Raw genomic sequence first — 62,868 nt, 5'->3', positions numbered from 1 at the left:
TCTACAAACCTCTGCTCTTGGAGGCCCAACACTGTCTACAGGAAAAGGAGGGGGCGTAGACATCAATTGTGCATCTCTCTTTCTTTAAAATGTGTGTATGGGGGTACCACCACTTAGTATTGATATTGCAAGATTATCTAGTCACTATGTGGTGTGTCATACTCATGAGAAATTCAAATTCTTAATGTCCATTAATCATCTCTTGTTGAATTTTAGTTGCCTCTTGTTTAGAAGAAATGTTTTATCACATTATGGGGGAGTAATATGTTTTGTACATATCACAAGCCTAGAAAATGTGAACATATGAGGTTTTGCCACTTAGAGTTGATGCTCTTAATTATCTTGCTCCTAGGTGGCATGTTTGCTCAAACAAGCTCCACTTGTAGTAAAAAGCTTTTATTGCTCATCTTTTGGTTCTTGTTTGAGTAAGAGATCCTTGGTACGGTTTTCCTCAAATACATATCTCTATATCTTATTTAGGACACCATTTGCTTCAAGTTATTCTAATCATTGCCGTGCGTGATTGTTTGACTAATTGAAGCTATCAAGAATCTTCATCCATGCATAGTGCTTAATTCTATATACTTATCCTATGCCTTTTATTGTGAAGTTGATCCTTACTATCCTTGTCAATTCACCACCGGAAATTATTTCCAATATACTCATTGTCTTTGACAATTGATAACCTTATATGTGGTTGAATTTATGGATCACCTTCACCTTGGATTGCTTCTTATTTCCTTATATTATTTCCAAGAAATCTTTGTTGCTCCCACGTGTCTTCCGTGTCCCTTTGAAAAATCTTTTGATAAATTCTCTTGATTCACATCAAGTGTTTGTTTTGGAAGACAAACCTTTTCCTTACGGTACATTGTGCCATTGTGAAAAGTGTATAGGGTTTGGTTTATTTTGTTTGAACCTTGCTCTTTTGGGGAGTTTGCTATCTCATTCCTTCTTACATATTCTATTTGCTTGAATGAGATATATCCTTGAGCATGTTTGCTTTATTTCATCCTTTATGCTCAATGGTTTCTTCTTAGTTCATTTGTTGAACTTTGTTGAACAAATCTTTTGTGATTTGCGTCTTTGATATAATTTGGACAACAAATTTGTTTGGTTACACCTTTATGCCTTATTCGATTCATTTGGTGTTTTGTCCAAAGTATATCTTCCTTGGATCTTTAAAGTCTTTATGTGTGCTTATATGTAATTTGTTTATATTTGTAGCATGCTTGCTTTGTTTGATCCATTATATAGGGTATACTCCATCAAATCCTAAATGGCTAAGATGTGCATAAAATTCAAATTTCATCTAAATATGCACATATTTACATGGAGTGTGTCCTATATATTGTGGTTGTCTAACCATGTTGGACCCAATAAGTTTGGGGGCCAAGATGTACTTGAATGATGTTTTAGGTACATTGGAGATGCAATGGAGGCTTGTCTCATCTATAAGGAAGGTGTTATCACCATATGAGAATTGGAGGCAAGCTAGGATGATCGATGAACTCTTATCTACTACATCAAGCCATTGCTATCTCGGTAACAAGTATCTTATTCATGCATACTCATATATCATCCAACCTCTTGTAGGTTGCATCTTGACATGAAATTCCTTATTTCGAAAATATTGAGGTTCTTGAAAAATCCTTTTAAAAGAAAACTTCTTATTGTACACTTGAGTAATTTGAGAAGATGCATATGATGGGGATATATAGATATATATAAATCATGTTTATGATTCACCTATCCCAAATATGCCCTCTAGCAATTTATTGCATATTAATTCCTCAAAGAAGTCTTATGTGCAATATTGATGAAATTGCGAAATAAATCCGTATTTATGATACTTGTTGCTTTTCTCGAAACACTCCAACTAGCTTTACTTCCCTTATTGTTGGTTGTGATGCTTTTGAGATTTTACTTGGTTGAAGCTCATTCATATACCATAAGTGAAAATTGGAGCCATAGGCTATATGTGCTTTTTAAGCAAACATCCTTTGGTATATTCTATGACTTCATCTTGGATATCTTGTCTTATTTACTTTATTAACCTCTCGTGTGTGCATGTTTCTTTATGGATCACTTTGTCCACTTTAGAAACTCATATACATAAGAGGGCTAATCCATCACCTTGATATCTGATACGTCTCCGACGTATCGATAATTTCTTATGTTCCATGCCACATTATTGATGTTATCTACATGTTTTATGCACACTTTATGTCATATTCGTGCATTTTCTGGAACTAACCTATTAACAAGATGCCGAAGTGCCGCTTGTCGTTTTTCGCTGTTTTTGGTTTCAGTAAATCCTAGTAAGGAAATATTCTCGGAATTGGACGAAATCAACGCCCAGGGGCCTATTTTTCCACGAAGCTTCCAGAAGTCCGAAGACGAGACGAAGAGGGGCCACGAGGCAGCCAGAGCATAGGGCGGCGCGGCCCCTGCCTTGGCCGCGCGGCCCTATGGTCTGGGCCCCTCGTGCCGCCTCTTGACCTACCCTTCCGCCTACTTAAAGCCTCCGTGATGAAACCCCCAGTACCGAGAGCCACGATACGGAAAACCTTCCAGAGACGCCGCCAACGCCGATCCCATCTCGGGGGTCCGAGAGATCGCCTCCGGCACCCTCGCCGGAGAGGGGAATCATCTCCCGGAGGACTCTACGCCGCCATGGTCGCCTCCGGTGTGATGTGTGAGTAGTCTACCCCTGGACTATGGGTCCATAGCAGTAGCTAGATGGTTGTCTTCTCCCCATTGTGCTATCATTGTCGGATCTTGTGAGCTGCCTAACATGATCAAGATCATCTATCCGTAATTCTATATGTTGCGTTTGTTGGGATCCGATGAATAGAGAATACTTGTTATGTTGATTATCAAAGTTATATCTATGTGTTGTTTATGATCTTGCATGCTTTCCGTTACTAGTAGATGCTCTGGCCAAGTAGATGCTTGTAACTCCAAGAGGGAGTATTTATGCTCGATAGTGGGTTCATGCCCGCATTGACACCGGGACAAGTGATGTAAAGTTCTAAGGTTGTGTTGTGCTCGTTGCCACTAGGGATAAAACATTGATGCTATGTCTAAGGATGTAGTTGTTGATTACATTACGCACCATACTTAATGCAATTGTATGTTGCTTTGCAACTTAATACTCGGAGGGGGTTCGGATGATAACCCGAAGGTGGATTTTTAGGCATAGATGCGGTTGGATGGCGGTCTATGTACTTTGTCATAATGCCCAATTAAATCTCACTATACTCATCATGATATGTATGTGCATGGTCATGCCCTCTTTATTTGTCAATTGCCCAACCGTAATTTGTTCACCCAACATGCTCGTTTATCTTATGGGAGAGACACCTCTAGTGAACTGTGGACCCCGGTCCAATTCTCTTTACTGAAATACAATCTACTGCAATACTATTCTACTGTTTTCTGCAAACAATCATCTTCCACACAATACGGTTAATCCTTTGTTACAGCAAGCCGGTGAGATTGACAACCTCACTGTTTCGTTGGAGCAAAGTACTTTGGTTGTGTTGTGCAGGTTCCACGTTGGCACCGGAATCCCTGGTGTTGCGCCGCACTACATCCCGCCGCCATCAACCTTCAACGTGCTTCTTGGCTCCTCCTGGTTCGATTAACCTTGGTTTATTTCTGAGGGAAATCTTGCTGCTGTGCGCATCATACCTTCCTCTTGGGGTTCCCAACGAACGTGTGAGTTACACGCCATCAAGCTAAATTTCTGGCGCCGTTGCCGGGGAGATCAAGACACGCTGCAAGGGGAGTCTCCACTTCTCAATCTCTTTACTTTGTTTTTGTCTTGCTTAGTTTTATTTACTACTTTGTTTGCTGCACTAAATCAAAATACAAAAAAATTAGTTGCTAGTTTTACTTTATTTGTTATCTTGTTTGCTATATCAAAAACACAAAAAAAAAATTAGTTACTTGCATTTACTTTATCTAGTTTGTTTTATTTACTACTACTAAAATGAGTAATCCTGAAGTTGAAGTTCGTACGTTTAAGCAACGAGGGGGAGAATGTTTGAGAGATGCTTGGTATAGAATTAGCGATGCCCATAATAGATGCACTAAGAAACACTCCACCATTATTTTACTCAGGAATTTTTATGTTGGTATCTCTAGCTGGAATAGATATGTTCTTGATAGTCTCGCAAAAGGTGACTTCCTAAGTACTCCTGCATTAGAAGCTAGTTGCATTATTGAGAGTTTATTTGGAATACCCCCTGTTGATAAATTTAAAACTGAAATCTCTCTTGAAGATGTTATGAAAAAATTGGAAACCATAGAGAAAATTTTTCCAAGTATTGAAGCTGAATTGGAAATGTTACTTGATAAAACTGATGAACTTGATAAATCCTTAGGAGGAATTGATGAAAGAATTAGTGTCCTAGGAACTTGTGTTGTCCATGATGATCAAATCAATAAGATTGATGAACTTGAAAAGGCTATGGGAACCTTGGGTTCAACATTTTCTTCTTTTAAATATAAGGAGAAAGCTTATGTGGGTAAGGAGCAAAAGTTTATGTATGTCTCTAAAGTACCTAAACCAAAGAAGTATTATTATAGGCCTAAAATTGACAAAGCCCTTAGTACCACTGCGGATGGGGGAGCTCATAATAACGATACACCACTCTCCGATAATACTTGATACACACTTTCTGCGCCTAGCTGAAAGGCGTTAAAGAAAAGCGCTTATGGGAGACAACCCATGTTTTTACCTACAGTACTTTGTTTTTATTTTGTGTCTTGGAAGTTGTTTACTACTGTAGCAACCTCTCCTTATCTTAGTTTAGTGTTTTGTTGTGCCAAGTAAAGTCTTTGATAGTAAAGTAAGTACTAGATTTGGATTACTGCGCAGTTCCAGATTTCTTTGCTGTCACGAATCTGGGTCCACCTCCCTGTAGGTAGCTCAGAAAATTAAGCCAATTTACGTGCATGATCCTCAGATATGTACGCAACTTTCATTCAATTTGAGCATTTTCATTTGAGCAAGTCTGGTGCCATTTTAAAATTCGTCAATACGAACTGTTCTGTTTTGACAGATTCTGCCTTTTATTTCGCATTGCCTCTTTTGCTATGTTGGATGAATTTCTTTGATCCACTAATGTCCAGTAGCTTTATGCAATGTCCAGAAGTGTTAAGAATGATTGTGTCACCTCTGAATATGTTAATTTTTATTGTGCACTAACCCTCTAATGAGTTGTTTCGAGTTTGGTGTGGAGGAAGTTTTCAAGGATCAAGAGAGGAGTATGATGCAACATGATCAAGAAGAGTGAAAGCTCTAAGCTTGGGGATACCCCGGTGGTTCACCCCTGCATATATCAAGAAGACTCAAGCGTCTAAGCTTGGGGATGCCCAAGGCATCCCCTTCTTCATCGACAACATTATCAGGTTCCTCCCCTGAAACTATATTTTTATTCCATCACATCTTATGTGCTTTGCTTGGAGCGTCGGTTTGTTTTTGTTTTTTGTTTTGTTTGAATAAAATGGATCCTAGCATTCACTTTATGGGAGAGAGACACGCTCCGCTGTAGCATATGGACAAGTATGTCCTTAGTTTCTACTCATAGTATTCATGGCGAAGTTTCTCCTTCGTTAAATTGTTATATGGTCGGAATTGGAAAATGATACATGTAGTAATTGCTATTAATGTCTTGGGTAATGTGATACTTGGCAATTGTTGTGCTCATGTTTAAGCTCTTGCATCATATGCTTTGCACCCATTAATGAAGAAATACATAGAGCATGCTAAAATTTGGTTTGCATATTTGGTTTCTCTAAGGTCTAGATAATTTCTAGTATTGAGTTTGAACAACAAGGAAGACGGTGTAGAGTCTTATAATGTTTTCAATATGTCTTTTATGTGAGTTTTGCTGCACCGGTTCATCCTTGTGTTTGTTTCAAATAAGCCTTGCTAGCCTAAACCTTGTATCGAGAGGGAATACTTCTCATGCATCCAAAATACTTGAGCCAACCACTATGCCATTTGTGTCCACCATACCTACCTACTACATGGTATTTTCCGCCATTCCAAAGTAAATTGCTTGAGTGCTACCTTTAAAATTCCATCATTCGCCTTACAATATATAGCTCATGGGACAAATAGCTTAAAAACTATTGTGGTATTGAATATGTAATTATGCACTTTATCTCTTATTAAGTTGCTTGTTGTGCGATAACCATGTTCATCGGGGACGCCATCAACTATTCTTTGTTGAATTTCATGTGAGTTGCTATGCATGTCCGTCTTGTCCGAAGTAAGAGAGATCTACCACCTTATGGTTAAGCATGCATATTGTTAGAGAAGAACATTGGGCCGCTAACTAAAGCCATGATCCATGGTGGAAGTTTCAGTTTTGGACATATATCCTCAATCTCAAATGAGAAAATTATTAATTGTTGTTACATGCTTATGCATAAAAGAGGATTCCATTATCTGTTGTCTATGTTGTCCCGGTATGGATGTCTAAGTTGAAGAATAATCAATAGCGAGAAATCCAATGCGAGCTTTCTCCTTAGACCTTTGTACAGGCAGCATAGAGGTACCCCTTTGTGACACTTGGTTAAAACAGTGCATTGTGATGATCCGGTAGTCCAAGCTAATTAGGACAAGGTGCGGGCACTATTAGTACACCATGCATGAGGCTTGCAACTTGTAAGATATAATTTACATGATACATATGCTTTATTACTGCCGTTGACAAAATTGTTTCATGTTTTCAAAATCAAAGCTCTAGCACAAATATAGCAATCGATGCTTTTCCTCTATGGAGGACCATTCTTTTACTTTCAATATTGAGTCAGTTCACCTATTTCTCTCCACCTCAAGAAGCAAACACTTGTGTGAACTGTGCATTGATTCCTACATACTTGCTTATTGCACTTATTATATTACTCTATGCTGACAATATCCATGAGATATACATGTTATAAGTTGAAAGCAACCGCTGAAACTTAATCTTCTTTTGTGTTGCTTCAATGCCTTTACTTTGAATTATTGCTTTATGAGTTAACTCTTATGCAAGACTTATTAATGCTTGTCTTGAAGTGCTATTCATGAAAAGTCTTTGCTATATGATTCACTTGTTTACTCATGTCATATATATTGTTTTGATCGCTGCATTCACTACATATGCTTTACAAATAGTATGATCAAGATTATGATGGCATGTCACTCCGTAAATTATCTTGTGTTATCGTTTTACCCGCTCGGGACGAGCAGTAACTAAGCTTGGGGATGCTGATACGTCTCCGACGTATCGATAATTTCTTATGTTCCATGCCACATTATTGATGTTATCTACATGTTTTATGCACACTTTATGTCATATTCGTGCATTTTCCGGAACTAACCTATTAACAAGATGCCGAAGTGCCGCTTGTCGTTTTCTGCTGTTTTTGGTTTCGAAATCCTAGTAAGGAAATATTCTCGGAATTGGACGAAATCAACGCCCGGGGGCCTATTTTTCCACGAAGCTTCCGAAGTCCGAAGACGAGACGAAGAGGGGCCACGAGGCAGCCGGAGCATAGGGCGGCGCGGCCCCCGCCCGGCCGCGCGGCCCTATGGTCCGGGCCCCTCGTGCCGCCTCTTGACCTACCCTTCCGCCTACTTAAAGCCTCCGTGATGAAACCCCCGCACCGAGAGCCACGATACGGAAAACCTTCCGCAGACGCCGCCAACGCCGATCCCATCTCGGGGGATCCAGAGATCGCCTCCGGCACCCTGCCGGAGAGGGGAATCATCTCCCGGAGGACTCTACGCCGCCATGGTCGCCTCCGGTGTGATGTGTGAGTAGTCTACCCCTGGACTATGGGTCCATAGCAGTAGCTAGATGGTTGTCTTCTCCCCATTGTGCTATCATTGTCGGATCTTGTGAGCTGCCTAACATGATCAAGATCATCTATCTGTAATTCTATATGTTGCGTTTGATGGGATCCGATGAATAGAGAATACTTGTTATGTTGATTATCAAAGTTATATCTATGTGTTGTTTATGATCTTGCATGCTTTCCGTTACTAGTAGATGCTCTGGCCAAGTAGATGCTTGTAACTCCAAGAGGGAGTATTTATGCTCGATAGTGGGTTCATGCCTCGCATTGACACCGGGACAAAGGATGTAAAGTTCTAAGGTTGTGTTGTGCTCGTTGCCACTAGGGATAAAACATTGATGCTATGTCTAAGGATGTAGTTGTTGATTACATTACGCACCATACTTAATGCAATTGTCTCGTTGCTTTGCAACTTAATACCGGAGGGGTTCGGATGATAACCTCGAAGGTGGATTTTTTAGGCATAGATGCAGCTTGGATGGCGGTCTATGTACTTTGTCGTAATGCCCAATTAAATCTCACTATACTCATCATGATATGTATGTGCATGGTCATGCCCTCTTTATTTGTCAATTGCCCAACCGTAATTTGTTCACCCAACATGCTCGTTTGTCTTATGGGAGAGACACCTCTAGTGAACCGTGGACCCCGGTCCAATTCTCTTTACTCGAAATACAATCTACTCGCAATACTCGTTCTACTGTTTTCTCGCAAACAATCATCTTCCACACAATACGGTTAATCCTTTGTTACAAGCAAGCCGGTGAGATTGACAACCTCACCGTTTCATTGGGGCAAAGTACTTTGGTTGTGTTGTGCAGGTTCCACGTTGGCGCCGGAATCCCCGGTGTTGCGCCGCACTACATCCCGCCGCCATCAACCTTCAACGTGCTTCTTGGCTCCTCCTGGTTCGATAAACCTTGGTTTCTTTCTGAGGGAAATCTTGCTGCTGTGCGCATCATACCTTCCTCTTGGGGTTCCCAACGAACGTGTGAGTTACACGCCATCAATATCCTTGTTCTTTGCCAACCATCTTCTTATCCTTTGATTTTAGTGTTGTTGGTAAAGAAGATTTATGAGTGCTTGGTTTATTTGTTTTTCTTCATGCACTCATATCTCGTAATTGTTGGACTCAAGTTGTTCTTGATAAGCATATTCACTTTATCTTAGTTGTGTTCTAAATGATATATAGGGAGTGAGGATTCCATGTTTGTGCATATTGTATTCAAATGCAAACATTATAAATTGTGCACGAACCTTGGGGAGCTTTCTTATTTAGAGCACTATATCTCTCTTATCATGATATCTTTGTTTGTCCAACTGGATCTTTGATTGCTTGCTTTATTTATTGAAGCTCACTTCACCATGTTGTCTTTATGCAATCTTTGATCCTCAATATAGTTTGACTTCCTTCAAGTATTCATCATTGGATATGTGCACTTGATTCCACTCAAATTATGAGAAGTGCACACTTTGGGGAGGAACTCACATTATATTGGCCTTCTAAATTTTTCACCCATTTTGACAATCGATGCCAATGGGGGAGAAGTTTAGAGGGTTTAAGGGAATGGTTTTATACTTAAGTTTGGTTTGTGCTTAAGTGTTTTGCCTCTCATGCATTCCATATTTATATGTCTTGCATGGTTGTATATATATAGTGGAAACTATCCCAAAGGTTAATCTTGACAATGTATGCAATGAATTCATGTTCATCACACGTGCATACATTGTGGGGGAGTTTTCTCTATATATATTGGTTCTACTCACATCCATTGCATTTGTTGTAGTTGTGTGAGTAGAGCCGGTTTTGATATGGACTAGTTGCTTTGTGTTACTTGACCATATCAAATACAACCTCTTGTATACAACTTATTCTCGGATAAGTTGCGTACTTGTCACTAATATTCATTATATAAATCCTCTTATTGTGGTTGTCATCAATTACCAAAATGGGGGAGATTGTAAGGGTATATTGCCCCTATGTGTGGTTTTGGTAATCAATGACAACCCCTATGGACTAATATTTTCATTGAGTTTATATGAAGGAATATTCCATAGGTACTACTTGCTCTCCATGTGTTGGATTCAAGTATGGATGCCATGAAGATAAAGATATACCTTGTGTATTGGCATCAAGATCATCGGTATGAAGATATATATGTGATATGATCAAGAAGAAGAAATGAAGATGGAGTTCTTATGTGGAACTCAATATTAGCCATGCTCTATCTTAAGTGAGTATGAGAAGATACAAGGTTGAATTGGGCAAGTTCAAGATGAGCATCTTGAGTGGATCACATGCTTGAAGCTTGCCGTCCATTTGGTGATAGTGAACATGTGAAGATGTGCATCAATAGAGCTTTCCCATCATAGTGTATGGGGGAGCATTTCTGAGTATACACGAAGCGACAATGATCAAGTGATGGGATGCGCAAGGCAAAGGTATGGCCTTGCTAGGTTTTCCTTTTACCGGTCTCAAGGTGGATGTTGGGAGACCGGATTATAGGATAGATAGCCGCACTATTAAGAGGGGCTTTCGGTTGAGTAACTTGATCACATCGTCTTAGGGAGCTCAATCCTTTGCATACTTTGCACATTCTTATTGCTTCTTGGTATTTCTCGGTGTGAGGTTCTTGAGCTTGTTGCTAGCTTTACAACAAGCCCAAGTTCATCGAAAACGGAGTTCACATGCATCTTCTATTGCGTTTTCGAGGTTGGGTGATTTTACCGGTTATTCATGATATAAGGTTCTACCTTTTATATTCATGATAAAATCCCCTTCTACAGATTCTTGGGTTTTCACTTTCTATAAGATAGCATTTGTTGTTATCTTCCAAACAAAATTGGTTTCATGCGAATCGGAGTTCGGGAGCATTAGTTATTAAAGAAAAAGGAAAAAGGGAAAAATGATAAAGAGAAAAAGAAAAAAAGAGGCCAGCGGACCGGCCGGCCAGACCGGACCAGCCACCGGCCCACCCGGTCCGCGCCGGGGTTTCGGCTGGTGCCTTCCGGGCCACATCCAGGGGCGTTGGGCCCGTAACCGGCAGCAGGCCCGGTCCGCCGACCGGCATGCCCAGCGCCCTCCCCGGCCCGGCCGGAACCCACTCCGGGCCGCCTTCCCGCCGTTCGGCCCACGCGGCCGCGTGCCCCTGCGCAGCCCACGCGCCCCCGCGCGCCCGGCCGGGGCTGGGCCTCTCCGCCCGTCGGCCCACCGCTGCGCAGCCCGTGCGCCCGGGCGCCCTTGCCTACTCGCCGCCCGCGCGGCCGCTGCCCGGGTCCGGTTGCTGGGCCGGTCCGGCCGGACCCCCAGCTGGGCTGGTCAGCGCCAAATCCGGCCGGCCGGCCTGGCAGCCGGCTGGGCCGTTTTCTGTCTAGTTTTTTCTGCCCGATTTTCTGTCTTTTTCCCCCAACAGCTATTTTTCCCCTTTAGCTATAAATAGGCTTCTTCCACCTTGAGCCAAACTAGTTCTTCCCATTCTCTCTCCTCCATTGCTACTATTTGAAGAACTTGCTCTTCCCCTTGAATCCTCCAACCATTCTTGCTCATATTTGAGGATTTGAGAGAGGGGATCTAGATCTACACTTCCACCAAACCGTTTCTTCTCTAAGTGAGGGAATCTCTTGGGATCTAGATCTTGGAGTCTTTGGTTGACTTTCCCCTTGTTCTTCCTCTCCAATCTCATCCTAGCATTCGTTGCTTTGGTGGGATTTGAGTGTGAAGGACTTGAACACCTCCGGTGTTCTTGCTTTGCATCATTGCATAGTGTTGAGCTCTCCACCACGATTTGTTCGAGTGAGAGACCGTGAGCTTGTTACTCTTGGAGGGTGACCTCCTAGTTGGCTTGGTGATTGGTGCTCCGGTGATCTCTTCAAGAAGATTGTGAAGAGGCCCGGGCTTCTCCTTCGTGGAGCTTGTGAAGTGGTTGTGGAGCTTGCCATCTCCGGAGCGGAGGAAAAGCTAACCATAAGGAAAGGGCCATCATCCTTCGTGGGTGTGGTTCGGAGAATAGGGTGAGCCTTCGTGGCGCGGGGAATCCTTCGTGGGACCTCCACTCCTCCAAACGTGACGTACCTTGTTGCAAAGCAAGGGAACACGGGAATACATCCTCGTCTCCGCGTGCCTCGGTTATTTCTATACCCGAGCTCTCTTTCCTTGTGATAGCCATCGTGCTTGAAGTACATATATCTTGCTATCACTTGTGCTACATATATCTTGTGCATATCTTGCTTAGCTCTAGTTGCTATTGTTACACTTAGTTGAGCTTAGCATATTTAGGGTTTGTGCTTGTAAACTAAACGATAGTTTAATTCCGCATTCATACAAGACAAATCCGCAAGAGTTTGTAATTGCCTATTCACCCCCCCCTCTAGGCGACATCTCGATCTTTCAATACTCCATGGCAAAAACTTCAGAAAGACGCATGTATGTTCAGTATCATTGGTGGATATGCAGGTGAGCAAATTCTGCAAGTTAGCTCTTTGCCAAGCTAGAATAGCTTCACGTGAGTTACATGTAACCTGTATAGCTTGCATAACTGAGATTTGCTTACTGTTGCAGCTCAAGAAGTTTAACTGAGTGTATCCAGATGAATTCCCATCCCTTAGTACAACCATTAGAATACCCTGCGGTAATGAATCAGTTATATCATTCCTCTCGGGTGGTTTAGCTGGTGGTATATCTAGCATAGCTTCATCATCAGATACTCCTCCAAATGCAATGACCTGATGTTCAAATTGGGACCATATGTCGGTCTTATCATGGAAGGAGAAATTGCCAGTACTGCTGACCGTAGCCCAACAAGTTCATTACCCATAGTTTCTTTGCTGATGCTATTATTCAGAGGGGTCACTGGAAATGCTGAAACTCCTGGATCCCATAGCAGCCTCAGTTTTCTCATACTATGATCAATACTGAGCTGGCTAGATCTTGTGACAATTGAATCGGAGGCCTTCAGAACTGGATAGTTCCATGTCTTCCCATCATCTTGTTGCTGCAGCTCAAGGGTGTAATCCCTCACAACTGAGATAATATTTATGCAATCACTATCTTCTTTCTCATACACATCATAATTTGGCATGCTCTCGAACGCCTGAAACTGCATTTGGTTAGCAGTAGCAGACATGGGAGGTTGTTGGGGTGGTATCACATTATCTGATGCCTTGCTGAAACACTTGGTAAGCCGTGCTTTGACTAACTCCTCTAAAGACTTGCTGGATTTAGTATATTCATGTGTCTTTTGCTCCAAAATACCGTCAACCACATCAACAAACACATCGGTGCAGCCCTTTGTGCCAACATCAAATGCATTGGATACTCGTTCTGGATAATCTTCACTGTATGCATTCTCGGATGCCTTGTGGAAGAACTTGGCAAATTGGTCACTCTCCTCTTCATATTTGTGCTGCTCCGGGATGCCAACAAACACACCAACAAATTCAGATAAGCAACCATTCCTTTCATCATCACAGGCGTCAAACACTGGACCAGGAGTAGCTCGCTCTAACGGATAATTTTCTGGTAGTGCATAGAAGCTATGCTCAGTACCATCTGCTAGGAACACACTTTGGCGCTTGAGATTATCAAAGCCATAATGGTGTGGCAGTCCATCAAGATATTGCTCAGACAGATTGCTGCTTCCACCTTGCATACAAGAACTCTGAATCTGGGGGGCAACATAAGCAGGAGCTGCAGAGAACATGGAGGGAGCAGACGAGAACACCGTGCTTCCTGATGATTCGTGGAGTGAGTCCAAGCTAGACTGGGATGGGCCTTGGTGCGTGTCGAAGTGGTGGTCAAGACCAGCGTTGGACATGGAGAAAATCCCAGGGCCCGTGTGCTCGCGGACGAATTTCTCGTCAGCGATGGACACACCACCGGCGCCGTTGCTCTTGGTGAGGCCGCCGCCTTTGCAGTCTGTAGTCGCAGGTTGGAGGACGCTGCCGCTCTTGCCGGCGCCCTTCTCGCCTGTGCACAGCGCGAGGGAGGTCTTCGCCGTGGAGGGGGACTCGTTCGCGTACGGCTCCATCGCGATGCAGCCAGTGGGAGAGGAGAGAGGAAATTGCACGTTCTAGCAATCCTTGGGGAGATCGTTGCAAGGGCCAGCGACTCAAAACTTTGGTTGCAAGGACCAGCGACTCTAGGTGTGAGTGCAGACTGCACAATTAAACGACATGTCATACCCACCCTTGCACCTGGCAACAAAAGCGGATGTTGGCTGTGTGCCACACTATGCGGACTCACCATTTTCCTTCCATATTTTGTCATAAGAATTCTAATAGCTATATGAAAAGAAAATAATGTGCATAATATGGCTAAACCCTATCAACGGTACAACGACTGCAACTTTCTATGGCGAGGGTCTTGCAAATCTTCTTTTCGTAACTCGTTATTAGAGTCGGAGCTGCCTAGCTATGCGCGAGAAGTCACCGGCTTGTTTGTCATAGGCAGGCTTGATCTTCATGTTGCTGCTACCATGATGTCTTCGTTGGTGGTCGTTTCGTTGGAGAAGTCGGAGTCGCTACATAGTCATGACGATGATGTTAGTGGGCAACCTTGACGACGATCCTCGCTTCAGAGGTGTATGTGCAGCTCCCACAAAAAATGGCAAAAATATCTGGCCACGTCACAATTCCCGCCACCGGACCAGGGGCGGGCTAGGACACCATGCCACAAGGAAACGCGTGTACCGGCGGCATGTAGTGGATATGCCACGAGTTGATTGGACAGTCGGTTCAGAGAATTTCCTGCCATTAATAGGGCAGAAATTTAAAATAATTTACCACGAAATTTAAAAGAGAATATCATTCAAATTTAGGAGCTTGATTCCCGTCGTCGATGAACAATTTATCACCGTTGCCGACCAAACCTTGGATACAAGATCTCGACCGCCTTTAGGAGCTTGTCGAAGAGATCCAGGATGGCTTCAAACAGGGTAGGTGGTTGAGATGCAAGAGCGCAAGTACCCTGGGTAGGTGGTGGGAAAAGAGAACTTTAGAGGGCGAAGGAAGGAAAATGGTAGCCGCTGGTGGGTCATTTGTCGCTCATGACCTAGAAGAAAGCATATAGAGACGCATATACTGCTTGTTTATTTCTTATATAGACGTGTTTTGGGTGACTAATTTGTGCAGGTTGTACCGATTAATAGTCAACCAATTAAATCAGTTAATCGTCTGAATTCCGATTATTCGCTACCCCCAAGCTGACCGAGCAGTTAACGATTACCGATTTTCTTACCATTGACAAATTTGACATGATTTTGACAACTCTAGTGTAATGTCTTGTCAAGGACGTGCACCAGTAATATATATGCCATTGATAGGGTTTAGCCATATTATTCTGATTATTTTCCTTTCCATGTAGCTACCTGTTACAGCAATAGCTATGGCAAAATATAGGCAACGGTTGCCTACCAGGTTTTGTTTAATTGTGTAATATAGTAATTAGAGGGAATGGGCGGATCCAGCCTTTAGCTAATGGGGACGGCTGCCCCCACTCAAATTTTTACCACCTTGTATTATGGCATGCTAAATATTGATTTGCCCCCACTTAATAAAAATATTTGCACCACTAAGCACATCTTTGCTCCCACTAAAAATCAATCCTGGGTCCACCTAGAGCTATTTGCAAGCAATCACGCCTAAAGTCGCTGGTTCTTGCAACGAAATTTTTGAGTCACTGGTCCTTGCAACAATCTCACCAAGATTTGCTGGTACGTGCAATTTCCTCGAGAGGAGATGGCGGTGGAGGTTAGGGTGGAAAAGTCAGACGCTTGGACGGGGGAAAAGCCAATCGCGGGCTTGTACGCGGAGGTGGGAGGCGGGTAGGAGTATGTGGCGGCGTAGGGGAAGGTTGGTGGGGGTAGGGGTGGACTTGAAGCTCGAGGCTCCAGGCTCGGCTCAAGCTCGACAAGGCTTGGCTCGGGCTCGACTCGGCTCGAAGGTCGGACAAGCCAAGCCTAAACCTTCAAATCAAGGCTCGAGGCTCGACAAGCCCGCTCGATGAAGCTTGCAAGCCGGCTCGAAGGCTCGATGTTATAAAAAAAATAACCACACCCTTTACTAAAAATGTAACATTTCACAATTATAAACAATAATTGCTTCAGGTTTTATGTTGTACAAGACATGCCAGCAACTAAAGTGACCAAACAAGTTAAATTAATCTGCATCTTCCTGGATAATATTTCAAACAAGCAAGTTATGTCAATAATTTATGCTATTTCTTTATCAGTAAATTGAATTTCGACCGATCTGAGCACTCAACAATTTGTGAACCGATCAAGATGTATCCACCGTGGGGGCGCTAAGGGCATCTTCAACGGGGCGACCCATCCCGCGCCCGCGCGTTCGGATGGGTCGAGCCGGACAAAAAAGCAGCCCAACGCGGGGACGCACCGCAAAAGCGGACGGCCGCGGCGTTCGGAACGACGCAAACCCGGCCCAAATCTGGGCTAGGTTTGCGTGGCCGCGGATGGCACGCGGCGTCCGCTCGCGTCCGGGCGCTTGTCGCCTCGTCTCCCTTGGACCCATCGCGTCCGTTTGGGTCGCCCGGTTGGAGATGCCCTAAAGAAGGGAAAATGTGAGTTGTGGAGGTCGCCATGAATTGGACTTGTAGCAGGCGGCGGCGGATTTGGGTCAATTTGGATGGGAATTGGAGAGGGAAAAGAGGTTGGGGCGGTGAAGAAGGGGAAAGGGTGATGGTAGGCGCCGGCGGAGGATAAGGCGAACGGGGCGTACGCCGGAGCGGCGAAGGTGTCGTAAGCAGGTGCGGTGGTGGGGAAGTGGGAGGATGGGCTCTCCATAGAATCGAAGATACCATTTGTCAGGATCCCGATTGGATCTGACAAGCTAGGATCATTCTAATACAGGAATTTGACAAGAATTGAGAGAAGTGAAGGTAAAGTGTAGGAAAGTAAGAACAGAAATTAAGAACAAGATAAATTTAGGTTTTTGATTTCTTGATTGATTTGAACATGATACAACGCTAGCCTTATAAAGGCATAGCCATCTACAAGATGATGACATCCTAGGTGAAATACCGATACTGCCCTCAAACCACTAATAATCCCATGTTACCTATACATATCCTATTCCCTGACAGGCCACCTGCTCCTCCCTCATCCGCCTCCCTTGCTACGCTGGCTCCGGCGACTCCTAATTCCCCGCATCTCTGTAGCCTCCATGATCTTCTTCTCCCCCAACACTTAGCCCCTTGACCTTGACCGAGGCAAACCCTAGCCTCTGGTTCCCCATGGAGATCGAAATGGAGGCGGGTGGTCCTAGTTCCAGGAGGAGGAGATCGGTGTCGCCGGGGAAGGATGAAGATGGAGGAGGCGTAGACCACATCAGCGCCCTCCCCGATGCCGTTCTTGGCGAGATCATCACCCTCCTCCCCACCAAGGACGGCGGCCGCACCAGAATCCTGGCCTCCCGGTGGCGCCACCTCTGGCGTTCCGCTCCTCTTAACCTTGAATGCCGCGACCTGGGTCAACTCGCTGTTGTCTTGGTATCGCACATCCTTTCCTCACACCAAGGCCCTGGTCGCCGCTTCTGTATCACCCAGGGATCAATCATCTACACATCAGCTACCACCATGGACGCCTGGCTCCGGTCCGCCGCTCTGGATAACCTGCAGGAGCTCGACGTATGGTACGGCCCACACCGTCCGTTGTCAGCATCCACCCTCCGCTTCTCCAACACCCTCCGTGTATTCGCCATCGGAGGATGTGACCTCGCCTACAACACCGGCCAACCACTTCACTTCCCCATGCTTAAGCAGCTAGGAATCGAACATGTCAGCGTCTCCGAGCACTCACTGCACAGCTTGATTGCCTCTTGCCCAATCCTGGAGTGCTTGTTCATTAAGTACTCCGTTGGATTCAGTTCCATCCGGATCAACTCCCCTAGTATTAAAAGCGTTGCCATCTCTCGCTGTGGGACTGATGGATCTGGATTTCATTTGGTCGGTCAGATTCATCTACATGAACTCATAATCGAGAATGCCCCTTGCCTTGAAACGTTGCTTGATCTCTGCAACAAATGTCTGCATGTATCGGTGGTTTCCGCGCCCAAACTGGAGACATTAGGCTTCCTTTCTGAGCAGCTGAGTGATGGCATGGACATCTCCACCCGGCTAGTGTTTGGCTACACAGCTATTCAGGTAACTGTGCTCCTAACCATAGTTATCGAGGCTTATAACATGCTGCTATGTTATGTGTGTGCGTGGAGGAGAAATTACATCTCTGCTGCACATGTCTATGGCCTAATACTGTCTGCATTCCATGTATGATATAAAGGGATTGCAGGTTGATGGCCTAGCACTGTCAAGGTTTTAGCCATCCGTATGGAGACTCTTAATTTGGATGTAGTTATTGAGTTGATGAAATGCTTTCCGTGCTTGGAGAAGCTGTACATTCAGGTGATGCTCCATCGTTGGTACTCATTTTGATCTACTTAATGTTGAAGTTGTTAATTTTATACTTGTCTGTGTTCTTCTTTACAGGGTTGGTCAACAAGGGAAAATTGTTTGTGGCGTCGTAAACACCGGGAGCTTATCAAATGTTTTGATATTCGTCTAAAGACAATAGTGATATCAACTTACATTGGCTTCTGGTCTGAAGTCAACTTTGCCACATTCTTTGTACTCAACGCTAAATCTCTGGGGTTAATGATATTTGAGGTTAACTCTTCCAACGAGGAGTTCATTTCAAAAGAGCAGAAGAAACTTCAGTTGGATAACAGGGCTTCAAGAGGTGCTCGGTTTCGTTTTACAACTGATAGATGTCTGCGTGGCCGTTTAGATATCGACCATGTCCGCGATTTGGATTTAGCTGATCCTTTCATACGCAGATGTTAAACTGAGTTTGCTCTTCTGAAGTACTGTTCGACCTATCTCATTTTGTGTTTTGTACAAATTATGACTAATTCTAGTATATCTAAATTACAATCTTTCTTAAGCTTATATTAGTTGAGTCATTTACGGGTGAACTTATCTGTGTGGATAGTTAATTTACTGATATACTGCAACAGCAGTAGTGTATGCGGCAAAGCGCCATACACAATCTGACTGAGAACCTGAGGAATAACTAACATTGGTAGCTCCAGACCTGCAGTCGAAGACAATAAATCATACAGTGAATGTTTAAACTCCTGGCTTGATGCTTGAACATATCAATGGCAAGTGTAAACTAGCTCTGTAACTTCAGCTAGAGCCTAGCCAATAAGGTTTCAAGTGGTGTTTGGTTTCTGGGACATCGAACATGTTGATTTGGACTTAATTGATCCATTTGTAGTGACCATGTTGAAAAAGAAACTTGGTTTGTTCTGTAGTAGGTAAAGTTTGTGTTAACCTGAAACCTTATCACAAACTATTTATATACTATTTATATTTTTGTTTATTGTGTTAGTTTGCGATTAGTTCTTGTCTTTCTAATCTTGTTTGCAAATTCTATTTATAAGTTAGCTTTGCCAAATCATCAAAACTATTTCGCCAAAGCAATGAAACCTAACCCGTCCTAATAGGATTTTCTCAGGGCATCTAAAGTTGTAAACGGCCACCTCGTGGAGAGCTCCGGGGTTGTACACGATAGCCGCGCGTTGGGGAAGGGCTGGCCGAGCCCCTCGTTTTGTCTCCAGAGATTAGTTCACGCGTCGCCTGACGATTGAGCAGGCCTAGAGCAAGGTGTCGGAAAACCGTAGCCGTGCCAATTCCATGCCATGTTTCTCCTCCCTCCGCTCCATCTCCTGGTCAGCCGCCGCCACCCCCGCCCATTCGCACTCATTCTCCTCCTCCTCTCGCCCCCTCTTCTCCCTCCTTCGAGCATGGCCGCTGCCGTGCGAGGTAGCCAGGACATCAAACTCCTCCGACCCTTCAAGTTCCTGCTGCCGACCTCTTGCATCCGAGGATGGGCCGCCACCGTGCTGGCGAGGACGACATCAAACTGAGGTCACCCGTCTGAGATCCTTGTGCAGGCTATGCTCCTCCTTGTCTCCCTCCGCCGCCACCTCTTAACTGCTCGTCCTTCTCCACCCTTCCCTAATCGCATCCTCTGAAATCTCTTGACCTCTGTTTGTTGGTATCTAGGAGCAGCAACGCTCAACAACAGCTACAACAGTGGGAGTTGTTGCCGGCGGTCGCAAGGAGAACTACATCCATCCACCTCTGCGGGTTCTTCGTCTTTGAAGATGCCTGCCAGCAGCGTATCTACATGGCCCTCCACCTCTACTTTGTCAAGCAGCGTATCACATGAAGACTGCATGGGAACCTGGTGGCCGAGGATATCGAATGGGTTGGCGAAGAGGCACGGGAAAGAGATGGATACCTTGATCGTTTTGATGGCGAGGATGATGTGGCTGGAGCGTAACGCGAGGGTGTTCGACAAGGCCACTGGCATGTCCATGGAGCTGGTCCGAAAGATCAATGCGGAGTTCGCGCTTTGGAAGCAGGCGAAGCTATGCGGAAGCGGGCAAGAAACTGGCATAACGTAGTGTTACTCTTTTCCTTCTTTTCTTGTAACATAGTGGAGGCTCGGCCTGGGCCTAGATCATATATGATCATCTCCTGCTGTAACTGAAACTGGGATTCTTTTCCCTCTCTATCTTAATGAATGAAGACACGCGACGCTCGCGCGTGTTCTTGAAAAAAAAAGGCAGGTACATGCTCTCTTTCTTTCTGTCTGTCTCTTTTATTAGCTCTCTCATAGCAACCTTGCTCTAGAGGGAGGATCACGGAGTGTGCAATCTCCTCAAGGTGAAGTTCCTCAGCCAGCTCGTTGCTAAATCTACCCCTAGAGATTTTCTCGGACGGATAGAGAACGTCGGCACGTTTCGAGGAATAAATACTATAACTCGAGAAGAAGTATAATGTTGGAAGGATTTGCTGGGTTTGGTCTTCTTAAATGGATTGGGTCGAGCGAAGAAGATCGATAGAAAATAGAAGGAAAATGACATGCTGGTTCCTCCCATATTTCGGTGTGAAGATAGAAGACCATAAGTCTTGAGATGTAGAGGTTGTTGCATATGCCTGCGTGTGATGGAAAGTATTTCCCATGGTAATCCTTGCATTATTTAGCCGATTATTCGTCGCACATCTGAGATCTTGCGTCAGAAAGATACTCCCTCCGTCGCACGAAGAATGTCGGAACTTACATTTAAATTTTAACAAACTTCTGATATTTTTTGTGGGACTGAGGGAGTACTTAGTGTAGTGATTAGTAAATTTTTACAAAGTAGATGTCGACATGGTGTAACAAACTCCAATTTCTTGTCCCCTGAGCCTGAAGCACCGGGATTCCTATACACCGACCAGGTCGGTGCCAACCAGGCACCGCACACCCCTGGTCGGGTATGGGCCTGGCCCATTTTTCGCTTTTTTATTTTTCCGTTTCTGCTTTTTTCCTTTTTGTTTGTTTTTCTGTTTTTCTTTTTCTTTTCTGGTTCTTTTTTTGTTCTAATTCGAAAAACTTCAAATTTGAAAAACTTTCAAACATCGAAAATATTTAATTGTGAAAATTGTTCAAATTTATTTTTTGTTCGTATTCAATTTTACGTTCGTATTAAAAAATGTTCAAATTAAATTTTTGTTCATTCTAAAAATTGTTCAAATTAAATTTTTGTTCATATTAAAAAATGTTCAAATTAATTTTTTGTTCGTATTAAAAAATGTTCAAATTAAGTTTCTGTTCGTATCAAAAAATGTTCAAATTTTGAAATAAAAAATTAAAATTAAAATTTTGGACAAAATGTTCTAAATTTGAAAATATTTAGAAAAAAATAACGAATTTTCGAAAAAAATATTTTTTAAAAACAAAATTGTAAAACTTCACATTATAAATATTTTTAGCTTTTAAAAAACGTAAAAAGAAAAGACAGAAAAAGAAAAGGAAAAAACTGGAAAAAAAAACGTGAACGGAAATATTGGGCCAGCCCAAACCATCTGTCTGGGGGGGTGTGCGGCGCCTGGTCCGTGCCGACCAGGTCGGCATACAGCACCCCCCTGAAGCACCGCGCCGTCACGTTTTTCGTTTTACCACTACAGCGTAACGCACTTGGTGGGCGAGAAGGTGTGATTTGTCACGGTGAATGGAACCTACTCTTTCACTGCATGGTGGGTCCAAAGGACGTGGGCTCCAGGGGTCAGGGACTGTGCGGGTATCCACGCAGGCAGAGTTTCGCACACGAGACGGCCGGGGGTCTCTCTCTCCGGCCTTTAAACCCAAGGCTGGCCACCCTCACACACAACACAACGCAACACAACCCAATCGGGCGGGAGGGCGGGAGGCGGGAGGCGCTGCCGCGGCGGGAGGCGGGAGGCGCTGCCGCGGCGGGAGGCGGGAGGCGGCGGCGACCAGCCAGCCGGCGGCGAGCGCGCGCGCGCACCAGGTACGTGCTGCCGTCACTCACGCCCCTCCCTTCCTCCTCTCCTTGCAACACGCGCGCGCGCGCTACACGCTCTCTGGTCTGGGTGAATCCGTACTTCCATGGTGTTGTTGCTTCCTGAATCCGTACGTAGGACGAACTGCTGCTCTTCTCGAGACGCGCGCGCGCCGGTGAATCCCTGCGTGCGCGCGTGGGCTTGTGGATCCCGCTGGTTTTCTCGTCGCCTTCCTCCCGCTGGTTTGAATTGGTCTGATCCTGCTGCCGCTTTCCGGTGGGGGAGATCGATCCCGCACCAACTGTTGGCCGGAGATGGCGAGCGCGCGTACATTCGTTGCTTCTGCAGGGCCGAATCTCCATTTCCCGACCGTAGGCGCGCACGCGCGCGTGTAGATGATGATGCATAGTCACGCACGCGCGCGCGCTTGGCTCGATCGGGTGATTAATTTGGTGCACCAAATCGTCCATGGAGGAATCGCTAGCTAGCTAGGACGACGCTGCACCGAATCCTTGTTGCTTTTCGCTGGGCACGTGTACGTAGGGGGCTTTGATTCGGTTCATCCTACTGTGATTCTGTTCATCGATCCCGTGGTGTGAATCTCGAGGTCTTCTGCTGCTTTTCTGATGATCGATTAGCTGAGAGGGAGAGATCCTACGCATAGCTAGAGATGACGTCTTCAAGACTGATTTGCATCCATGATTCCATGCGGCGCGCGTCGCCCGCGCGCATATGTGTGTCCCTTTGTTTACTGCATGAATCATTGGCCGGGACCTCGGATTGGAAGCATGCATCATCTCTCTATGCATGGGTCTGAACTCTGAAGTCTGAACTAATATTTTCTTGTGTTGCAATTGATCGATGGTGTTCTTGCTGTGGAGAAGGTAGTACGTATAGATGCATTTTCGCTAGATGGATTCGCGGCCGGGGTTGGCATGCATGCAGTAGCTTTGTTTCATCAACATTGCTTTAATCAACTCAACTTGCTTTAATCAATCTGCTTCAATTCTTCTGATGAAATACTGTCTCTGCTAACTGCACCATCAATTATGCTGGTCAGGTGACGCGCGCAATGGACGGAGCCCTGCTGCACTATGGAGACCCTCTGCACTACAGCACGTTCGACTGGATCTGCATTCTTACGGCCGGGATCGTGCCCCTGTTCGCGCTGTAGGACGCACGCACACACCCTGTTTCGCTGTATAATCGATCATCTGTGCATCGTACATTCCTAATGAGGCATGATCTTGTGAATGCAGCGTTGGGCCGATCACGGCCTGGAGGAAGCGTGACCTCGGCGCAGCTGGGCGCAGGCCGGAACCAACCGTCAGCGCTCTTGTGGGCAATGCATCCTGGCTGCTCTTTGGGTGGACGGAGGCTCTGGTTGAGCCGCTTCGCCTCAACTTGTGGGGAGGCGGGTGTCAGATCCCGGGGCTGCTGGTGTTCTTTTGGCTGTGCACGCCGGCCGAGAGGAGGCGAGCCCTGGGCGGACCAATCTGCGTTGCCGTCATCTATCTTGCCCTGACGTCTGTGTTCGGCGTCTTCCACATCCACCTGGGCTGCTACCAGGTCTTGTGCACGGTCGCCGGCATGGTCGCCGCGGCCGCGCCTCTTTTCACCTTCATTTTCTTGGTAAGTACTACCTACCTGCTCTCTCTTCTGTTCTGCCCTCTACTGCACCCCGATCGAGTAGGTGCATTGCTGATACTCCTACGGCTCTGCCGCAGATGGAGAACACGGGCGAAGAGTTGCTCCCCCACCGGGCAATTCTGGGCTTCAGCGCAATACATGGTCTTCTCTGGTGTGCAAGGGGCTTCATCCTGTACAACGGCTTTATGCTTGTACGCACGCAACTTTACTTCCTTTTGGTCCCTACTGCGCGCTGCCCCTTCTTGTACAGTACTGTATTTCTTTTCTGCACATCGATTCGATCTCACGCGCGGACTGTATTTTTTTGCAGATTCAGAACTTGATTGGCCTAAGCTTCTCGGTACTTCAGCTGTGCATCAAGACCTTCTACGGGCTCCCCAACATGTACCACGGCAGTGAAGATTTTGAGCAGGAGCTCCTTGCCCACCTGCCCGTGATAGAGCCCCTTGTTGACGTCGAGCAAGGGTTGCAGATGGTGCAAGGTGATCAGGGGATACCGCCTTTGATGCCCGGCCAAGAGGAGCTACCGCCCATGGCAGGTCAGGAGATACAGGATCCTTTAGTGCCCGACCAAGAGGAGGAGAACGAGGAGTCCGAGGAGGAGGACGATGGTGACGACGAGGAGGAGGACGACGATCATCATGGTGGCAGCGTCAATTATGCTAGCGACGAGCGCTCCCCATCGCCAGACCCTGACAGCACCGCCGGTCAGAGCGTGCCAGGCGAGCTACAGCCCCGGCCCCGTAGGACGCCACCACCAGCGGCACCCCGGGCGTCTCCTCCGGCAAGGGCGTGCCACCCCGCCGGTCCAGCCGCCTGGCACTGTCATCGAACAAGACCCCCAGCAAGCAGACGCCGATCATGGTGGCATCCAACAAGACCCCCAGCAAGCCGACGCCGACCATGGTGGCATCCAACAAGACGCCGAGTAAGCTGACCATAGTCCTGAGGTCGTCTACGACAAGGAACATGCCCACCTCCGGCAGCGAGTCCAGCTCCACCACGGCCAACATCCCCTCCGGCTCCGGCAGGAAAAGGCAGCGGTAAGCAGTGACAGTCAAACCGGCTCAGGTGGCGATTGCACATGAAAACGATGAGATCGAGCAGCCAGTGGCCAGCGTGTAAAGCAGTCCTACAATTGGAAACGTCTATCTGTGTTCTTCCATGATGAAACGCTCTGTACCTCCGCCAGACACGAATTAGCTGTTTAGCTCAACGCAAGCACGCTGAAACATTGGAATTTCTTTTGTGCGTGTACAAAAAGGAGCATGGCGAACATAGATAACACGGCAGATGAAATAAAAGAACATGGCAAAGACAAAGACATGGAAAACACAGACAAGGCACACGACAAAGCAAAAAAGCATGGCAAATTTGGAGGTGGCACACGACAAAGCTCGCCGGCATGGCAATATGCGTGACACGAGGCCCGGGGGGGGGGGGTCCCCACCGTATCGTGTCCTCTTTTGACAGGGTTGTTACAATGGCTGATCTTTCTGGTGTGTCTTTAACGGAAACACGGTAAAACAATAGGGCCACGTTGCCGTCAGTTCCCACCCGTGATGAATTTCCTGCCAAAATATTCCTACCCATACCTTTGTCGTGTGCACAGGAAAAGAACACGGAGTTCTGCACCTTTGCCGTGTGCATCGCAAAGGAACACGACAAAGGTCGGTCTTTGCCGTGTTCCTTTGTCCCATACATGGCAAAGATTGCTTTCCCATCTTTTTCTCTTCCCGCCTTTCTCTTCGCACCATTTTTTCCCACCATCGCGTCCCTATATATAGTTGTGTGTGTCTCGTCTCGAACATAAAACACACCCAACCCAGCAGTTCTCCCACGTCATCACCGCCAAAGCCCCTCCGATCCCCTGTTGCCGTCGAGATGCCTCTTTGTCCCTGTGCCAATCAGAGCTCCACGGGCTATGTGGGTGTCCGTTTGAAGCCAGGGGGGGGCATCACACTGCAGAAATCTCCGCCGCGGACAGCGCGTGTGGCTCGGTACCTTCAACGCCAGGGTGGAGGCTACCCACTCATACGACGCTGCGGCATGGAGGTTTGGTCTTCCACGCCAAGACGTGAACTTCCAGGAGGTGATGTCTATGGCGGAAGTCGACAGTCACGCTCCGCAGCGGCAATTTGTGTCACAGGCAGACTCGCGGTGCCTCCACCAGGGGCAGCGGTGGATTGCCATCACCGAGGAGGACGAGCGGTTTATGGCGCAATGGCTGAGACCGAGAGACCACCCCGAGCACGTGGAATTTGAGCCAGCGTTATGGGACCAGAAGTAGGCGGAGAGGAGATCGGCGAGGGCAGAGAAGAGGCAGAGTAAGACTACCATTAAGGAGGAGTTGTTGGAGATATGCCCAAGAGGCAATAATAAAATGGTTATTATTATATCTTTATGTTTATGATAAATATTTGCATCTCATGCTATAATTGTATTAACCGGAAATATTAATACTTGTGTATTTTGTAAACATAAAAGAGCACGTCGTAAACATATCTATAATTTTTGATGTTTCATGCTTATTTTACGCCAATTCCAATATGTTTTATCTATACTGCGTTGCACTTTTATACATTTTCTGGCACTAACCTATTAACAAGATGCCACAGTGCCAGTTCCCTGTTTTCTGCTATTTTTGCATTTCAGAAAAGTTGTACATGAAATATTCTCGGAATTGGACGAAACAAAAGTCGAAGTTATTATTTTACCATAACGAAGACGAAGTCCGAAGGGGAGTCGAAGAGGAGCCACAGGGGGGCTAGACCACCCCATGGTGTGGCCTGGGTGTGGCCCGCGCCTAGGGGAGGTGTGGGCCACCCTGGCCTCCACCGACCTCTCCCTTCCGCCTATTTATTAACGATCTCGGAAAAAATCTAAACACCCGAGCCTCCATCCAGGAAAAGTTCCGTCGTGGCCGCCATCACAGACCCTAACTCGGGAGGGTTCTGAAGCTCTTCCCGACACCCTGCCGGAGGGGGAGATCTTCGCCGGAGGCATCTACATCTCCATGCCCGCCTCCGAAGTGATGCGTGAGTAGTTCATCCCTAGACTGTAGGTCCATAGCAGTAGCTAGATGGTTGTCTTCTCCAATTTGTGCCTCATGTTTAGATCTTGTGAGATGCCTATCATGCTCAAGATCATCATTATGTAATGCTACATGTTGTGTGCGGCGATCCAGCATACCACTGCATGTTGTAGTATACAAGTCGTTGATATGATCTTCATGAAGGGACTTCTTCACAAATATCACATCCCTCAGAGTGGTACAACAGAAACATTGCAGGTCATAACACTTGAGATTATATTACAATCAAAGTCTTAACAAGTTGGTATTCTCACAGATCCGATGAGAACACCCAAAGATACTACTTAAGTTTCATTACAAACCAACATAAATAGTAAACTGAGCTCAGCAACTTATTTAGGTGAGCTACTACGCTGCTCGGCTCTATGATACTAAGGTAAAATGCTACTCCCCCGCTTCATTGTTGTCGGGCCCGTAGACTATCCCATAGTCCATGCCTTCCACTCCTCCGGACAGATCAGGTTCTTCGTAGACCAGCTCGTATTCTCCTTCCGGTGCTCCGTCGGTGGCCTCCACTTCACTGTCATAAAACTAGCATGGAACATAAGAAATTATAGATATGTTTGAGATGTATCAAGCATCCCCAAGATTAGTTCCTACTCGCCCTCGAGTAGGTAAACAATAACAAGGATAATTTCTGAAGTGACATGCTATCATAATCTTAATCAATACTATTGTAAAGCATATGAGATGAATGAAGTGATTCGAAGCAATGATAAAGAGAATGACTAAATAACTGAATCATATAGCAAAGACTTGTCATGAATAGTACTTTCAAGACAAGCATCAATAAGACTTGCATATGAGTTAACTCATAAAGCAATAAATTCTTAGTAGGAAGTTTTGAAGCAACACAAGGAAGATATAAGTATCAGCAGTTGCTTTCAACTTTAACATGTATATCTCATGGATAATTGTCAACACAAAGTAATATGATGAATGCAAATAAGCAAATATGCAGGAATCAATGCACACAGTTGACATAAGTGTTTGCTTCTAAGATAGAAAGAAGTAGGTAAACTGACTCAACATAAAGTAGAAGAAAGGCCCTTCGCAGGGGGAAGCATGGATTACTATTTTTGTGCTAGAGCTTTTATTTTGAAAACATAGAAACAATTTTATCAACGGTAGTAATAATTCATATGTGTTATGCATAAGACATCCTATAAATTGCAAGCCTCATGCATAGAATACCAATAGTGCTCGCACCTTGTCCTAATTAGCTTGGATTTACATGGATTATCATTGCATAACATATGTTTCAACCAAGTGTCACAAAGGGGTACCTCTATGCCGCTCGTACAAAGGTCCAAGGAGATAGATCGTATTTGATTTCTCGTTTTTGATAAATCTCAACTAAGGACATCCATACCGGGACAACATAGAAAACAGATAATGGACTCCTCTTTAATGCATAAGCATTCAATCAACAGATAATATTCTCATAAGAGATTGAGGATTAATGTCCAAACTGAAACTTCCTCCATGATACATGGCTTTGGTTGGTGGCCCAAAGTTCTTCTCTAACAATATGCATACTCAAACCATTTGATCATGATAAATCACCCTTACTTCAGACAAGACGAACATGCATAGCAACTCACATGATATTCAACAAAGGTGTAATAGTTGATGGCGTCCCCGTAAACATGGTTACCGCTCAACAAGCAACTTATGAGAAATAAGATACATAAGCTACATATTCTTTACCACAATAGTTTTTAAGGCTATTTTCCCATGAGCTATATATTGCAAAGACAAGGAATGAAATTTTAAAGGTAGCACTCAAGTAATTTACTTTGGAATGACAGAGAAATACCACATAGTAGGTAGGTATGGTGGACACAAATGGCATAGGTTTTGGCTCAAGGATTTGGATGCACGAGAAGCATTCCCTCTCAGTACAAGACTTTGGCTAGCAAGGTTGTTTGAAGCAAACACAATTCTTAAGAAGAAGAAATGAAAATGGAGTTCTTATGTGGAACTCAATATTAGCCATGCTCTATCTTAAGTGAGTATGAGAAGATACAAGGTTGATTTGGGCAAGTTCAAGATGTGCATCTCAAGTGGATCACATGCTTGAAGCTTTTCGTCCATTGGTGATAATGGACATGTGAAGATGTACATCTATGAAGCTTTCCCATCATGGTGTATGGGGGAGCATTTGTGAGTCTTCACGAAGCAACGATGATCAAGTGAGGCATTCCGGCTTGTGTAGAGCTTGAAGAGTTATCATCAAGATCAACCGGGATGCGCAAGGCAAAGGTATGACCTTGATAGGTTTTCCTTTTACCGGTCTCAAGGTGGTTGATGGGAGACCGGATTATAGGATACATAGCCGCACTATTAAGAGGGGCTTTCGATTGGGTAACTTGATCACATCGTCTTAGGGAGCTCAATCCTTTGCATACTTTGTATATCCTTATTGCTTCTTGGTGTTTATCTGTGTGAGGTTCTTGAGCTTGTTGCTAGCTTTACAACAAGCCCAAGTTCATCGAAAACGGAATCCGCATGCATCTTCTATTGCGTTTTTGAGTTTGGACGTCTTCACCGTTTCTTAACGGTGGGAGACTCCCTCTCTAAAATCATCTAAAATGTTCTGAGAGGAGTCTCCATATTTCCAGTTTTTGTTGGGGTTCTATTCGTCGTTATCTTTCCAACAAAATTGGTTTCATGTCAATCGGAGTTCGGGAGCAATAGTTATTAAAGAAAAAGGAAAGATGAGAAAAGAATAAAAAGAAAAAGAGAAAAAGGGGAGGGAGCCGGCCGGCCGACCGGCCCAGCCACCGGCCCACCCGGTCCGCGACCGGGTCCGGCGCTGGTGCCATCCGGGCCGCCTCCCGGGGCCTTTTGGCCCAAGTCCGGTCGCAGGCCCGGTCCGTGACCGGCCTGCCCGGCGCTACCCCCGGTCCGGCCGGAACGCCAACCGGGCCGCCTCACCGCCGCGCGGCCTGCCCTCCGCGCCGCCCGGCGCTCACCGGGCGGCCTCGCTCGCCGCCGCGCTGCTGCCCCGGCCGGGCCGCGCGCCCTCCGTGCTATTCGCCGCTCGGCTCGGCTGCTGCTCAGCCCGGTTGCCGGGCCGGTCCGGCCGGGCTGCACGCCGGCCTCGTCCGGCTGCCGGCTTCGGCCGGCCGGCCTGGTGGCCAACTGGGCCGTTTTTCTGCCCGTTTTTTCTGTCTTTTCCCCCCAACAGTTTTATTTGCTCCCATGCTATAAATAACTCTTCATCCACCTTGAGCAAGTTAGTTCTTCCCATTCTCTCGCCTCAATTATTGCATTTGAAGAACTTGCTCTCCCCTTTGATTCCTCCAACCATTCTTGCTCATTCTTGAGGGATCTAAGAGAGGAGATCTAGATCTACACTTCCACCAATCCATTTCTTCTCTAAGTGAGGGAATCTCTTGGGATCTAGATCTTGGAGTCTTTTGTTGACTTTCCCCATTGTTCTTCCTCTCCAATCTCATCCTAGCATTTGTTGTTTGGGTGGGATTTGAGAGTGAAGGACTTGAACACCTCTAGTGTTCTTGCTTTGCATCATTGCATAGTGTTGAGCTCTCCACCACGATTAGTTCGAGTGAGAGACCGTGAGCTTGTTACTCTTGGAGGGAAACCTCCTAGTTGGCTTGGCGGTTGGTGCTCCGGTGATCTCTTCAAGAAGATTGTGAAGAGGCCCGGGCTTCTCCTTCGTGGAGCTTGTGAAGTGGTTGTGGAGCTTGCCATCTCCGGAGCGGAGGAAAAGCTAACCATAAGAAAAGGGTCATTATCCTTCGTGGGTGTGGTTCGGAGAATAGGGTGAGCCTTCGTGGCGCGGGGAATCCTTCGTGGGACCTCCACTCCTCCAAACGTGACGTACCTTGTTGCAAAGCAAGGGAACACGGGAATACATCCTCGTCTCCGCGTGCCTCGGTTATTTCTATACCCGAGTTCTCTTTCCTTGTGATAGCCATCGTGCTTGAAGTACATATATCTTGCTGTCACTTGTGCTACATATATCTTGTGCCTATCTTGCTTAGCTCTACTTGTCATTGTTACACTTAGTTGAGCTTAGCATATTTAGGGTTTGTGCTTGTAAACTAAACATTAGTTTAATTCCGCATTCTTACAAGACAAATCCGCAAGAGTTTGTAATTGCCTATTCACCCCCCCCCCTCTAGGCGACATCTCGATCTTTCAATGGACGCTCTTCCAGACCGAGGCGGCGGTTGCGCGCCCGATGAGCTGGTTGGCGATGTCGGGCTCCATGTAGCCGAGGAGAAGCCCGATGACGCGCTGGTCCTGAATCCACCAGCGCTCGTACTCGGGGTTAGCCACCGTAGTGGCCTTGTCACCCTCCCCCGTGGTGATGGTCTTCGCCGGCACCACGATGGTTGCATCAAGGTGGCGATGAAGGCCGGCGCCAGCGAGGTTGGGAAGGAGGATGCCCTTCCAGAGGTTGAAGTTCCCGGCCTCCAACCGAACCGCGGTCGTGGGAGCAATCCCCGCGGGAGCAGAGGCGGACGAAGAAGAGGCCATGGCCCCGACAGCAGTGGAGAGCTGGAGGGAGGACGTCATCGCGGCGGCGGCGAAGAGAACTCACGGCGGCGACGGTCGGATCTTGCAGCGGCGGCGGAGGAGGCTCGCGGCGGCTGCAGCTCTGATACCAAGATTGAAAAGTAGGTTTAGAGCTTTGTGCATGGATTAACAGCCCCGCACGGTCTCCACTTTATATAGATGTGATCATACAAATACAAACATATACGGGTCATATACATGATACATGACAGGTAAGGGTTGGTGTCTAATTACAATTCTAACATGTCCCGTACCCTCTGTGCCTTTGCAAAAATCGCTCCTCTCATGAAGATCACCTTACACATGTGTAGCAATGGCAGAACAGCTCAAGACCGAGCGAGGGCATAAGACATGGAGTAGCTGCTTTTGTAAAAAGAAATGATTACTGGATCTTATCCCAAGTTCCTAGGCCCGGCCCATACACAAACGTCCCCGTGAATTCTTCCTTCCGTTGCCTCGCGTGTGGGAAGCTCGCTGCCTCCTACCGTCGTACACGTATCGGACGAAATATGTCGTACGTATAGCAGCGCTCAAAGAATATACTTGACCACAATTAAGCTCTCTATCATTTCACCCGTAAAAATAAAATTGACTAGAGCGGCTGTATTACTAAAAACACCAGCTCAGACACATTGTAACAAACCCTTCAGTTCGTCCTTTGAGGCGCCAGCCATGCCTTAAAGTGTGTATTTCTCATTTTGAATGGTACGACTCAAACACATCGATAAATTAGGTCAGAATTTTTTTATTGAATAAAGTAGTAGTACTAGGTGATAATTAACTAACTTGCTTGGATCGCTTGAACAATGGTGCACCATTTTGACTTGTGTAAGGTGTATAACCCTGGGTCCATAAAGTCGATGCAAAGATAAATCGATCGACTGGAAACAAAATTCTCTTGCGGTTACACTCCTGAAATTTCGAAATCCTAGTGATAACTCGGTCGATCGATCGCTCGAGCGCACAACTCGATCGGCAAGGGCGCCGTCTCTCCTCCTTGGGCAACACGGGCGAACCGAACAGAACATTTGATATGGAGGAATAGAATCGATTGCCACGTAAAAGTAACATGCCTTGAGATCCTTCGACGGGAAAATGTTGCACCAGAGCCAAACCCAAAGTTGACTTGCGTAACCGACGACGGCAACAGAAACATGACAGAGGAGATTGTAGTGCCACAAGTCACATCAAGACCATTTTAAGAACTAGCGGAGGGAATAGCTCAGGCATGTCCTTTACTAATGGGAAGGATCTTAAAAAAATGATCTCGGAACCCTTCTCTTGCAATTGTAGAGCACAACCCCGTTTTTTTTTTTTGGTTTCCTAGGCCCTCTTGATCACACCGCGCGGCGGATGGTGCCACCCTCCGTAGAATCTACCAAGGAGGAGCTCAGACAGCTCGTCGACAAAGCTTCCTCTAGATTTTCTCGGACATATAAACGCGTTTCCAGACATAAAAACTATAACTCGAGAAGAAGTATGATGTTGGAAGGATTTGCTGGGTTTGGTCTTCTTAAATGGATAGGGTCGAGCGAAGAAGATCAAGAGAAAATAGAAGGAAAATGACACGCCGGTTCCTCCCATAATTCGGTGTGAAGATAAACGACCATAACTTTTTACATGTAGAGTTTGTTGCATGCCTGCGTGTGATGGAAAGTAGTTTTCATAGTAATCCATGCATTACTTAGCCGATTATTCATTGCACATCAAGATACGGAGTACTTAAAATAGTTATTACTAGTAAATTTTTACAAACTAGAGGTAGGCAGCACCGATCGACATGGTGTAACAAACTCCAATTTCTTGTCCCCTGAAGCACCGCGTCGTCACGTTTTTCATTTTACCACTACAGCGTAACACACTTGGTGGGCGAGAATGTGTGATTTGTCACGGTGGATGGGTCATACTATTTCACTGCACGGTGGGACCAAAGGACGTGGGCTCCACGGGTCAGAGACTGTGCGGGTATCTTCCCACGCAGGAAGAGTTTAGCACACGCGACGGCCGGGGGCGTCTCTCTCTCTCCGGCCTTTAAACCCAAGGCTGGCCACCCTCACACACAACACAACACAACGCAACCCAATCGGGCGGGAGGGCGGGGGAGGCGCTGCCGCGGCGGGAGGCGGCGGCGACCAGCCAGCCGGCGGCGAGCGCTCGCGCTCGCGCGCACCAGGTACGTGCTGCCGTCACTCACGCCCCTCCCTTCCTCCTCTCCTTGTAGCCAAGCACGCGCGCGCTACACGCTCTCTGGTCTGGGTGAATCCGTACGTGTCCATGGTGTTGTTGCTTCCTGAATCCGTAGGAGGAACTGCTGCTCTTCTCGAGACGCGCGCGCCGGTGAATCCCTGCGCGCGCGTGCGTGGGCTTGTGGATCTCGCTGGTTTTCTCGTTGCCTTCCTTCCACTGGTTTGAATTGGTTTGATCCTGCTGCCGCTTTCCGAGATGGGGGAGATCGATCCCGCACCAACTGTTGGCCGGAGATGGCGAGCGTTGGACGAGTACCAGTACGTACATGCGTTGTTGCTTTTGCAGGGCCGAATCTCCATTTCCTTGGACCGCCGGTTAGCTTTTTCCCGGCCGTAGGCGTGCGCCCGTGTAGATGATGATGCATAGTCACGCGCGCTTGGCTCGATCGGGTGATTAATTTGGTGCAGCAAATCGTCCATGGAGGAATCGCTAGCTAGCTAGGACGACGCTGCACTGAATCCTTGGTGGTTTTCGCTGAGCATGTGTGTAGGGAGCTTTGATTCGGTTCATCCCGTGCTGTGACCTGTGATTCGGTCCATCCTGCTGTACCTGATTCCGTTCATCTTGCTGAATCTCGAGGCCTTGCTGCTGCTTTTCTGATCGATTAGCTGGGAAGCACTAGTAGAAAACCTCTCATCCATCTAAGCCATTGGTACCGGTTCCCTCTATACCGGTTCAATGGCTCTGGCGGGCGAGGAGATTTGGTACCGGTTCGTGAGGAGCTTTCGTACCGGTTCGTGTTAGGAACCGGTACGAAAGGTCTTCGGCCAAAATTCAGACGCGTGGTGGGGCCCGGGCTGGACCTTTGGCACGAACCGGTACCAAAGGGTACCCAGCTATATCAAATCGCCCAGACCCTTCCCGAGCCCCCTGCTGGCTCTCATTTTTCTCTTCTTCCTCACACTCTAAATTTTTCTCCACCTCTCACACTCCAATAATCTTTATTTTTCTCCACCATTTTAACAAGATTAACGACCTCCATCTATCCAAGGGTTAGCAATATCATCCTTTCTTCCGGCGTTCCTAATTTAGCTCATTTCTTTGGTAGTTTAACTCGTACTATTTTTCTAGTGCTAGCAAGGTGTTTGATGAAATGCCTAAGTTAGGGATTTTACTTTTTATAATCAATTTGAGCTGAAATTATGGTATATTTTGTAGGTTTTAATTAGTATCATCCCCGTCCTCACCGCCGTCGATCGCTAGCGTCGTCCCCTAGCCGGCACCGTACAACCTCGGTGAGCCTCTTCTTTTTTATAAAAAAAACTTAGTTTTATGTGATGAACTTGAATATTAATTAAGTTGGTCACTCATATATCCATGATGTTGTGTACTTAATGATTTTTGATATACATATAAAATGCAGATGAGTCGACAATGGATGTACGGTGACCGGTGCCATCCCGAGTTCATTACTGGCATGCATTATTTTCTCAACGTGGCTGAGGCAAACAGGCGGTCGAATGGTTTCATGTATTGTCCATGTAGTTCCTGTAAGAATATGAAGGATTACTCTACCTCGAAGACCCTTCACGTCCACCTGCTGGAGAATGGTTTCATGCCCAGCTATAATTGTTGGACCAAGCACGGAGAAAGAGGGGTTATATTGGAAGACAACGAAGAAGAAGAGGATAGTGACAACTATCCCTTATTCATCGAAGACGGTGGTAGTAGAATGGGGGAAGACGAAGGCTGAAGAAGAGCTCATTTTCGATGAGCCGATTTTTGATGACCCGGATGACGATTTGGGTCGGGCCATTCTTGATGCGAAGATGAACTGCGGAAATGAAAAGGAGAGGTTGAAGTTGGAGAAAATGTTAGAGGATCACAACAAACTGTTGTACCCAAATTGCGAAAATGGTCGAGAAAAAGCTGGGTACCACGTTGGAATTGTCTGCGAGTGGAAGGCGAGAGAATGGTACTTCGACAAGGGATTTGAAAAGTTGCTGAAAATAATAAAGAAGATGCTTCCAGGGGAGAACGTGTTGCCCTCTAGCACGTACAAAGCAAAGAAGGTTGTCTGCCCTCTAGGATTAGAGGTGCAGAAGATACATGCATGCATCAATGACTGCATCGTCTACCGCGGGGAGTATGAGAATTTGAATGCATGCCCGGTATGTAGTGCATTGAGATATAAGATCAGGCGAGATGACCCTGGCGATGTTGAGGGTGAGTCCACCCCCAGGAAGAGGGTTCCTGCGAAGGTGATGTGGTATGCTCCTATAATACCACGGTTGAAACGTTTGTTCCAGAACAAAGAGCATGCCAAGTTGTTGCGATGGCACAAAGAGGACCGTAAGAAAGATGTGATGCTTGAGACACCCGGCTGACGGGTCGCGGTGGAGAAAAATCGACGAGAGAGTTCAAGTCATTTTCGGATGACGCAAGGAACTTAAGATTTGGTCTAAGTACGAGATGGCTTTAATCCTTTCGGGAGCAGAGCTCCAGTCATAGCACCTGGCCGGTGACTCTATGTATCTATAACCTTCCTCCTTGGTTGTGCATGAAGCGGAAGTTCATTATGATGCCGGTGCTCATCCGGGGCCCGAAGCAACCCGGCAACGACATTGATGTGTACACGAGGCCATTGGTTGAAGAACTTTTAGAGTTGTGGCGTGACGAAGGTGTACCTATGTGGGATGAGCATGAACAAAAGGAATTTAACCTACGAGCGTTGTTATTTGTAACCATCAATGATTGGCCTGCTCTTGGTAACATTTCAGGGCAGTCAAACAAGGGATACAATGCATGCACACACTGTTTAGGTGAGGCTGATAGTAATTATTTGGGAAACAAGAATGTGTACCTGGGGCATCGTCGATTTCTTCCAAAACAACATCACGTAAGAAAGAGAGGAAAGCATTTCGGAGGTGAGGCAGATAACCGAACGAAGCCTACCCGCCCTAATGGGGAAGTTATATATGATATGGTCAAGGATTTAAAAGTGATCTTTGGAAAGGGTCCCGGCGGACAATCTGTTCCGCATGATGTTGACGGACACGTACCCATGTGGAAGAAGAAGTCGATATTTTGGGAGCTACCCTACTGGAAATTCTTAGAGGTTCACTCTGCAATCGACGTGATGCACGTGACGAAAAATCTTTGCGTGAACCTGCTAAACTTCTTGGGCGTGTATGGGAAGACAAAAGATACACCGGATGCACGGCAGGACCAGACAAAGTATCCACGAAGGAAACAACTCTGAATCCGAGAGAAGTATCAAGGTCCTGCCGACTATGCTCTTACCAAAGAGGAGAAGGAGATCTTTTTTGAAGTCTCGAGTAGCATCAAGGTCCCGTCGGCTTCTCGTCGAATATAAAGGGAATAATAAACATGTCGGAGAAAAAGTTTCAAAACCTAAAGTCTCATGACTGCCACGTGATTATGACACAATTACTTCCGGTTGCATTGAGGGGCTTCTGCAGGAAAATGTTCGAGTACCCATTGTGAAGCTATGTGCGTTCCTCAATGCAATTTCTCGGAAGGTGATCAATCCACTTACTCTACAAAATTTACGGAAGGATGTGGTCCAATGTCTAGTCGGCTTCGAGTTGGTGTTCCCACCATCCTTCTTCAATATTATGACACATCTCCTAGTTCACACTGGTCGAAGAGATTGGCGTTCTCGGTCCTGTATTTCTACACAACATGTTCCCCTTTGAGAGATTCATGGGAGTCTTAAAGAAGTACGTTCATAACCGTGCTAGGCCGGAAGGAAGCATCTCCAAGGGCTATGGAACGAGAGGAGGTCATTGAGTTTTGTGTTGACTTTATTCCGACCTTAAGCCGATCGGTGTTCCTGAATCGCGCTATGAGGGGAGACTGCGTGGAAAAGGCACGCTAGGAAAGAAATCAGCAACGTGTATGGACGGACATTCTTTCACTCAAGCACACTACACAGTTCTACTTAATTCCATCTTGGTGGCTCCGTACAAAGAGGAACACAAGGAGATCTTACGCTCTAAATACCCGGAGCAACGTGAAGATTGGATTGATGGAGAACACATGAAGACTTTCGGCGGTTGGTTGCAAACACGTCTCATGAATGTCACCGATGACGAGCAGCTGTACTTGTTGGCCAAGCAACCATCTTCTACTATATCGACTTTTCAAGGGTACGAGATTAATGGGAACACATTTTACACTTTCGCCCAAGACAAAAAGAGCACCAACCAAAACGGTGGTGTCCGCTTTGATGCGAGAAGATGGCAATGGGAACAAGGTCACATATTATGGGTACATAGAGGAGATATGGGAACTTGACTATGGACCTAATTTCAAGGTCCCTTTGTTCCGGTGTAAATGGTTCAACTCTGAAAGACGGGGTACGGGTAGACCCGCGATGCGGAATGACTACGGTGGATTTCAAGAATCTTGGGTACGACACCGAACCATTCGTCCTAGCCGAGTGAAGTGGCTCAGGTTTTTTATGTGAAGGATATGTCTAGCAAACCGAAAAAAAGAAAAGAAAGGCAAGAGGACACATCATACGATGAGCCAAAGCGGCACATAGTTCTTTCGGGAAAAAGAAACATCGTGGGAGTAGAGGACAAGACAGACATGTCGAGAAGATTATAATAAGTTTGACGATATTCCACCCTTCAAGGTAAAAATTGACCCAAGCATCATCTTAAACAATGAAGATTGTCCATGGTTGCATCGCGAGTAAGAAGAAAGGGAAACGGGCGAAGAAAACTCGGAAGACTAGCTAGCTACGTATAGGGATCATAACTTGTGTATCTCAATATGGAAATCACTTTTGTGTAATGATGTTACTTGTATGTAAGATATTAACAATGGAGATGGTTGGCTTGTTTTACTAGTTAAGTCACGGGCTTGTAGGAAATTTTTCCGAGGCGGAACTTCCGAATATGCCATATATAGGGCATGTGCACCAAGGGCATATTCGAGAAGTTCCGCCACGGAGATTTCCCAACCCTTTCCGCAACATTGTTAGAGGAGATGGAGTCCTCCACGGGCTTGCAGGGAAATTTTTCCGAGGCGGAACTTCCGAAGATGCCATAGGGCGTGTGCACCAAGGGCATCTTCGACAAGTTCCGCCACGGGAGATTTCCCAACCCTTTCCCCAACATTGTTAGAGGAGATGGAGTCTTCCACGGGCTTGCGGGGAAATTTTTCCGAGGCGGAACTTCCGAAGATGCCATAGGGCGTGTGCACCAAGGGCATCTTCGACAAGTTCCGCCACGGGAGATTTCCCAACCCTTTCCTCCATCCATGGTGATGAAACTCTCCATCCATGTTGGCTTGTTGAGCTGCTTCCCATGGTGTATCGATGCTCCTTTTATAGGCAGAGCGTCCTTATCCTGCCGACAGCTTTAGTACCGGTTGCAGACACGAACCGGTCCTAAAGGTTACCCACGCATCCTTATCCCACCGACAGGGCGTCGTGCGCTACATACTTTATCTCATCGAGCAGGGCGTCCTTATCCTGCCGACAGCTTTAGTACCGGTTGCAGACACGAACCGGTACTAAAGGTTACCCACGCATCCTTATCCCACCGACAGGGCGTCGTGCGCTACATACTTTATCTCATCGAGCAGGGCGTCCTTATCCTGCCGACAGCTTTAGTACCGGTTGCAGACACGAACCGGTACTAAAGGTTACCCACGCGTCTTTATCCCACCGACAGGCGTCGTGCGCTACATAATTTATCTCATCGAGCGGGCGTCCTTATCTCGCCGACAGCTTTAGTACCGGTTGCACCCACCAACCGGTACTAAAGGTTTGCCTCGATCTGTCTTCCCGCCTATTTTCTTCCCACGCTTTCCACCGGTTCCCGCCTTTGTCTTCCCGCCATTTTTTCACTATATATATGTAGGCTTGGCCACCATTTACATATCACATCTAGACTCATATCCGCAAACCTCATCATTCTCTCCCATGGCTTCCATCGCATCTCTAACCCCGGGAGGCGGAGGCGCTTTGCGCCTCGAACTACCCCTGCCCGCCGGGCTACCGCGTCCCGACCGGCTGGTTGCTAAGCGTCGGAGGCGTACCGGTCCCTCCGAGTCCCTCTAGGTGTGGCGCGCGAGATGGCCATCACGAACCACTACTACTTCGAGCTCACGCCGGAGCAGCGGAGGAATCCCCGATGGCATCCCGACTACAGCCCGACTTGGGAAAGCTTCTTCATCAATCGGCGTGAGAGGGCGCTTGCCGAGCACGAGGAGGGCGGCCCGCCTCCTTCGAACTTCAACGAGGCCGGCCGTCGGGCTGTGGTGGCGCGGCCGGACTCTCCAGGGCGTCATGGCCTACCGTGGCCCCCGCTGCGCTACCCTCGGTCCCAGCCCACGCGTGCTCACCCGCCGACGTTCGAGTACCGCGACCCCGATGCCAGCGACGATGATGACGGCGACTATGACGACTACAGTGGCGACTACTACAGGGCTAGGCACGAGTATGACTGAATGACTCCAACAGTAGAATCTGGCTGTATCTTTAATTTTCAGTTAAGCTATGTACTTTTAATTCGAGTTCAATCGTGGCGGGAAATTTTCCCACGCGAAAATGAACATAAAGGAAAAAAGAAAAAGAAACAGAAAAGAAAAAGAAAAAGAAACAGAAATTAAGAAATAGAAATAGAAAATAAGAAATAGAAATAGAAAAAGAAATAGAAAAGAAAAGAAAAGAAAAGAAAAAGAAAAAGAAAAAGAAAAAGAAAAGAAAAAGAAACAGTAAATAAGAAATAGAAAAAGAAATAGAAAAATGAACACAAAGGAAAAAAGAAAAGAAAAGAAAAAGAAAAAGAAAATAAGAAATAGAAAAAGAAACAGAAAAGAAAAAGAAAAAGAAACAGTAAAGAAAAAGAAACAGAAAAGAAAAAAAACAGTAAAGAAAAAGAAATAGAAAAAGAAAACAAAAAAAATACATTTGGTACCGGTTGGTATCACCAACCGGTACGAAATGACTTAGGCGCGGGGCAAATTTCCCCCAAATCGTCCTTCTCCGCGCGCGCGCCACGCAGAGACCACGCCGCGCCGTCGCGCCGTCGCAGCCTCGCGCGCAGCCACGCCGTCGCAGCCTCGCCGTCGGCCGCCGCGCCGCTCCCCGGCGCCGCAGGTAAGTCCTCCGGCCCGGCCCTTCTTTCCCTCGCCCGCTCACGCGCACGCCTCGCCGGCCGCGACCTCGCCGGCCGCCTCGCTCGACGCCCTCGCCGACGCCGCCCTCCGACGCCGCCCCGCAGACGCCGCCCCGCAGACGCCACCCCGCCGACGCCGCCCCGCCGACGCCGCCCCGCAGACGCCCAGACGCCGTCGCCACGCTCGCGCCAACGCTGCTGCATGCCCACGCCCTTAGGGTGTTCGATGAAATGCGTAGGCCGACGCCGCCCCGCCGACGCTGCTCGCGGCACGCCGTCCTGCACCGCCGTCGCGCACGCGGCCGCTGCCGCATGCCCACGCAACGGCCGCTGGCCACCGCCGGCGCGGGCAAGCGCGAGCCGCGACGCAGAGTGACGACGTGCGCGCCATGGCCTCGGCTGCCGTGGGCACCGAGGTGGACGAGAGGCCAAGCTCGAGATGCATCTTGCCGGTGGAGGTGCGACGGCAGTGCGACATCGCCGCCTTCATCGGCTGCCAGGCATGGTGAGAAGCTCGCCTTGGCTGCTCCACGCGGCGCTGCCGCCTGCCAGCTGCTCATGGGCGCGTCCTACGAGCCCGTAGTTACTGTCACTGTAGTATCCTCACGATCCTGCGATCTTGAGCTGTGGTTCTAGTATCTAGATGTTGTGTGAGTACTTCTAGTTTGAGAAGTGACGAGATAGTGCCATATGCGATGCATGGCAAAGTTGCACTGCGTGTTGAGCGTAGCTAGCTAACATGCACGGGATCGCCATGCTCGGTCGAGAAAAGAGAGAAGAGCGAGAGGAGGAGCGCCGAGTGTTAGGGTTAGGGTCCGTAGCGGTGCCGAGTACGTGGCGGTGCCACCGCGACATAGAGAGAAGACGCGCCGAGTGTTAGGGTTAGGGTCGAGAAAAAGAGAGAAGAGCGAGACGAGTAGCGCCGAGTGTTAGGGTTAGGGTTATTGTTTTCTTCATTTGAATTGTTTTCTAATTGCTTTCTTAATTTTGCAGTGACATTGAGGTATGGAGGACGGCACCTTCGTCCGAGATGAGGAGGGGAAGAAGCGGTGCAGCAATTGATCTATGAGAGTGCCCGTGGTCCGGAACCCGACGATGGAGATGACAACGATTTCCAAGACTTTCCGAATGATTTCGGCGAGGGACTTGAGTCTGAACAAGTTAGAAGAGACAACGAAGTGTCCATCACAAACTCCGGCGAGGTGTATATCTATGTATCAATTAGTCTATATGTTCATCCCTAGATGCATTCATTTATTTGTATTGCACTTATTAACGAATAATTTTTTCTTTTAGCCTTACGGATCATCGAGCAAGTCCGTTAGATCAAAACGAGGCCCGACGCGGGTGCTAAAGGGCGAGGGCAGGTTAGCCCTCACGGCATTCAAGGATAATGGTGAACCGGTGGAGCCCAAGGAGTTTTGCCGCAAATTTACAAGTCAATCCGGAGTTATTGTTAGGGACCATGTACCGATCAGCATTCAAGAGTGGCATAAGCCGAAGAACCCGGAGAGTGGTGCTAGTTATGTCAACGACACGATGAAAAAATTTCTTTGGGACACGCTCATGACAAAGTTCAGCCTACCGGAAGACATGACGGAAGGCCAGAAGAATAAAGTCAAGGAATGGACATGGAAGAAGATGGCCATACAATTCCGGAGCTTCAAGAAAAATTTATGGGACAAATATAAGAATGAAGATCCGAGTATTCGATGATAATCTAGTGAAGATAAAAGATCACCGGGCCGCATTTAAGGAGTATAAGAAATCGTCTACTTTTGTGTCCCGATCGAAGAAAAATACCGAAAATGCTGCAAAGAAGAAACTTCCGCATCATTTGGGGTCAGGTGGCTACAAGAGTGCCATTCCGAAGTGGACAGCGTTTGAGAATAAAGCGATGGATCATGGAATCACTCCACGGACATGGGACTGGCCCGAACGGTCCAAGTTATGGTTGTTCGCTCATGGGGCAGGGTTGGACCCAAAGACGGGGTTGATCGTTGCGAAGGGAAAATGGAAGGAAAAAATTGAGGCAATTGTACCGAAGCTTGTAGATGCAATTGAAAAGGTCGAAAGGGAGAGTACATTCCCGATCGAGAGAATGACGAGCCGACACTCGCTGCAGGGAACCCCGAACATGTTGGACGGGTACGAGCTCGCCCGGGTCTCACCATGAAGGAAGCATGGCCGGACAGCGCCGACACTTATAGAAGCCGTTCGCGAAAGAAGAAGAAGGACGCCGACATTGTAACGGAGTTGTTATCTAGGGTGGAGGCTCTTGAGAGAAATCGAGAGGGCACTCGATCAGCCGTTGTTTCTACGGGATCCACAAGCCGATGCTGCCCCATCTCGGCGAAGAAGCGGTGTCGGTTCCTCGCATCTTGACGGATGTGGAGGAAGCTACCCCGTGGATTATGTCACGGAGAAGACAGATTGCGAGCTACATATGTTAATCGGGACCGCGTCCGTTAAGGTGGCGGTCGGCTATGTGTACCCAAGTGAAGATGGAGCAATGCACCATCATATGCCCATTCCACCTGGTTGTGTTCGTGTCGGGGTGGATGAAGTTGTTTCGGGTTTTGAAAAAGTGGAGCTTGATATTCCTAGAGGTGAAGATGAGAGGACACTGGCGGATGTCAAGCACGGTTTCGCCCTATGGCCGAAGAAGTACGTCGTCCTTTTGCAAAGGCCACCGACTCCTACACATGAGCAGCAAATGCCATCGACTCCTCCTGGTGGCGGTCCTGGTGAGCAGCCAAGTCCACACCTACCCGAGAGGGACCCCGGCGTGAGTCCACCATCTCGAGATCCTCCGCGTAAGACATCGTCCGGTTAAGCGGAATGGTACGCCGCCTAGGAAGAAAGCTAGAAAGGAGAAACAACTGCCGCCTGCGAGAAGTTACCTTGGGAAAAAACTCCGGAGGAAAACGCGGAGGCCGTTCGGGCCGAGGTGAAGAAATTTTTGCACCGAAAGTGCCGAGAGATACCTTTCGAGAAGACACTAGATCGGGAGAAAGTTGTGCGTACCGTTGACAATCTATATGACCCTGTACCATCGCCGCCATCCGACTATGTGCGTTCTATTGAAAGGTCGTATGACAAGATGATCGAGGCGACAAAACCCGTTCAATCGGGTATCGGGGAGATAAAAGGGATACACGATGTCTACCAGCTCGGACAACAACCCGTTCAATCGGTCGCCCCTCTCAAGGTGTTTGACGGGAAGACCGTTCAAAGTTCTCGACAAGACGGAACCGATTACGCCTTAGCTGAACGAGCATATCAGTTTGTTCAAGGGAAAGATTTGGTCGAGAATCTCGGGAAGGTACCAACATGTATGCGTAACTTGCATTCGTGGTACCTTAAGGCCTCAAAGGAAGGGATCGAGACTATCATGGTGCGAGTTAGGGAAGAGCACTACTTCCGGGAAGTACTGTGTGAACGTTGACTTCGCCGAAGTCTTTCAGTTATACAATCTCCGGGCCCTCGACAAATCAATCATCAGTTGCTATTGTCTGTAAGTGATTTATTTATTTAATTTGAGAAGTCTTTAGCTCAGCTAGTTCATTGTCTGTAGATTATAATCTTTTCTGCGCTATATTATGCAGATCGAAGATGCTCGAATGCAAAAGGGACGATATCACAGACATTGGGTTCATTGACCCGCACACAATGCATGTTAAAACCATAGAAGATCCCCTCTATAACAAGGATACACCGGAGACTTTGCTAAGGTTTTTGAAGCGACAACGTGACAAAAAGCTAATAATTTGGCCTTACAACTTCGAGTGAGTCTTACTTGTCTTATAACACATTATATTTTGCTCACCGTATGTCAAAATTTTAACTAATGACTTATATATATGACACTACATATTGAAACGTGCGTAGGTTTCACTTTATTCTTCTCGTCATCAATTTGGAAATTGGAGAAGTTGAAGTCTATGGACTCACTAAGCAAAAAATCGGAACTATACTTGTCTTGTTATTTAATGCTCGGAAGGTAATTTTAATTCTTATCGGTTTGTTTCGTTAATTTCCTGCTATGAACTAATTGATGACTCTTTTATGCATTTTCTTTTGTCGAGCAGCGTATGGCAAACTTTCATCAAGGAAGATACGTCCCGTGAATGGACACCGAAGCTGCGATGGAAGTGCGAAAGTAAGTAGTACTACCTAGGTCCACACACCTTTTAATTATCATACTTGACTATTGTTTGATTGAATTATATTCTTGTAAAGAAATGCCCGCAACAACCACAAGGGACCGATCTCTGTGGATTCTTCGTTTGCGAGTACATCCGCAGAATTGTCAACGAGAGAACGAATAATGAAAGAAATAAAGAGGTACAAAAACAATCTTCACAAATTTGTTTTCTTATCATAAGTTGTGCTGAGTTTCGGTAATAGTTGTTTCATGTATTCATTTGTATCTTATTCTTTTATAGTTGGCAAGAAAGCGGAACAAGCTCTCAATCGATGACCGCTTCATAGCAATAGGCGAGGAATTGGCGGGATTTTTCCTTCGAGACGTCATACCACCATTCGCAGAGTACCACTATGAATGAAGATGTACATGTTACATATATAGTTGACTCGAAGAGTACCACTATGCTACATGTAATAGACATATATAGAGTACGCCTCGGAGAGTACCACTATGCATGAAGATCGATCTTCATGCATAGTGCTACTTAATTTGCGATCTTATGCAATTACATGTGTGTTATATTATATGCACCAACTTGCTATGCATCATCTTGATCTTCATGTACTACCTAAACCCAAACGCATTTCGGTGCATCGACGCGATATGAAACAAACCGATATCCCTAAACCCCTCCAAAAACCCTAAAAATCCAATTCTCTGCCGCGGCGAAGATTTGGGCAAATTCCCTGCCGCGGGTGGGAACCTTTGGTACCGGTTCGTATTACCAACCGGTACCAAAGATCCTTAGCCCTGAGCTCTCCTGGTGGCCCACGTGGAGGGCCCTTTTATACCGGTTCGTAAGCAACCGGTACGAAAGGGGGGGGGGGCCTTTAGTGCCGGATAATTTGTACCGGTTGCTCAACCGGTACGAATGCCCCTCTGGAACCGGTACTGATGAGAGATTTTCTACTAGTGAGGGAGAGATCCTACGCATAGCTAGAGATGACGTCTTCAAGACTGATTTGCATCCATGCGGCGCGCGTCGCCCGCGCGCATATGTGTGTCCGTTTGTTTACTGCATGAATCATTGGCCGGGACCTCGGATTGGAAGCATGCATCATCTCTCTATGCATGGGTCTGAACTCTGAAGTCTGAACTAATATTTTCTTGTGTTGCAATTGATCGATGGTGTTCTTGCTGTGGAGAAGGTAGTACGTAGTTGCATTTTCGCTAGATGGATTCGCGGCCGGGGTTGGCATGCATGCAGTAGCTTTGTTTCATCAACATTGCTTTAATCAACTCAACTTGCTTTAATCAATCTGCTTCAATTCTTCTGATGAAATACTGTCTCTGCTAACTGCACCATCAATTATGCTGGTCAGGTGACGTGCGCAATGGACGGAGCCCTGCTGCACTATGGAGACCCTCTGCACTACAGCACGTTCGACTGGATCTGCATTCTTACGGCCGGGATCGTGCCCCTGTTCGCGCTGTAGGACGCACGCACACACCCTGTTTCGCTGTATAATCGATCATCTGTGCATCGTACATTCCTAATGAGGCATGATCTTGTGAATACAGCGTTGGGCCGATCACGGCCTGGAGGAAGCGTGACCTCGGCGCAGCTGGGCGCAGGCCGGAACCAACCGTCAGCGCTCTTGTGGGCAATGCATCCTGGCTGCTCTTTGGGTGGACGGAGGCTCTGGTTGAGCCGCTTCGCCTCAACTTGTGGGGAGGCGGGTGTCAGATCCCGGGGCTGCTGGTGTTCTTTTGGCTGTGCACGCCGGCCGAGAGGAGGCGAGCCCTGGGCGGACCAATCTGCGTTGCCGTCATCTATCTTGCCCTGACGTCTGTGTTCGGCGTCTTCCACATCCACCTGGGCTGCTACCAGGTCTTGTGCACGGTCGCCGGCATGGTCGCCGCGGCCGCGCCTCTTTTCACCTTCATTTTCTTGGTAAGTACTACCTACCTGCTCTCTCTTCTGTTCTGCCCTCTACTGCACCCCGATCGAGTAGGTGCATTGCTGATACTCCTACGGCTCTGCCGCAGATGGAGAACACGGGCGAAGAGTTGCTCCCCCACCGGGCAATTCTGGGCTTCAGCGCAATACATGGTCTTTTCTGGTGTGCAAGGGGCTTCATCCTGTACAACGGCTTTATGCTTGTACGCACGCAACTTTACTTCCTTTTGGTCCCTACGTATATACTGCTGCCCCTTCTTGTACTACTGTATTTTTCTTTTCTGCACATCGATTCGATTCCATCTCACGCGCGGACTGTATTTTTTTGCAGATTCAGAACTTGATTGGCCTAAGCTTCTCGGTACTTCAGCTGTGCATCAAGACCTTCTACGGGCTCCCCGACATGTACCACGGCAGTGAAGATTTTGAGCAGGAGCTCCTTGCCCACCTGCCCGTGATAGAGCCCCCTTTTGACGTCGAGCAAGGGTTGCAGATGGTGCAAGGTGATCAGGGGATACCGCCTTTGATGCCCGGCCAAGAGGAGCTACCGCTAAGGCTGGACGTACGGGCCGAGTTTTTAGCTCGGCCCGAGCTTTTCGTGGCTCGGCCCGAGTTGAGCTCGGCCCGCGGAAATGCCACACCGAGCCGAGCCCATTTTTCTGGCCCGTCGCGGGCTTTTGGCTCGCCAGGCTCGGCTCGGGCCAGCCCGAAAGCTCGCCGTTTTTTTTTCTTACGAAATCAGCGAAGGCCGAAATGAATAGTGGGCTGATTTATGGCCCGTCAGGAGAGGGAGCGAGGGGGCAGGTCATAGGAGGCTGCTCAGTATCCATCGTATCCATCTCCAGCTCACACGCCGCCGCCCCTGATGTCGCCACCGTCCCTGATGTCACCACGGCCGGCCGGCTAGCCGTCTACCTCGCGCCGCACCGTATCGCGTGGCCTCTCCGCCGCGGAAGCCCGCTGTCGCCGCGCCCTCTCTGCCGCGGAATCCCGCTGTGGCCGCGCCCCATCCTCCACGGTGAAGAAGACCAGCGCCTCGAGTCCTCGACGGTTCCCTGCCCACATCGTCGATGCCAGCCGCGCGGTGGAACGTCACAGATCGTCCTCGTCCAGGCCATCAACAACGCCGGTGGTGAGTAAATTGATGCAAATGATTCATCCCCATGTAAAGAATGGAGAAGATTTGTGAGATTGCTTTTAATTGTTGATTCATCCCTATGCATTTTTCTTGGGCAAATACGAATATATACATGCTTACTTTGATGCCTAAAAGCTTTGGAAAGTTGCAAAAATGTCTCTGTACTCTCTGTCGTTGTTCCTGATGTTTGGCTCGCGAGCCAGCTCGAGCTGGACCGAGCCAAAGGCAAGCTCGAGCCGAGCCCCTTTTTCAGGCTCGTGAGACAAACGAGCCAGCCCGAGCCGAGCCAATTTGGAGCGAGCTAAACTCAGGCTCGCGCCGAGCCCAGCTCGAGCTGGCTCGTGTCCAGCCTTAGCTACCGCCCATGGCAGGTCAGGAGATACAGGATCCTTTAGTGCCCGACCAAGAGGAGGAGGACGAGGAGTCCGAGGAGGAGGACGACGATGACGATGAGGAGTCCGACGACGACGAGGAGGAGGACGACGATCATCATGGTGGCGGCGTCAATTATGCTAGCGACGAGCGCTCCGCATCGCGGACCACCGACGAAGACGCGCCGGTCGGAGCGTGCCGGGCCACCGACGCCACCGGCGACGGCACCCGCGGCGTCTCCTCCGGCAAGGGCGTGCCACCCCGCCGGTCCAGCCGCCTGGCACTCGCATCCAACAAGACCCCTAGCAAGCAGACACCGATCATGGTGGCATCCAACAAGACCCCCAGCAAGCCGACGCCGACCATGGTGGCATCCAACAAGACCCCGAGTAAGCTGACCATGGTCCTGAGGTCGTCTACGACAAGGAACACGCCCACCTCCGGCGAGCGAGTCCGGCTCCACCCACGGCCAACATCCCCTCCGGCTCCGGCGGGAAAGGCAGCGTGATAGCGAGTGACGGTCAAACCGGCTCAGGTGGCGATTGCACATGAAAACGATGAGATCGAGCAGCCAGTGGCCAGCGTGTAAAGCAGTCCTACAATTGGAAACGTCTATCTGTGTGTTCTTCCATGATGAAACGCTCTGTACCTCCGCCAGACACGAATTAGCTGTTTAGCTCAACGCAAGCACGCTGAAACATTGGAATTTCTTTTGTGCCTTTCTTTTTTGTCTTCTCCATCTTCATCTTCTTTGCTTATCACTACGGGAAAACGAAGCTCGGAACACGGCAAAGCCCGCCTATGGTACGGTGTGCATGTACAAAAAGGAGCATGGCGAACATAGAGAACACGGCAGATGAAATAAAAGAACATGGCAAAGACAAAGGCATGGAAAACACAGACAAGGCACACGACAAAGAAAAAAACCATGGCAAATTTGGAGGTGGCACACGACAAAGCTCACCGGCATGGCAATACGCGTGACACGTGGCCATCGTGTCCTCTCTTTTTTTGAGGTGGAGGGGGGATCCCCACCGTATTGTCCGTTTTTTTAGAGCAACCACATATTTCATTAATCGAAAACCAAGTTACATGAAGCAACACATGTGGAAACTAAAAGACAAACCAGGATAAAATGATTATCCTAAATTTGCAGATAAAATCCTAAAAGATAAAATCCTAAAAGATAAAGAAATACAAAATGATCCCTAGGGTTTTCTGCAACCACTGTAGCCAGCGGCCGCTGTTCAATTCCAACGCCGTCGAGACGAACGCAAGAAGAGACGCCGAGCCTCCACCGTTGCAAGATCCAAAAAAAAGCACCATCGCCAACTAGGCTTTGTGAGTCGATGAACAGGCCTGCTGCATGCAGCGAGGCACATGTTGTGGCACGTCGACCGGGGGACGTCCACGTGTTGTCTTGGACCAAGATACGCCGCCTCCCATCGACGAAGTCAGAGAAGAACGGCATATCCACCACCTCCGGACCAACATCTTCGCTCCAGAAGAACCACCTCGCCCCGGCCCCCTGCGCCGTCGTGGACAATGACAAACGCTAGTGACACGTCGAGAAACAGATCTTGCCAGATCTGAAGAACGGCGAGAAGACCAAGCTGCCGACCTGAAAGATCAACAAGAACACGTTGCCAACAACTCCGAGACGCTGTCGTGAAGGTCACCGCCGGTGTGGGAGTGGAGTTGAGGCAGATTTATTTTCCCGGGCGCCGCTCCCACCACCCCAACGACGCACCACAGCAGACAAGCCCTAACTACAAAACGGAGGAGGAACGAGGTCCCCTCCCCCTCCTACCGCCGGAGCGGAAAGCGGATGGAGAGGGGCCCAGAGCTCACGCCGGTGGAGATGGGATCTGGCCGCCGCCGTCTGGGAGAGAGGAGCAGGGACAAAACGTTAACCTACTGAATCTTGGTTTGGTGGAATCGTATTGTGTGTATTGTGTCCTCTTTTGACAGGGATGTTACAATGGCTGATCTTTGCAGTGTGTCTTTAACGAAAACACGACAGAACAATAGGGCCACATTGCCGTCAGTTCCCGCCCGTGATGAATTTCCTGCCAAAATATTCCTACTCATACCTTTGCCGTGTGCACATGAAAAGAACACGGAGTTATGTACCTTTTCCTTTGTCCCATACATGGCAAAGATTGCTTTCCCATCTTTTTTTCTTCCCGCCTTTCTCTACGCACCATTTTTCCCCGCCATCGCATCCCTATATATAGTTGTGTGTCTCGGTGACATAGGCACCCCAAATGGGCCTGCCGAAGATAGTACCCGGGGTTTACTGAAGGCCCACTACCCGAAGAATAAGAAGATTCGGAAGCCCAAGATATTATTAAGAGAAGCTAGAGTTGTAATAGGAAGTGTTATTTGTAATTTTGCGGGATGAGTTAGAAACCATCCCGACTCGTAACTTGTACAACACGAATTCTCGCTCCGCCTCCTATATAAAGGAGTCGAGGGACGGAAGGCATCGAATCATTGTTTACGAACCCTAGTTTTCATAATCGTCGAGTACTTTTCGGCTGAAACATTCGAGATCTACTTGCCCTCTACTTCCAACTAAACCCTAGCCTATAATCCATAGGCATTGACAAGTTGATACCTTGTCACTCGGCTCGAACATAAAACACACCCAACCCAGCAGTTCTCCCACGTCATCACCGCCAAAGCCCCCCGATCCCCTATTGCCGTCGAGATGCCTCTTCGTCTCTGTGCCAATCAGAGCTCCATGGGCTATGTCGGTGTCCGTTTGAAGCCCGGGGGCATTACACTCCCGAAATCTCCACCGCGGACAGCGCGTGTGGCTCGGCACCTTCAACGCCAGGGTGGAGGATGCCCACTCATACGACGTTGCGGCATGGAGGTTTGGTCTTCCACGCCAAGACGTGAACTTCCAGGAGGTGAGGTCTATGGCGGAAGTCGATAGTCACGCTCCACAGCGGCAATTTGTGTCACAGGCAGACTCGCGATGCCACCGCTAGGGGCAGCGTTGGGTTGCCATCGCCGAGGAGGACGAGCAGTTCATGGCGCAATGGCTGAGACTGAGAGACCACCTCGAGGACGTGGAATTCGACCCAACATTATGGGACCAGAAGAAGGCGGAGAGAAGATCGGCGAGGGCGGAGAAGAGGCAGAGTAAGGCCACCATTAAGGAGGAGTTGTTGGAGATATACCCAAGAGGAAATAATAAAATGGTTATTATTATATCTTTCTGTTTATGCTAAATATTTGCATCTCATGCTATAATTGTATTAACTGTAAATATTAATACTTGTATGTTTTGTAAACATAAAAGAGTCCCTAGTAAGTCGCAAGATAAATTCAGCCACACGATAACTTGATCAAATGGCAAGGTATCATGGTGATGAAGCATCTACAAGACCTAATCACCAACTAACATCATAAATATAAATAGTTTGTTATAGCGTTTCAGGATAACACAAACTTGAAATACTCCTACATAACCTGTAACTAAACAAGGCTAGCCAAAATAAATAAAAAATAAGATATGCGGATAGGCAACAATTAACTCCTCGCTGGCCCAAACCAAGTTTTTCAACACCATCACTACAGATGGATCAGTTACGTCCAAATTACCGGCATGTTTGAAAACCCAGAAATGCAAGCACTGTCGGTATTAAAATGAAACCGGGCAACCACCTGATACCTTGTCTCTAGGCTCTAGAGCTAGTGTAACTACACTGAGATGTTGAAGTAAGCATCAAGCCAGGAGTTTACATATATCAAGTGTATGATTTATCATATTTGACTGCAGCTACGAATGTTAATTATCCCTTGGCTTTTTGGTGAAATTGTCTATGGTGCTTTGCTGCATGCACTATTGTTATTGAACAACAACAGTAAATTAACCTTCAACACAGATACATTAATTAAATGACTATCAGGTAATACAAGCTTAAGATATATTAAAAATCTACAAATACAAGAGGCAGTCACAATTTGAACAAAACACAAAATGAGATAGTCAGGAACAATTCTTGAGAAGAGCAAACACAGTTTAACATCTGCATATGAAGGGATTAGCTAAATCCAAATCGTGGACATGGTTGATATCTAAACCTGCACGGCCACGCCAGTTGTAAAACGAAACTGAGCAACTCTTGAAGCCCTATTATCGAACTGAAGTTTCTTCTTCTGTTCTGCAATAAACTCCTCGCTGGTGGAGCCAACCTGAAATATCATAAACTCTAGCACTTTTGCGTTGAGTACAAAGAATGTGGCAAAGTTAATTTCAGACCAAATGCCCCGATAAGATGATATCACTATTGTCTTTAGACGAATATCAAGACATCCGATAAGCTTTCGGTGTTTACGACGCCACAAATTCTTTTCCCCTGTTGACCAACCCTGTAAAGAACACATATAAAAAAAATTTAACAACTTCAAGAGTGAAAAGATCAAATGAGCAGTTCAACACTACGTACGAACTATCGATGATGCAACGTTACCCGAAGGGAGAGCTTCTCCAAGCACGGAAAACATTTCATCAATTCAATAACTATATCCAAATTAAGGGCCATCATACAAACAGATAAATCCTTGACAGTGCGCACCATCAACGCGCAATCCCTTGAACATACATGGAAGACAACATTATGCACATGTGTAGCTGATAAGTAATTTTTCCACACACACACATAAGCATGTTAGGATCCTCGTAAATGAAAGAAGTATGATTACAAATACCACAATTACCTGAATCACTGTGGAGCCAAACACTAGTCGGGTGGAGTAGTCCACGCCGTCACGCTTGTGCTCATTAAGGATGCCCAATGTCTCCAGTTTGGGCGCGGAAACAATGGATGCATGCAAACCATCGTTGCAGATATCCTGTAAGATTTCAAGGCAAGGGGCACTCTCAATGATGAGTTCCTTCAACTCGATTGGATCCGTCTGCTCAGGTTCATCAGTCCCGCAGCCATAGATATGAATCTTTTTAATGCTATGGGAGTTGATCCGGAGACAACTGAACCCGTAGGTGTACGTAATAGACAAGCACTCGAGAACGGGGCAAGAAGCAATCAAGCTGTGAATTGAGGACTCCGAGATGATGACACACTCGATTCCTAGCTGCTTGAGCACGGGGAAGCCTAGTCCTTGGACGGTGCTGCTTTTGGAGAGGTCGCATCCTCCGATGGCGAGGACACGGAGGGTGGCCGAGAAGCGAAACGTCGATGCCGGCACCTGGTGGCATCGGTCGTACCATACATCGAGCTCCTGCAGGTTATCCAGAGCGGGGGACCGGAGCCAGGCGTCCATGGTGGTAGCTGCTCCGTAGATGCTTCGTCCGTGGCCATCGGGGATGCAGAAGCGGCGACCGGGGCCTTGGTGCGAGGAAAGGATGCGTGATACGACACCAGCGAATTTACCCCGTTTATCCGGATGGTTGATGAGGCTACGGCCTTGGAGGTTAAGAGGGGCGGAGCCACTAGTATACGGTAGGGATTTAGGGGCACTTTGCCCAAGGGCACTTTTCAAAGTGCCCCTAAATACCCTCCATTAGAGGCACTTTAACCAAAATGCCTCTAATGTCCCAATAGATATACACCTACAGAGGTAGTTTGAAGAAGTGCCCCAATAGGTATACACCTACAGAGGCAGTTTGGAGAAGTGCCCCAATAGATATACACCTACAGAGGCAGTTTGAAGAAGTGCCCCATTAGGTATACACCTACAGAGGCAGTTTGGAGAAGTGCCCCAATAGATATAGACCTACAGAGGCAGTTCGGAGAAGTGCCCCAATAGATATACACCTACAGAGGCAGTTCGGAGAAGTGCCCCAATAGGTAGCAACCTAGTGAGGCACTTTGACAAGGGTCCCAATTAGTGCCGCTCTAAGGTTCAAGTCAAAAGTTCACCTAAAATTATGTCTATAGAAACAACAACAATAGTGTTCAGTTATAAATAATATAATTGCCTACTAAACAACAACAATAATATGATTGCCTACTAAACAACATGGCACAAGTAACAAAATTCTCAAAAATTGGAAGACTTGTATTTTTAAAATTTACCATTCTGCATAAAAAGTTTACCTTCCTAAGAAGCTGCAAAATATCAGGGAAAGCACAGCCAAAAAAAAAACATCAGGGAATGTACATAGAATGTTGTCTACTAGGTCGGAAGGCGGCCCGCTTCGCGGTATGATCCCAATCACTTTGAAAGACAACGATGCCAAGATATTATGTATAAGCAAACAAACAATTAATCTAATGATTCCTGAGGGAGCAGCCTAATTTTGATTTTCATACAAACATTGTTTACATAAGCCAGATGGGGCTGGTGCATTGTTCTACTGGACTATTTCACACAACACCGACTCTTATTTCCACAGGCTTCAGCCAGAGATGGTGATTGTTCATATATTACCCTAATTAGCAGTAGAGGAGCGATCTGCATTAAGGATTCTTAGCCATACTGTTGTTATACAACATCAGTGGTACGCTGTTGTAGTTGCTCCGACTTTTCGTTCACCTTGAGCTCCTCAGTACCTGGTGTCATTGTCCTCCTTGTCAGATGAGAGGACGATGACGATTTCCTTCCTTGGTAGTTGGTACTGGAAGGGCAAGGAGGGTCTGACAACGGTACTGTTGTTGCCGTCTCTGGAGGGCTGTGGCATCAGAAGGTTGAGGGCGGAGGCGCAGAGCCGGGTCTGACCTTGCTTTTGGCCTGTGCAGATGGCGGTGCAGGAAATCTGAGAGCCAGAGCGAGGGTTTGCAACTTGAAGCCGTTGTCGAGTTCGCACAACAGTTATTTTTATGCAAACTCTTCGTTTCAACAATATAAGTACTCTATTTCTTGTGGTTGGGCTAGCCTAACCTGTTGATGGAGATAAAGTTCAGATGGTTACTGCAAGAAAAAAAGAAATTGGAATCAATGTCTTCTTATAGTGATATATGGCTTATTCAAGTGGCACTTGTTACATCTACCACATTGCCCAAAAGAAGGAAGCTTCTATATATTTTCAATAAAACATAATGAAAAATATGGATGTCCATTCCCACAATGGCAATAATTGGTGCTCGATTAGTTACTCCATGGAAAGAACAAGCAAAATTTAACTGTTATTTGGGTAATTATGACAAAGAACTAAAAAGTACTATCGGTTCCGTACAACTTAGAATATAAATGCGATAACAAGAATGCAGCATATATAGATTTAAATATTTCTCAAACTAATAGATGGCAGGCTTGTAATAATGTTGGCTTTTGGTTTATACAGCTGACTGTGAAGGAGCAAATACCTACATGATAGGTAAAACTGCATTTATTTTGGAAGGTGCGATTGTGCTCTTATCCAAGTTTCTTCAATGAAATGTAATCAGTTATTAGTGACCAATTTTTTAAGTAAGCCAGACTACGAACCGAAAATTGCGCAAGTTGATGGAAGCTAGTTCTCCTGGGGGGTAGAAAAAATTCCACATTATGCTCAACAATATGTTAAAGTGGCATACCAGGTGCTTGACCATGGAATAGGAGCCTGAGCAAAGGCATTCCAATGGGTTTTCTCACTACTGTCAAAGAAGACAAACTTGGTTTCAGCTTCGTCTCTATAGACATGTATATAATATTATTATGATAATTTCTATTCCATGATTCAAAGATGTCTGCACCATTTAAATATATTAGAATCGACACAAAGAACAAATGCTCAATAAAATGTTGAAATGTAATATAACATTTATCAGTAATTTGGCTGACCTTTCCATGAGGTTTTCTGACCTAGGTAAGAATAACATGCCACAATCATAGTTAAAGAAACCATGAAACTATTACGGAAAAAGAGCATGCACTGAATTCGAATATAAGTTTATAACTGCATCGCAATAGAGAATTTCCTTTTCTTTTGGAAACTAAGAACAATCAAATAATTTTACAAAAAAGAAGGTAGTATAAGAAACTAAAATGTACCAGTTGACAGTAGCAACGATGCCACTACTTTGTGTGACAAATAGAATTAATTTTAGTTAAGAACAGTGTAGGTCTCTGAGCTATATACCTCAAAGCACACATATTGAATACCCTAGTTCTTGCTATTCGCGGTAACTCATTTGTCATTTCACGTCTAATGAATATTCAGATGTGTTCTTCACATAGATAAAAAGAAACAGATGTTCTCCAAAAACGAAATACAAATGAAAATACCCTACGAATACATGAGCTGCATCTATTCTGGCAGGACACGGATCCTAACCCTCAAAGGCCAGACAAAATACACGCTGATCTGACTAATAAGTCCCCCCATAGCCTGTACATAATTCAAAGGGCTAGGCACATCATAAACCTGACCTGAGACAAACATCCATGGTGCATTGCACACTGAGGGAGACAAATCAAATCGCTTGAGTAGAGGGTGAAGAGGCAAGCGCCGCTGACAGCGCCCGCTTCTCCAACTCTTCGAGCAGTCCACCGCCACTACCGTGTTGCATGACATTACTTATCTGAACTCGTTTTTTTTTCTTTTCTAGACAAGGATTCATATTAACATGAGGATAAGCAAAATAGCAAGTTCTGAACCTTAATTGTAATAAAGAGATAATATTCATCACCCAAAACTAAATTCAAAACTTGATAAAGCATTTTATCATGCCTGACAACTGAACAACAATAAATTTTCTAGCATAGAGACCCAAACAAAGAAATTTATCAGTTTTGAGAGCAAAATACTCACCTTTTATGACAAGTGAAAACTCCAGGGACCAATATTTAGTAATTTGGCTTATATTTTAAAAATAATCAGACTGTGAGACAGGTATAACGAACCTGAAGATGAGATTTAACATAGAATAAATATATGTTTCAACACATACACCTTTCAAGATATACATGTCATTTGAAAAACCAAAGGAATAAGAAAAATAAAAGATTCAGAAACTATAAAGCTATACATAAATTATAGTCAGGATGAACAAATCACATGTATATCTCGAAAGTTGCATGTGTTGGAAGATATTTTTCATCTATGTTAAAGCTTGTCTTAAGGTTCAAATGACATCTATAGCTCAAAAGTTGTATGCGTTGGAAGATATTTTTACATAAAAGGATGTCCAACAAATCCAGAGCTAGCAATATATGCCAAAGCAACCCTTAGTTTGCTGAATGTGTACAGCTGATTGCCTTAATTTAAACACGACTGTGATATCATGCCACCATTGGTGCAATGGAAATGCAGTAAACCAGATTTTTTTGGTCAGAAAAAAATAAGGAGAATTTTAACCAAGTCCTATGGGTGGGTGGGTTGGCTTGGAAAGCAATTTTACATATATGTGATAATAAATTGCCAAACCACACCGAAAACTACCTTAGCACAATGCAACAACTCCTGGCATATTTGTATAGATGCATAGTTGAGAACAATTGCTTGCTGAGACATAACATCACTATAATCAAAATATGCAGAGAAAATGCATGAACACGAAGCTCCTGGCAATAGGAAAGAAAGCTACCAGTGAAGCAGCTCGAGAAATCATAATTTTAGAGTCTTGAAAGCCCATCCCATAGCCAGAGTAATTCATTTGATGCTTCGGCATTTTCACTCCAAAGAGCTAACATAGTTGTGTCCCTAAGGCACCACAAAAAGATAGTTAAAAGAACCTTAACCAGTGCTCGGGAATAAGAAATAATGACAGTACCACTGAATTATGGACGCCATGTTCACTACAAAAGATATACATGTCACTCCCGTTAATGAGTTAGTGTCTGTTTACTTACTCTCCATTTCATGGAATGATAAATAGATGCGCTCTTATATATGGCGGTGTGCTTACTCCGCAATCAATAAAGTATCTTTGTCTGAACTATTTCCAAACCAAGTATTTCATTTAATCTCTTTATTTTATCATTCTAGCTAGATTATTTTCATTTCAAAAGCTGACGTGCTCAAATTCCATTATGGAATAATGACAACACAAGTAAATGAGAATAAAATATAAAAGGCTCAGTCCTATCAGGCTACAAAAATCATAAAAAGCAACTTGGAATAACAACATTAGTAAATGAGATAGGTACCTGAGCATCCAGGATAACCAAACTAAAGAGAGGAAGTCGTGGCTGCTATTTGCATAAAGCCAAGCAGAGAACACGGCCTTCATAGCAATGGTGCACTACTCAAATGTTGATTATTTACAGAGAGAGGCAACCAAAAGCTGCAACAACCTCCAAGCTGACATAACGGAGTATGGTGATGTTCTTCCAAGCTACCTGATAGTTAAAGTGCTTTTATCCTGAAATCAGTGATGAAGACCCATAGTAAGCAATGTGGCCCCATCAGCTTAAAAGGACAAGCACAAACATATATGCATAGGAAGGCATAATCACATAAGAAAATATGATATGACGATAAACAGAGGTTAATTAATCTTACAAAAATGAATGCCAGGTCAGTACCATGATTGATTGATGGGAGTTTCACATTGAGAAAAAATAGAGAACGTCCAGGGTCTAAGAGTCATATTAGAACAACCATAAAAGTGTAATTATTCATAGAATATCAGCATAAAATTGTTTTTGGCCTGGACCTTCAATTTTACGATTTAGAAGTCCAATCAATATGATATAGAACAAGCTGTTCAAATAGTCGTAAAAAGATAATCAGAATTTTTTTGAGGGAAAAAGATAATCAGAATTTTAATCCTACAAGCAACTACCTGCATCTCAAAACACTAAGCAGAAGAAGACTTCATGGTAGCAGACTTGATTTCCACATACTCGGGAAGAATGCAGACTAAAATGAGAGGTTGGGTGTGGGGGGATGAAGTGGAGGCGGTGGCAAGGTAGGCTAGGGCACGGCGGCAGCTATTACCAGAGAGGGGAAGGGGAATGACCAGGACGTCCTTCTCCTCACCTCCCGCGAGCCAAGGCGCGCCTGGAGGCAGATGCGGCTAGGGGATGCGAGCCAGCGTGGAAGAGATTGGCGCCAAGACCTTCATGCATCTGCTTCCCCTCCAACTGCTGCACCCCCGCTTGGCCTCCTCTGCCGCTGGAGATGGCCGGCGGCGGCCGGACCTTCTCCGCGAATCAGCTGAGGCAGCGGCGTGACAGCGGATTAGAGGAGGGAAAGAAGGCGTGCTGTACCAAGGAGGCAGCGGCGGAGTGGGGGAAGCAATGCGGCGGCGACGTGGGGTGGTGGAGCAAGCCAGCAAGGTCGCGTCCAGCGGCGGCAGAGGGGAAGAGAGCTAGGAAATTTCACAAGGGTTGTTCTGCAAAAATACCGACGCGACAAGGACGGAGGGAGTATAAGGACTAAACTGAAAATGGCCCGACCCGGTGACCCCCACCTCTCTCTCTCACCCTATCCTCGCACGCGCCGTCGATCCTCTTCCCCGCTGCGATGTCGCCGCCGCCGACGCTGACGCCGCCAGCTGCAACCCCGGCCGGTACCTGCCGCCTTTCCCGCCATCGTTGACCGGTGAAAATCCGGCGTCTCTCATCTGCCACTTTCCCCGCCGCCACGATGGACGCCCGTGCCCGCACGCTTGGCTACGCGAAACCCTAGCCTCGCAGCTTGGGATCGCCGGCGCTGCTCCGGCTGCCTCCCGCCGATACCGGCGCCCCGGCGTGACGCCGCCATGGACCCCTTCGCTGGATCCATGCCTCAGCGCCACCCTACATCACTCAAGCGCGCGTGCCCGCGAAACCCTAGCCGTGGGGCTCGGGCTCGCAACACGGTGCCCGCGCCCGCGCCTCCACTACTTCCCTTCGTCGACCACGAGCTTCCCTGCCTCCCTAGTCTCCTGCTACCTGGGTGGCCGGGGCCCCTCCACACCGTGGTGCGGTGGTAGGCTGCGGCTTCCCTCTCCTCTCCTTCAGCGACCTCGATGGCTTCCTCCACGGCTACAAATACCACTGTGAGCTATTTCTTCTCCCTTCCATCTCTCTTGTGCACTGTGATGGTTCGGCCAACGAGCTGTGGTTAGTTTTAGGTTTAGGAGTATGGTGATGATCGCCTGAACATGTGCTGTGTTGTCATGTTGCTGGTACATGGCTGTGGTGATGTTCTAATTAGGTTCTAGCTGCTGGTATTTTCGTGAATGGATAATTGATTGGTTAAATAGGGTCCTGGTTAGGTCTAGTTGATATTGTATAGTAGATCAGATGCTCTAATGATTTCTTGTACTGATATGCACTTTTCCTAGTATGAATCATGAAATGGAATTTAGTTTGATAGGTTTGTACTTGCTAGTTCGCTTATATTAGCTAGAGATGCAAGAATTTCCTAGACACACGATGTGACTGTTCAAACTGAAAATGCAGCAATTAGTACCTCTTCAATGCACACTTCTTTTCTAAACCTTATATATTGTGAAGATTCTAACTCTTGGCAATTGGGTTAAAGGGCCTAAGCGTTTTGGTGCACTGTATGTTACCTGCTGGCTGTTTAAAATTTATTTCAGGGTTGGTTTTTCACTATAATGTTTTCCTTTCATATGTACTTCAATAGTCTATCTTACTAAACTAGCACATATAATTCATACAAATGTATAGAGAGCACACTAAATAATAGCTGAGAGGAACTGTAAAGTACGGACTAATACTTGATGCTCAAATATCCACACAAATATAATTCATAAAATATATGCACTGGAATCCCAGTGTACATCATTCAACATACAACAGGCTAATACTTGATGTTCAAATTATGCAGCTTGGTACGTTAACCTTTGCCGTAGTGTCATAAGGATTATCGAAACAGCCATTACTTCCCTTTTTTTTAGTGCGCCCATCAAATACTCTGAAGAAACACATACAAAGTCATTACAAAGTTTCATAGTCCAAATTAATCAATGATAATTCATCGAAGAAAAGTAACAACACGCACAAACCTGGAAGAAGAGCACTGCATTGCAGGGTCCGAAAGAAGAGCACTGCCTTCTCACCGGCTCCCAGCAGCGTATCTTGCTTTGGTCTCCAGCCTTCTGTTTGCTCCTGACTGCTACAGATTGATGATGCATATTTCTCTTTTTGAGTAACCAAGAATGCATATCTTACCAAACAAAGATAACAAGAATGCTTTTCAGTTTGTCCAGAGGTCCCTTAAACATTAATGCTGTGAATTACTCCTAATTCCTGTCCCATAAGTTAAAAGTTTGGAGTGTTAAGTTCAGAGGTTGCATGTACATTCTTCAGTGTGTTTTCCATTATTTGGCACTGATTTTTGGGTTGGATGTCTGAATTCCCTTCAAAGACAAACGGTGCACTATTAAAGAACAATGTGCACAATGCAGTCCTAATTCATGTTAAAAGTTCAGAGAGTTCGGACCTTGCATGACTTGGATTTACAAATACAAACAAGTTTGCAACAATTCTCAAACACCGATATTTAGTTTACGTTTTTCGGAAACATGAAAGTGTCACAAAAAATATGGGGTGCATCCGCAAGTAGTTGCGGAATATTCGCACTCACAAAATCTAGGACTATAATCAGGCTACAAATCATGTGGTGATATGTGTGCTTGAAGCTGACGAGCGCACACTTTCTGTGGTGGAGTGTTTTATTTCTGTGTTCTTGGAAAGATATCTACATGTTAAAGTGCCTTGGACGACCGATGTGTTGTCTACTTCCAAAATCAACTGGCAGCTCAAGCCCTGCTATATCTTCCGAGACAAGAGCACAACTCAAAGAACAGTGAGGAAACCATAGTCAGGGAGAAATTTACCAATGTCATCTCTAATTTTTCTAGAAGCCAGATTAATGTGCACGATTTAATTTACATGTCTTGCTATTAGTTTTCCGAAGCAGGAATATTAAAACTGAAGCTAATTGATCGACCTAGTAAGAAAAAAATATAGAGAAGAACCCATCCCAAATAATTGTAACTTGGGGACCTCGCTGCTGTCCAAACCTAGTGCAGATGATCCAAGGGATACCTTATGCGAGCTCATCTTGAAGGCGGCCATGACTTGCAGACCTCTCCACCGTCCAGGTACTCCCCACAGGCCTCGCTGGTTCTGCGCCCCACTGAGCTCGCCGGACGGTTGCGGCTCTCTCCATAGATCTCGCCGGAGGCATGCTTCTCCACACCGATATTTCCGGCTAGAGATGGGGAACAAGGGGGATCGGAGGGACGGGGCGACGGCAGCGATGGGATTCCTCCGGCCGTGGCGCCCGCCACCAGCGCCATGGTTTGATGCTGGAAAATTGCCATGCTTTGTTTTTTTGATATAGCACAAACAACTTATCTTTTGAGACTTGCCAGATGTGTTATATGCTCAATAGTCATTTATTTTGAGGTCTATGGTCGATCCAGATTTGGGATGCTCATGGCTATTTCATTCATATTGGTAAAATGCAGCAGCAGGCTGTTCACTAATATTTTTTTATTCTAATAAGTACCTACTTGTTG

The 62,868-nt window shown here is 46.6% G+C and overlaps 1 protein-coding gene, 2 long non-coding RNA genes and 1 pseudogene across 4 annotated transcripts in view; 2 read left to right on the top strand and 2 right to left on the bottom strand.

Annotated features, from left to right (window-relative positions):
* Nucleotides 1–16,963: 16,963 nt before the first annotated feature.
* LOC124654562 lies at nt 16,964–18,817 on the top strand (annotated as a pseudogene).
* A 33,762-nt stretch (nt 18,818–52,579) lies between these two features.
* Nucleotides 52,580–62,868, bottom strand: part of LOC124655776 (putative F-box/FBD/LRR-repeat protein At1g66290) — a 13,203-nt gene continuing 2,914 nt past the window's right edge. The window contains exons 2-3 of the mRNA XM_047194622.1: nt 53,222–53,952; nt 52,580–52,696 (exon numbers count right to left, since the gene is read on the bottom strand). Of these exons, the coding sequence (XP_047050578.1) occupies nt 52,580–52,696; nt 53,222–53,952 (848 nt within the window). The remainder of the gene's footprint in view (nt 52,697–53,221; nt 53,953–62,868) is intronic.
* On the bottom strand, nt 54,639–57,965 carry LOC124653308. 2 transcript variants are annotated; one of them, XR_006987865.1, is made up of 3 exons: nt 57,198–57,965; nt 55,775–56,040; nt 54,639–55,375 (listed from the first exon to the last, which is right to left on the bottom strand). It is a non-coding gene; the product is annotated as an uncharacterized LOC124653308 (long non-coding RNA). The 2 variants fall into 2 exon arrangements; XR_006987864.1 differs by lacking the exon at nt 57,198–57,965 and having other exon boundaries at nt 55,981–56,741.
* The window catches only part of LOC124653309, a 4,776-nt gene continuing 2,075 nt past the window's right edge, over nt 60,168–62,868 (top strand). Inside the window, exon 1 of the long non-coding RNA XR_006987866.1 lies at nt 60,168–60,372. This is a non-coding gene — a long non-coding RNA (uncharacterized LOC124653309). The remainder of the gene's footprint in view (nt 60,373–62,868) is intronic.

This window comes from Lolium rigidum, chromosome 5, assembly GCF_022539505.1.
Source record: "Lolium rigidum isolate FL_2022 chromosome 5, APGP_CSIRO_Lrig_0.1, whole genome shotgun sequence".
NCBI classification, from domain to species: Eukaryota; Viridiplantae; Streptophyta; class Magnoliopsida; order Poales; family Poaceae; genus Lolium; species Lolium rigidum.
The sequence above is the reverse complement of the archived record's forward strand: the minus strand, read 5'-3'. Positions and strand labels throughout refer to the sequence as shown.